The sequence below is a fragment of the Poecilia mexicana genome, unplaced genomic scaffold (assembly GCF_051168715.1).
Source record: "Poecilia mexicana isolate PSO_F unplaced genomic scaffold, ASM5116871v1 scaffold_14, whole genome shotgun sequence".
Taxonomy (NCBI): domain Eukaryota; kingdom Metazoa; phylum Chordata; class Actinopteri; order Cyprinodontiformes; family Poeciliidae; genus Poecilia; species Poecilia mexicana.
The window spans coordinates 1,371,534-1,442,219 of NW_028263383.1; the positions used below are offsets into that span (position 1 = coordinate 1,371,534).

General features: G+C 38.7%; 3 protein-coding genes across 8 annotated transcripts in view; 2 read left to right on the plus strand and 1 right to left on the minus strand.

Annotated features, from left to right (window-relative positions):
* The first annotated feature begins 657 nt into the window (after nt 1-657).
* On the plus strand, nt 658-7,214 carry LOC106923634 (RPA-related protein RADX-like). 4 transcript variants are annotated; one of them, XM_088012523.1, is made up of 15 exons: nt 658-1,769; nt 3,041-3,183; nt 3,297-3,489; nt 3,665-3,773; nt 3,889-3,989; nt 4,083-4,202; nt 4,489-4,584; nt 4,655-4,822; nt 4,908-5,033; nt 5,117-5,237; nt 5,320-5,367; nt 5,442-5,527; nt 5,678-5,917; nt 6,670-6,843; nt 6,963-7,214. In XM_088012523.1, exons 1-15 carry the CDS (start codon nt 1,181-1,183, stop codon nt 7,097-7,099), a joined length of 2,451 nt encoding a protein of 816 aa, XP_087868649.1. In that variant the 5' UTR covers nt 658-1,180; the 3' UTR covers nt 7,100-7,214. The 4 variants fall into 4 exon arrangements, with proteins under 4 accessions (XP_087868649.1, XP_087868648.1, XP_087868650.1 ...); XM_088012522.1 differs by having other exon boundaries at nt 660-1,769; nt 5,445-5,527; nt 6,670-6,852; XM_088012521.1 differs by having other exon boundaries at nt 661-1,769; nt 6,670-6,852.
* Nucleotides 7,215-7,657: 443 nt separating this feature from the next.
* npas2 (neuronal PAS domain protein 2) lies at nt 7,658-55,320 on the minus strand. 3 transcript variants are annotated; one of them, XM_014996827.2, is made up of 22 exons: nt 54,799-55,320; nt 28,453-28,641; nt 26,678-26,734; nt 25,584-25,738; nt 25,413-25,504; nt 25,138-25,227; nt 24,262-24,382; nt 23,005-23,118; nt 22,797-22,915; nt 21,198-21,280; nt 21,000-21,106; nt 20,730-20,877; nt 20,534-20,618; nt 18,559-18,685; nt 16,850-16,947; nt 16,669-16,755; nt 15,565-15,762; nt 14,878-15,093; nt 13,736-13,920; nt 13,556-13,648; nt 13,267-13,471; nt 7,658-12,468 (listed from the first exon to the last, which is right to left on the minus strand). In XM_014996827.2, the coding sequence occupies exons 2-22, from the start codon at nt 28,506-28,508 to the stop codon at nt 12,220-12,222; spliced, it is 2,685 nt and encodes an 894-aa protein (XP_014852313.2). In that variant the 5' UTR covers nt 28,509-28,641; nt 54,799-55,320; the 3' UTR covers nt 7,658-12,219. The 3 variants fall into 3 exon arrangements, with proteins under 3 accessions (XP_014852313.2, XP_014852314.2, XP_014852316.2); XM_014996828.2 differs by having other exon boundaries at nt 54,795-55,320; XM_014996830.2 differs by lacking the exon at nt 54,799-55,320 and adding an exon at nt 37,629-38,388.
* Nucleotides 55,321-60,209: 4,889 nt separating this feature from the next.
* brwd3 (bromodomain and WD repeat domain containing 3) overlaps nt 60,210-70,686 on the plus strand; it is a 19,762-nt gene continuing 9,285 nt past the window's right edge. Inside the window, exons 1-26 of the mRNA XM_014996842.2 lie at nt 60,210-60,411; nt 60,572-60,630; nt 60,728-60,757; nt 60,939-60,998; nt 61,919-62,069; nt 62,223-62,321; nt 63,193-63,353; nt 63,439-63,660; nt 63,763-63,863; nt 64,560-64,630; nt 65,578-65,678; nt 65,779-65,819; nt 65,895-65,999; nt 66,087-66,237; nt 66,346-66,480; nt 66,567-66,695; nt 67,504-67,729; nt 67,835-67,975; nt 68,089-68,266; nt 69,143-69,236; nt 69,338-69,505; nt 69,607-69,680; nt 69,757-69,946; nt 70,043-70,153; nt 70,247-70,354; nt 70,489-70,613. Coding sequence (XP_014852328.2) covers nt 60,378-60,411; nt 60,572-60,630; nt 60,728-60,757; nt 60,939-60,998; nt 61,919-62,069; nt 62,223-62,321; nt 63,193-63,353; nt 63,439-63,660; nt 63,763-63,863; nt 64,560-64,630; nt 65,578-65,678; nt 65,779-65,819; nt 65,895-65,999; nt 66,087-66,237; nt 66,346-66,480; nt 66,567-66,695; nt 67,504-67,729; nt 67,835-67,975; nt 68,089-68,266; nt 69,143-69,236; nt 69,338-69,505; nt 69,607-69,680; nt 69,757-69,946; nt 70,043-70,153; nt 70,247-70,354; nt 70,489-70,613 — 3,065 coding nt within the window. The 5' untranslated portion in view covers nt 60,210-60,377. The remainder of the gene's footprint in view (nt 60,412-60,571; nt 60,631-60,727; nt 60,758-60,938; nt 60,999-61,918; nt 62,070-62,222; nt 62,322-63,192; nt 63,354-63,438; nt 63,661-63,762; nt 63,864-64,559; nt 64,631-65,577; nt 65,679-65,778; nt 65,820-65,894; nt 66,000-66,086; nt 66,238-66,345; nt 66,481-66,566; nt 66,696-67,503; nt 67,730-67,834; nt 67,976-68,088; nt 68,267-69,142; nt 69,237-69,337; nt 69,506-69,606; nt 69,681-69,756; nt 69,947-70,042; nt 70,154-70,246; nt 70,355-70,488; nt 70,614-70,686) is intronic.

A 70,686-nucleotide genomic window follows, 5' to 3' on the forward strand; every position in this document is an offset into this window, starting at 1 on the left:
AAAAAAATTTCACCAGCTCTGAGCCGCAGGATCCGATTGGCTGTCCATCAAGACACGGGACGATCCTCTACCCAAATCCAGACAGTGGATGCCCTTCGTGAAGCCATCTTCAACACTTGGAGCAATGTTCCCACTAGCCTCCTTTTAAACACTGCATGCCTAAACGATTGTTTGAAGTCATCAACAAGAATGGTGGAGCTACTCATTACTGAATCCTTTGTTTGACACTTTGATTTCTGTTTTGGGGGATTTTCAGGGGGTTTTTGAGCTATGGTCTTAAACTTTTGATCAGCTGAAAAAAATCAAGTTTGAGTGTAAATGCAGTTTTTGTCTCTTATGCTGATTTCTTCTTTTAACATTATGAAGCTCTACTTAGAACCTTCTTAAAATCCAATAGTGCAAAATGCTAATTCTTGCAATTTTTTGACTGGTCTTAAGATTTTGATCAGGAGTGTATCACTACTGATAATAATATTAGTAATGCATTTTCTCTGTTGGCTCAAAATCATATTTCTCATTGTCACCAATGTTTTTGGTCCACCATGTAGTCCATGTTTAATATTTTGATCATTTATGTGATTCATTAATTTCATTTAGAAAACTAATGTTAAATGTGTTTTAACTTTCCTTCCTACAATGAGTACCACTTCTACCACTTCACTATTGCTTGAGCAAGTAACAATAATTTTAGGAGGAAAATTTGTATTTCATAATTTATCAGCGCAGTTATGTCCGATTATATATTACAACTACCTGCCATACCAGGGCAAATAGTCGCATTGATGACGTCACTTCTGTTGAAATGACGCCAGTTCTTGCGCAGTTTAGCGCGGATTTTTCAAAAATAGCGATCTCTTGTTTACACCGTCCAACTTATTGTAAAGTATTTTAATGCCAATATATTTAAGCAAGTTTTTTTTTTATCCGTACTTCGCTTCGTTTTTTTTTAAGGGACAAGATGACGCCATCAAAGAGCACCAAACAGTTTGTAACGTTAGCCAGCGGTTACCAGAGTTACTGAAGCGTTTTTACCACCGTCATCTAAAAGGTATTAAGTATTTTACGGTACTCCATTAGTTGGTGTGAATCATTTTAGCTGTGTGTAACATATCAAGGTAAACAAACAAACTGTCAAGGTAGCTCAGCTAACTTGACAGTTAGCTGAGCTAACTGTCAAGTGATGGAGAGTAGTTCGTGTTGTTCTTCGATGGTAGCCGATCTTCCTCAGGAGTCTTTCCTCCAGAGGACGCTGGAGCGATTACCCTCCACTCAAAGCCTGAAACTCACGGCCGAGGAGGCGGCTCCTGTCGCGGTTGTTGCCATTCAGAGGTACCTGTCCGAGCCGACCGAGGGTCAGCAGCTTGACAGCTACAGCTACGACGTGACGATCACAGACGGAGTCTGGCGAGCCAAATGCTTCCTTCACCCCAGCTTGAACCACCTGGTGCACAGAAACACCCTGAGGACTGGGACGGACGTCAGCGTCAGGCAGTGCTCCTTTGTTTACAACGAGAGGAGGCTGGGGCACGGTTATATCTGCATTGAGAAGGTCGAGAGCAGCGCAGAGACGTCATCTCTCCTGCCCCGCATTAACAACCCCAGCTCACTGCCCATGCTGGTAAAACACGGCATGGAGAGGAGCGTGTTGCTGCAGAGTGACGTTCCGCTGCAGGTGAGCCGCAAACATTACCTGTCTCTGTGGAACAACGACGACCCGGAGGGAGACATGTGGATCTCGGGGTCTGCTTCACCGGACCCAGTCCTGGACGGTGAGATCCCGCTGTTCTCTGCTTCTTGCTGTGTTTTTGTTGCACTTTTTCTGTCACTTAAATTCATAGTTGGGCAGTTATTAATTACATGTGCTCAATTACATTTACTGAGGGTTTCCCCCAGTGCGTTATAAGCCTGGCGGGCCACCAGGCTTTACTTTTCCCCCGACCAGGCTAAGGACTGCTTATTCGTTTATTTATTTTTAAAAGGTTTGCATGTTTTAAGACTTTATAATTGGTGTGCAGGTATTAATCTTCCAGTATTTCATTAACACATAATTGTCAAATGTTATTTTCAAATGTCCTGTCAACTTTAGACTTTTTTTAAACTCAAAAACACGATGGGCTGCTGGATGAATGACTGCCCTGGCACCCAACCACCAGGGTTGGCAAGTTTTCTGGGGGAAACCTTGTTTACTTGAGTAATGTTTTTTAATAAAATTCACTTTTAGGAGTACTTTTACTACGATGTACTTTTTACTTTTTCTTGAGTAATTTTATTATGAAGTATTGCCACTCTTACTTGAGTATAATGAAGAACAAACATGTTAAGCGAAAAATTAACCAGACACAGACAAACATCTGCAGTTTTTGTTAAAGTTTTAAAAGTTTGTTACTGAAAGAAACTGATTTGGAAAAATTTTATTTTGCTTGATTTTGTTACTTTTTGTTACTTATATGAATTATTGTCATTTTTGTCCTTTGGTCAATGTAATTATGTATTTACACCTTTGGTTATTTATCATTCATTAAATGATTGATAATTTGATCACTTACTGAGTACCTGAGTAGACTTTTTTGCCAAATAATGTTTGAGTAATTTTTTGGATGACTACTTTTTACTTTTACTTGAAATATGTAAAATATTTGGGTACTTTGTCCACCTCTGCTCAAATTGTAATAGCTCTTAAAAATTCAGGTAAATTATAAAGAGCTAATTAGAATTTATTTAGGTGCATATATGTATGTCATTTTAAGAAAAGGCTTGAGTTTTAATGAAATGTAAACTTTGTGTTTTCCTAATTTTCCTTAAGTGTGGCATTACATATAATAAAATGTAATGATTCTTCTTTTTCAAATCATATTTTATGTATTATTTTATTGTGCACCAGGCAAATTGGAGTGTTTTAAAGGCTCTTCAGCAGATTAGAGTGAAACATTATATAGAAGGTTAAAATAAAACATGAAATAAGGTCAATAACGCAAAATGTATATTTATAACAAAAGGAGAAGGAGTGAAACCTTGATAATATTTAATATATTTATTTCAGTGTCAAAGGTCACCCTCCTGAGTTCTCTGGAGTCATCCTTTAGAGCCTCGTGGAAACCTCTCCCTCTCCTGGTGAAGATAATCCACAAATCCAGGTTAAGGTATTATGGGAAATTTGGGCTCAAGATTGATTACCCCTTCCAGGTGAGCTGCACTCACAGGCTGACCCTTAATCTGTTTTTTTTTTTTTTTTTTCATGCATTTGCATGATATTTCACTGCAATACTGGGTAAAACATGCACTTTGTGATGTTTCAGACTTACTTCGAAGTCGCCGACCAGAGCGGCACAATGTCGCTTGTGCTCTGGAACGAGCTCTGTCCGGAGTACTACCTCAGGATGAACGTCGGCGCGGTGTTGTACCTGCAAAACTACACCTTGAAGCAGAGCTACTCAAACCGATCCCGCCCACAAATGGACCACCATCGAATGAAAAACTTCACCTCTGTAGGTACGAACTTAGGAGCGTTACATTTAGCTAAATACTACCGTGATGTTGAGTTGAGGAACATAATTTAACTGCAAAAGCTGAGCTATAGGAATTGTAGTAATTCTGTCTACTTGCCATGTGAGTATTTTATTTTGATTGCACTTTATTTCTTTTCCATAAATGTTTTTCCTTGTAGAAATCTGCCTGAACCCCCGTAACCCAGCTGCAGTCATCACTGTGGTCTCACCCAAGAGCGTCCTCCCACAGTGGGGGCTGCCAGAGGTGTCCTACCAGTTCACCGCCAGGTGATCAACGCTAGCCGCTGCTTTAATAAAAATGTATTTACGCGTCACGCGTGTATGTTTTCATCCAACAGTTTTGGCTCAAAAGCTGCTCTTTGGTTTTTCTCGAGTGCTCCAGGTCAGAGCTGGAGAAGATTTCCAACGGTTCCGCTTGTGACGTCATCGGTTTGGTGACGTTTGTTGGCCGTGTTGAAAGAGTCAGGAGTAAAGGGAATAAAGGTAAAAGGGTTTTTTTTTATTTACTGACTGGGTGAAAGCCTCTGTAATTTGACTTTTACTATCATGTAGCGATTGTTGTGCTTTAACTTTTAGCTCCAGAGAAATACTGGACGTATCGCTGGGTTCATTCGGTGGACGGAACGTCTGACCGGCCTTTTATCCTGGAACTTTTCTCCTCGTCGCAACCTGAAATCTTCAATCAAATCTGTCCAAGCAAGTCATGTTTTTTTTTGTTTGTTTCTTTTACATATTCAGTAAAACTGTCACCATGTTGTGACACTATAATATGACACAAATTATCTAAAAAAATCAAAAACAAGACACCACACCTCCTCACTGTGGACAAGAGCTTAAAAGTTCATGTAGGAACTGGCGCTGCAAAGTAGTTTGGAGTATAAATGTGGAAATGTATTTGTCTTCCCAATAATTATAAACCAATACACTAAACAACAAGGCCCTGCATTTGGCTGCTGTCTCATCTCTGCCTTGTCTTCCACAGTGACCTACCTTGTTTGCACTCAGATGAGGGTGTGTCAGGTGGAAGGGTCTTTGCCCTACCTCACAAGCAGCTGTGAAACCGAGATCTTCATCACAGGTTGGTGTTTTCACGTGACAGTGTGGCCGGAGAAGGATGACGGGATTAAAGCTGTGTGGGTCTGCAACAGGTTACCACAAGGGCCAGCCATACGTGAGTGACCCCAGAGTGAAGAGCTTCATCCAGTGGACCAAGACTCTGAAGGACAATGTTGTCCTCCAAAAAACCGCCGTCGGCGGCCATTATTGTTACCCTCCTCCCCCACGGAGATTTTCACAGTCGGCGACGGATACGTCAGGTGATTTGAGTGATTCATTTATTGATTTTAAAGGCGTTGGAGGTTATGGTGCAGATTTGTGCTTTATACCGTTCTTTTATTTAAGGCCAAGTTCCTTTGGTTGCTGCGTCTGACCTGAAGAGGGAGCTAGAGAGCCTTCAGTACAGGGAGCATAAAAAATTGGCAATTCAGGGCGAGATCACGGCAATCCGCTACAGAAATGACCCAAAGAAGGGAAGAGATTGTTATTTTTAAGTGTATTTTCAGTAATGGTAACAAAAGAAATAGTTAAAGACGTCTGCTGCTGTTCATTTCAGGTTTCAAATGAGCCCCAGGATTATTCATCAGACACACATAAAGATCCTGCAGACTGTCTGATGTCTCCCTCTTCTGACAGGAGCAAAGCTAACACAAGGAAAAGGACAAATCAACTCAGGTTGGATTTGATTCCTAATTTTTTTATGCTTGTGAGCTGAATAATTAATCGGTAATTGTAAATTTGACGTCGTGTTTTATAGTAAAGCCGTGCCCACTTCCTTAAATTGTGCCAGCAGCCCCATTAAAAGGTAATTAAGCTGCAACCAGGAGCATTTCTCTGTTAGTTAAAAGTTACAACCATTCTTAGCTTCTTTGTTCCCAGAAGGCTGAAATACAAAAACACGAAAGAAAGAGAAGAGCAGGAAGAAGAGGAGTCGGCCTCGGCATATGAGCAGCAGGAATGTCAAGGTGAGCGACTCACTGCTTCATTTTCGCTGCTGTGTGTGTGTGTGTGTGTGTGTGTGTGTGTGTGTGTGTGTGTGTGTGTGTGTGTGTGTGTGTGTGTGTGTGTGTGTGTGTGCGTGTGCGGGCCTCGCTGTAATGTGTGTGTCCCACTAGACTCCGTTGCTTCGTCCTGGGAGAGCAGCAGCTGGTCAAAGCAGCGAGAAGAAATCTCGGAGCATTTGCGTCACGGCGGCCTGCATCAGGACAGCGTCTCTCGCAGGTTCACCTTCGACGAGAAGAGCGCCCTGCTGCGGTGGAGCAACCTTCAGCCGACGCGCTGGACGCCGCAGGCGGCTGCCGCCGCCGCGCCGCCGCACACTCCCAGCCCGGGGCATTACCAGCTGACCATACTGGGTGAGAGCAGAGTCACTCCGTCCTGCTCCGGTCATTTCACCTACTATGAATCACTCTGAAAATGTTTCTGTTTTTCTTTTGGTAGACAAAAATGTTTTTCTTTTTTCTTTTTTTATAACCAGAACAAAGGCTGCGAACTGATCTTTATGTTTGTGTTGTGATGCTTGTCATCAGTGAGTCACACTGAGGGAGGGAAACTATTGTCAGCAGTCAGAGGTCTGTGTGACCTTAAGAAAATGACAGAGTTCATTGGGGCTGCAACTACCAATTATTGTAGTTCTTCTATTGATTATTCTGACGATTAATCATAAATAATAAACGGCACATGCTGCAGATTTGTCACTTAACCACCTTTTTTATACAGTGTTAGAAATACATTAAAAGATTCAAACAAACTAAAAATTAAATTCCTTTAAGTAAGAAAATGAACATTTTTATTGTGTAAAGTGCAATAAAACATATAGACAAATATTTTTTAATTTAAATTCAAAATGTATATATTCTGCTACAATTTTGGCTTGATTGCTGCTCTGAATATGTTTTGTTTTGGCCTTTTTTGAGTCTGTATAGTCCAGTTAACGACTAATCAATGACTAAATTAGTTGACAATTATCTGAATAACCAATTAATCATGATTAGTCATTTCAGCCCTAGAATTATTGTAGCTATTGTTAAGGTAGATCTTTTACTTTCCGGTGTGTTCGTTCTCACCCACTAATTCTGGTTCTAATTGTCTTACGTTTTTCTGTCAGGCATTAACAAGCAGATCGCAGTCGATGCCGCGTTCCTCCCCGTCGTGCGCGCCGACGACCCCCGCGCCGTCGGTCTCTCTCAGGACCCCCACGACAACTCGATGCTGTCCTGCCTCTCCTCGGGTTTCCTCTGCCCCCTCCACAGCACAGCCGGAGACGGAGAATTAACTCCCCGTGAGTCAGGTAGCGACAGCAGAATTAAATCCCTCCTCTCATTTTCTCCGGCGTCGCCAGTCGAACGTTTGGCTTTGATTTTTTTTAAAAAATTTTTATGTTTGGTTGCCTTCTTGCAGAGGAGATCTTGGCAACCGCCCGGGGGCTGGAGAACACACACGTGGTGTGTGTTTTGGAGCTGTGTCAGCTGGGAGGAGATAAAGTTGAAATCCTCATCGACAAGGTGTACAGAGTGATGGATGTCACACTCGACTAGAAAAAAAAGGGCAGCTTCTTATAATCATCGTCAATCATGTACATTTATTTTTGACAGAAAAGACCGTAATGTAAGTTGTATATTTTACAATTAAAATACTGGAATGCATGGAAAATGCTGTCTTTTATTTCAAGTATTAGTAGATTTTAATGACTTGCTTTCATAATTCCTTTAGTAGAGCAGGATGTGTTGCTTTTGGGATCTTTGAGCCTACTTCCTGTTGTCAGAAAGGTTCTGTTTAAAGGATTTGAGGAGTTAGGAGTCTTCAGCAAGGTTTGTAGAAACACACCTAAATAAGATTGATGAAATTTTGTAAGGGCTTTTAGTTTTAGAAAACACCCCTTGCAAAACGCTATGCAGGCGTTGCCATAGAGACAGGCAAAACAAAAACCACAACAGTCTTGTTTTTGTCTCTAAGATTTTTTTTTATATCTTTTACAACTTCTGGGCTGATGTATATTACTGAATACACTTTATAAAAATATATGTAAAGTACATTTGAATCCTTATTTTTACAGTAAATATTTCGAGAAAATGACAAAAAACGGAGACATCTCATAATCTGTTATAAAATTACTTTAATTTTAAAATCATAACATACATATATGTAATCTATATGACATATAAAATAAACAACTATGTAGCCTAAAGTTTTTTTTTCCACATTCTATAATACAATATGTATATATATATTTATATATATATATATATTTATAATATATTTGTTTCTGCACTGAAACTGCAGAATTGACTAGATACCAGGGTTTTTTGTTCATATCCTGGCAACTCTTACACAGAGAGGATCAGATCTGACTGCCCACGCTCACATCTGAGGAGCCAGTCAATATGTTACAAATCAGGAAAAAAAAAAAAAGTACAAGTTAAATGTGATCAAACTGACGTACATTTAAAAAAGAAATCCCCGTGATGAACACCATTCAAAACGTAATGAAGGGAAGCCAAAAAAAAGAGAAGAGGTGCGGCAATCGTCGTCACGGAGAGCGACTTGACTACGAAAACGGACAGACCAGATTATTTACACCCTTCATCAAGCTCTCGAGATTAACTCGCGTCCGAACCCGAGTGATTCTGACTCGGCGTGGCTGAGGATGCCGAACGGACTTGCTCTCGATCAACACAGCAAGGCAAACAAAATGATAAGGGGAACTTTGTCTACTTTCTCTGAATGATGTGTTTGAATGAAAAACAACCAGGTCTCCTGCCAGAAAGGCTGATATTCTGCCAGATCGTCCTTTTACGTCGTCACAGATTTACAGGTGCATGTTAAAATTGTTACTTTACTTTATTCAGCTATTAAATTTAGGAAGTTAAACTCATACATTTCAAGCAAATATTTCTGCAATGTTTGTTATCTTGGGTCCTTAGTTAATAAAAAACACAAAATTCGCCTTCTCAGAAAACTTCAATAATAATAATAATAGGATCAATAATACATTTTTATTTTATTTTGAGTGGCTTAAGAAATTACCACACTTCTTCCTTCCACTAAACTTTCTCTTGATATCTATACTTCCCTCTTTAACGATGACGTTTAGTGGCTCACACATGTCAGGGACAAGCTGCTGGACATCTGGCAAATCAGCAGAGCATTTCTGTGCAATAAAATACATTTTTCTGATAAATCAAATTTTGGTTTTCAATTAACCTTAACCCCAAATCTTCACAATTACCAGAAATAAGTGCCTGAAATGTGTTATATGAGCAATGAATCTACGCAGCTTTTTGAATTAGGTCACTGAAATGATTAATTTTATTTAGCGATATCAGTGTCACACACCTGCATGACGTGACATTTCCATGAAAACAGAAACACAGACATCCATGGCACCCGTAAAGCTGGACCTTTATGAGCAGACGCACGTCGGATCGGTCATGAACGAAACCGCTTCAAACAACAACCTAACGTCACAATTGCACTTCTTTTTCTTCTTTTCGTACCTTTGTTGGTTGAATTCGCTACAATCCGCGTGATAAAAATTCAGATCTTTTTTCTGTTTGTTTAATCTCTTCCTCAAGGTGACTATCGGACCCTTCAGTTCAGTCTCTTTGGGAGCCTCCGGCCCTGCGCACCACATTCCCATGCAGATAAAAGTCCTGTGTAATCCTACTCTTCAGAGGACGCGTCTCAAACTAAAAAAAAAAAAAAAAAAAAATACTGCTAAAGGAATGTTAGGACATTTCCGTTTAAAAAAATACTTCCATATAAATTACATGGTAACAACTGCTTATTATACACCTCTATGTACATCTGTTTGGAAACATTTCCAACAGTATAAATTAACATTCTTTTTCTCTCTGTCTCTCTCTGTTTTTTATTAAATCGACATTGCACATAAAAAAGTGTAAAAACGGCACTGAACGTACATGCTGAGTTCGCTACGTCTTGTCGTGCAACGTGGGCAGCTCCGGCGCTGGACGGGCCAAGCACCCCGCCCCCCCCACCGTGCTGCTTTCTATAAAGTGTAGCAACAACATGTGCAATTAAAATCCAGAAGAGGAGTTTGGGGGTGGGGGGATTACGTTATAGGATTTAAAATCTTTGTTAGATTGTGAAGTCACACTGTGGTACAGGCAGTTTAAATACAGTATATTCTGCTGATTGTCTTTGTACGGTGATGTAATTGTGATGTTTTAATGGGTGTTTTTTTGTTTCTCTTCCCCTTCCTGGACAGACTGCAGCAACACACTCCAATCCTCTGTTAACGGTCGTCTCTGTATTATCCACAAAACGGAGACAATCAAAACAATGGCTCCTGCACACGCTCGCCTGCTCCAAGCTGATTGAGACAAAGGAGAGCAGCTGCAACGGCCGATAAGTAGCTCCACAGAATCTGAAACGTGTTCTTTCACCATGCTAGCGTGAAGTAGTGTCTTTCAGATGGAAGTGGCTCTATAATTTCTCAATGCAGAATGGTAAATTTTTTTTTAGAGTGAATGAAGCCATTGCAGGCAACAATCTGAAACTCAGCTCACCTGGTTGGCGTTGGAAATTTGGAGTCTTCTGAAATATTCAAACAAGCCATCACAAAACAGGCTGACGGTTGGACTCGCACCCCTGTTGTAAGATGTGTAAAAAGCCCTAAGATAAATTCATCTTTTGCTGCAGAAGCATCGCCTCGCACTAAACTTCAGTTTGCTAAATCAACCCCAGAATCAACATGTTTTTATTTTTACACCACATGTCCTGATATTTCAAAGGATTCAAAATGCCATGCAGGCTGGGCTAACCCAGATTCCCAACAAGGGCGGGCCCACAGCATCACTGATCCTCCACTATACTAAACAGTGGGCAAAACTCTTTCTCCAATCTATGTCTCTTGTTTTAAACCTAACCCAAGTGGTTACGGTGGATGAAAAGGGGAAGAGCGGAGAAACAAAAACAGTTTGTATATATACTCCAGATGTCGAGATGTGGCCGAAAGGTAGTTGAAGTTAAAGTGGCTAACCAAGACCAACTAAAATGAAAAGTTGTCCACGGACGACCAAAGTTTAACGAGTGGTCGGATCTGACCCGAACCACATGTGCTTCAGTTTAAGTCCCAGCAGCTTTTTTGCAAACTCCACACATGTAGAGTTTGTGTGGCAGCTTTTTGCATGGCATCTAAAGGTTGCCACGGAGACTTGGTGATCCCAAGATGCCACAGATTTTTTTTTACCTTTCTTTTACAACATGAATCAAATTAAAGGCGGGGTTTACTTAATGCTGTGTTGCTGAAACAAACGAGGTTATATGAAGGCTTTTTACGCATCTTTACCGGGGCAGTGTGCAGGTTTCCATTCGTAAAGCAGCTGATTGGACTGTTGGGAACATGAATTTACGCTTTTCTCGCGTGCATGAGGCTTTTCTGCAATGGGCCGAGCAGAAGATCCGGCATGTACCTCTGAGCATACCGGAGCGATTTCTGTCAGAACGTCTGTGCGTAAGACCAGCTTGTATTTCCAATTGGTAGTTTTTGTTGTGTAATGATTTCAAAAAGGACTCTTTCTGAAACAGACTGCTCAGAAAGTAAGGACTTACTGCAAACATAAAGGTCACAAAAATTACTACATATATATATATATATATATATATATATATATATATATATATATATATATATATATATATATATATATATATAGGTAATCTATTAATTAGAAAATCTGGATGTCTTATGTTTTAATAACAAATTATGCTCTTACGAAAATATACTTTTATATTCCAAACGGACCTGAGCTGGATTTTTAAAGCCATAATCAGACGCAACCAATCGAACCACAACATGAACGTTATCACGTTAGAAGGCACAATTCGTCCTCCCCGCCTCCCAGCTCATCGCCGACACCCGGTGCTGCGCGGCGACCGCTTCAGCCTGCAGAGGTCTGCGGTGGGACGGCTACGGCACCCCTCGCTCCTTCAGTCCCGGATTGAGGCTTTAAAAATCTATAGACCTCCAGCTTCCAGCTGTAGTGTGTGTTACGTCACACCTGCCTTTTGTTAAAGTGGTCGTCACACTTGTTGTTTTGTCGTGTAAAGTTCTGCTGTAGTGACTCGACGTGCCTAAATTGTGGTTCCAACTGTGGCGGGGGGGAATAACAGGGCTCACCTCCGACTCTCCATTTTCACTGGAAACAAAGTGTCACGAGTAGCTTAGCATTAGCGTCATGCCACAGGAGGGGAGCTGAGCCGGAGATCAGGAACAGAGCAGAACGTTTGATCTTAGGTAAAAAATAAATAAATATTCTACTTCCGGGGAGATAGGGGTACCAAAGTGCAAACACTTATATGAGAACTTTGCTAGAAGAAAACCTCCACTTGTCGGTCTAAAATAGTTTTTTTTTGTTTGTTTGTTTGTTTTAGTTTTTTTTTTCCAAACATCTTTGATGATCCACTCGTTGCAGCCGTCCTCCTGAGCGCGACGCGGCCTCGAGATTGTCCTCGGATCCGGCGGGCGCCGTCGGGTCAGCGCAGCCTCTACTTGTGGTGTCACTATGACGACGTGCAGGCTGGATCCCTCCCCGCCCCGTCCCCCGTGAATTAGGAGGCTCGACGGCGTGCTGCCACCCGCAGGGCGGCGTCAGAGAGGCAGATCCTCAGAGTTCAGACGAAGTCCTCGGTGCTACCGTGTTAGCATGTTCCTGAAGTCTGAAACACTGCCTGGCTGGTTTTGGGAATGTTGGTACTGCCTTTGCTGTTGCTGTTGCTGCTGCTGCTGCTGCTGTGGTTGTTGCTGCTGCTGCTCCTGCGCAAGTGGCAGCTGCTGTGTTTGTGGCTGCTGCTGAATGTATCCCATGGTGCTTTGCTGTGGGACGTTAGTGGCGTGTAGGAAAGCTGGAGTAGATCCACCGTGTACAAGTCCTTGGGTCATCTGTGGAAACAAAAAGGTTTGAAAAAGGTCTCTGTTCAGTTTGGTTAGTGAAATTTAACCTTTTATGGAAATGTAGCGCTAACTAGACACAGAATCTTACAGAAGTATTACCAAAGGTCAACATTTTGTAAAGTTACAACCACAAACCTGAGCGAACTATGAATTGGGAATTTAATGTTTCAGAAATAGTGCAAAGGGAAATGAAACATTGATTTAAATTTACATCTAAAACTAATTTATTCAGATAAAATCATGGATTTATATCTGTATTACTTTCATGTCTTATTTTTAAAGGGATATAAATCCACTTCTCCAACTTCCAGTGTCATTTAAAAGCAGCCAATCAGAATTTATTCTGCTCCGTTGCCAGGGAGACAACAGAACAATATCACCTCTGTGATTGGCTGTCTGAAATGTCATAGCAAGGGTTTTATTTTCACATTTTTTTATGAAGTGTCTTGAGACAACATTTGTTGTGAATATTTGCCACTATGTTGTGATTCAGCAGTCAAAATTCCTGGAGTTGTGTGCCGCCATTTGATCAGCTTATATCTATATAATCTTTGAGAAAACGCGAGAGGCTGCTGGGCAGCTGAGAGGTTAATGTGGCCTTCAGGACCACTGGGATAAACCGACAAAAAAAGATTTTTAAAAATGGATCTAAAAACAAAACGACTATTGCTTTAATGAAATGAGTAATACACAATATCTGCATATTCAAACATAACCTATAACCTGTCAGATGTCTTTTCAGTTTCAGAGAAGAAGGCTTTGATCGCTTATGCTGCTGCTGTGTACCTGAAAGAACTGCTGGGGCTGCTGGAGCTGCACGGAGTGCTGCGAGGCCTGAGGCTGGCTGTGGTAGGTTGACTGGGCCTGATGCGTGATGAAGGAGTTGTGTGGGATCATTATGGGGGAGGTGAAAACGGGGGAGGGCACCAGCACGGCGTTGCAGTTGACCTGTTGCATGGTGAAAGAGGTGATCGGCTGCTCCAAGCTGTATCTGTAAGGAGACCAGTGAGGAGGTCAGACGGAGTATCACGATAAACCCAATAAATGAGCCAAGTGTCGCAGCGTGGCCGCTTACAGAGTTTGGGAGATGCCCATGTTGCACTGAGAGGGCTGGGAAGTGACGCTGCTGGTCGGAACCATGGTCTGCATCGACTGGTTGAGAAGCATTCTGCAGGAGAGACGGTTTGTGACGTAAAAACCACGTCTGCTGCATAAAACGGCAGACAAATTATTATTTTTTTCTCAGGCTTCTCACCGTAATTGTCCGTCGTGACTGAACTGGCTGTCCGTCTGTCTTTGGTTTGTGTCCTGCTGAGGCCTCGTGTTGGTCTGGGAGAACATCATGGGGTTGCTGTAGAAGGGCGTCGTCAGGCTCGTGTTTGTCTGCATCGGCAAACTCACCGACTGGCTCTGTCTGCTCCGAGGAGCCCGCTGCTGAACCTGCAGCGCGGAGATGGAGATGCACGATAAGCTCCCGAGAGACGCTGACATTTCATAGCAAACAACTTCTGAACAAATAAAAATAGGTTTGATTTGTTTTTCATTACCACCCAAATGAATCGTCTGGAACAACATAATCAACATTAATCATTTTGACATTTCAGGTTCCCAAATTACAAACAAAACTTATAATTCACTGGTCTGAGGCCATTTGCAGCATGTCTTCTGCTCTCCACTCTATTTCCTGTCAAATCACTGTTCAATAATGGCCGCTAAGGGCAAAACAATATTCATAAAGAGTAATCATTTAACATTTAATTTACCTTAAAAAAAAACCCTCTAAAAGCACTGCTTTGTAAATTTATGAAAAATTATCTTAATAAAAATGAAAAACGCAACAAAAACCTGTTGATGTTCATTTTCTGAATGAATCAAGCAAAATGCTTTTCTGTGTTTATGATTAAGTTAACATCTGTTTATCCCTCTCTTCATATTCTCCACTCCATCATTATATGTTGTGCTAAATGCTATTAGCTAGTGCATGACATTTTCAGCCAAATGCTTGTGATGTTGCGGTTAGCTTAGCGGTGAGTGAATGCCAGAGCTAAGTTGTGTTTATTTTATTCTGAAATCGTCCAAAATCCTTCAATATGGACTTTATATGGAAAGACAGCGGTGAAATTATGAAGCTACAGCTAACGTGAACAGGTTAATTTGAGCCATTAACATAAGTTGCTAGCAATGCTAATTATGCTAAACGCTAATGTAACATGAAACAAGATATATTAAAAATGCCACCTCTCTAAACAATTTAAAATATTTCTGTTTATCATCTGTTTAGCGCTGCCTCTCTCTCTTTCTATAAATGTTTTATAAATTAAGTCAAGCTGACATCCTTAGCTTCCACATGCTGGACTTTAGCATTGAAAATTATCTTATTTCAAATCTGTATTGAACCTGTGCAGATGGTGAAGTGTTTTCTCTCAAAGAGAGCGGAGATGAACTGTGAGCCCCGCAGGCTGATGGTTTCGGCTGGCCAGAGAGTTGCCTGATGACACTGGACTGGGACTGGTTCTGGTTCTGTTGTGCTGGCCTTCCTGGGCCCTGCCCCTGCTGCTGCTGCTGCTGTTGGGCCTGGTTGAAGTCATTGTGGACAGGCTGCTGTAACAACATCTAACACACACAAAACAAATATGAATGTACTTACTGAAAAGAGTTGGTTTATATCCTGCATGTTATTGTAGAAAAATATGTATACCTCTAAAAAAAACAATTAAAATAGGGTCATAAAGTTGCATATGCAGAAATATAGGGGTCTAAGTCATTAAATATATAAATATTTAACAATTATGTATTAAACTCTGGCACTTCTGGCTTTTGATACAACAAAGAAAATCAATCTGGGCTCTGCTATAGCTAGCATTTGCCTCTAGAGGGAGACAAGCTACCTTTACTTCTGAGGATTTGGTCAGAAGCTGATTTTCTTTCTTATATGAAGCTTCAAATGTTTTTCTTGATTCAAGGCTCTAATTAGACAAATGTCCATCATTCCTTTCCTCAAAGTCTGTGCTTTTTGTATTGTAGAGAACATGTTTTTCCGGAAAAGCCGATGTCATTACTTGGCGTCTTTCGAGTGGCTGCTACCTGTAGATTAGCAAGATGGAGCTTCTCCTTAATGTCGTGCAGCTCCTGCTGCTGCGTCTTGATGTCGGCCTGCAGAATGCGCGTCCTCTCCTCCAGTTGTTCCTTCAGCTGGTTCATTACGCCGAGCTGAGGCTGCTGCAGCTGATATACAGAGGACTGCTGCTGCTGCTGCTGCTGCTGCTGTTGCTGCTGCTGCTGCTGTAGAGAAGAAACATGGAAACAGATGGGAGAAAATTAGTGTTACACTTGATTTATACCTATTTATTTTCTGTAACCTCTTTATACTGTTTACATTTAACACACACACACACACACACACACACACACTCTTAACTTGAAATCGCTGATTAACTTGAGACACATATTCAGCTCAAGCACCATCAGAAATCAGCAGATGAAGACAACACAGACCAGGGAAAACATGCGAGCTGAGCACAGAAAGGCCTTCCTGCTTCAGTTTCAGTTCATTTATTTGAGAAAGAAAAATTCCCCAAGTGTCGCTGTAGTTAATTATAACGAGGAAAAGCAATCCAAGAATTGTACGGCTCTTCAAAAAACACACAGCCCAGGGTTTCCTCCAGTGTATTATAAGCCTGGTGGGCCACCAGGCTTTACTTGTGGCCCCACCAGGCTAAGCATTGCTTACTTATTTAAGTCTTATTAAAATGTTAGCATTTTTTAAGACTTAATAGTTGGTGTTCAGGTATTAATCTTCCAATCTTTCAACAACACATAATTATCAAGTGATATTTTCGGATTTCCTGTAAACTTTAAACATTTTTTAACTCAAAAACACGACGGGCCGCTGGACGAATGACTGCCCTGGCACCCAACCACCAGGCTTAGCAAGTTTTCTGGGGGAAACCTTGCAACCAGTCTGTAGTCCAATTGCAAAATGAAGATGTAATGCTCTTTATTTTTCTTAATCTTCTCCTGATGTCCTTTTTCTAATCGCAGTCTTATAACCAGGCCAAGCGTCAGTGTACATGAGAGCGGAGCGGATGAAACAGACCCAAATTGCAGCGGCAGTCATAACAGCGAGATACTGTACACAAGCAGAGCAGAAGGAGAGCAACAGGCAGGAGAGGAAGTCTAAACACTGACCATGGTGGAGTGCTTGCTGCAGGTTGGAGAAAGGGAGAGGCTCATTTGGGGAACAAGGTCAAAGGAATTTTGTCTTTGAGCCAAATTCTACATTGGGGAAAAACAAAAATAGACACGACTGATTCTATCTCTTCAGGCAGCGAGAATTTTTTTAACATGAACTTGTTTGGAATAAGCTGACCTTTGACCCACTGGGCTGGAGTCTGGCAGGTGTCTTCTCTGGTCCAATGGAGGCTGACGGCCATGATGGTGTGCAGGCCTCTGTGTAGGAGTTTGCTGCTGCAAAGGAGACGGCTCACTTTTAGACACACAGACTGAGCATTGACTCTGTTAGGACAGCGTTTCCCTGGCAACCGATGAGTAAAACTGAGGCGAATGCAGTAAAAATGTAAAGCAGGATAGGTTTAAGACAACATATGATCAGTCTGCATAAATTATATGTTGCTCAACAGTGAAGAGAGAGAAGTCCTAGTAAAAAGAGAAAGGGAGCAATGATTGATAATTTGATCATTGTTATAAATGTCTGCCCAGCACATTTACAAAATGTTTTGTTTGCTTAATTTAATGACAGTGAATTAAAACTTACAATAAAATAAACACACAAATCCTTCACTTTCTTGCATTTTTTTGATATTTTGACCAAATGTACAGTTCAGTCCAAAGTCATTTTGGAAGTCTAAAATGACATCCATTTTGGACTTCCAATAATGACTAATCAAAACTTAATCAAAATTACACAAAGTAAGAATAAAAGTTAAAAGAAATTTGTATTTGACTATTTATTTGCTACAAGAAAGATTCTTGGCAAATCTTACACTGATGAAAAGATGATAAATTTCCTTTCAAGTGGTGCCACGTTTGCGAGAAAAATGAATTTGTGGATTTGAGTATGTGGGTTTTGCCGAGATATCCTGCCAAATCGAACAACTTTATAGGCGGAAACAAAAAACATTTGGTATGTACTGACATATTCCATCAAGACGAACACTGGAAATCAAATTATTCTGGTCATGATTACCTTTAGAAGGGGTTTCGAACACAGACAATGCGTTGGTAACGCTTTACTGTCTAGATTTCGTTATCTGAACGCAGGGTTTAAAAAACGCAAACCAAAGTAAAACAAAATATTCTCTCCTCTTTCAAAGGGCGAAGATTGTTTTCTTGAAGTTAAGATAAAAGAAGGGATATAATTCATCTGTGGTTGTACAACAGCTTCTGATCCAGAGGCCTTTTCTGACATAAATCCACACACTGTTTTTTTATTACAGCCCACACAAACCGAGGCTGAGCAAGAAAAATATCTGCAACTCATAGTTCTGACAGAGGCTGTTTTCTAAATAAGTCCACCACTGTGTGAATGTGTTTTTCAGGGAAGCTTTATAAACTTTTTATAAACAGATACTGCTACAAAAAAGCCCCAGCTGCTGCACTGTCTTCATGAATATGCAGGTGGAAGTATTTAGTGCGTTACATAGCTGGTGGGACAGCAGACAGAAACCCTGGGGTTTGGAAACATTTCATCAGAGATGCATCATCACCCACACGTATAAGGAGGTGTTGCGATGACGCCATGTCTGCTTCGTTTCAGGAGTTTTACCGCTGATTACAAAGTTTCTTAAGATTCCATGACAAAACATCCACTGGGGAATTTTCACAAAGACTAAAAAAAAACCAAACAAAAAAAAAACTAAACGACCTGTGATTTCTATGCTGAGAAAATAAAGAAAATGTCTATAAAGCTTTGCTCAAAGTGACAAGCAGCAGTTTTTAGTCTATGTTTGAGCAGCACAAACACAAGAACAGTGTTTTTTTTGTTTTGTTTTGTTTTTTTTTTACATGGAAACCTGCCTCAAAGTGACTTGGCAGTTTAGAGAGAAGAGGATGACTCACACAAAGAGTCCGACAGGGCGGTGTGGGAGGATTTCCGAGAGCTATGGGAGGACACTGAACGTGCGCCGCTGTTTCTGTCCCTCGTCGCGTCCAGGGTGGAGCAGATGTCCAAGTACAACTCCTGGGCCTGGGGGGAGAAAAAAAAACAGTATTCAAGCCCTTTGAACCTATTTTACATTATGTCATGGTATATGTACGAACTTTATTGGATTTTACGTTATAAAATTAAGCACAGCATAATTTTAAAGCGACATAGAATCATGACTTTGTGTGGCGTATTGTGCATTTGCATTCAGCTTTCCTGAGTTAATATAACACGTAATATGAACATCTTTAGCTACAAATAGAGCTGTAAGTCTTTTGAGTTTTATCTACCAGCTTTAGACCTCTAGAGACTGAACGGTTTGACCTTTCACCTTTGCAAAATAGTTAATGAACAGCGATTTAAAAAAATTCAGTGTTTGAGTCAGAGCTAGATTTTGTCTCATATTTGGATCTAACATGATCTAAATATGTTTGCATGTATTTTTAATAATTTTATATCACTTCGCATTTGTGACAAATAAGCAATTTCCTCTCAGGGATCAACAAAGTATATTTTACTCTATTCTTGGCTCAGTGCTGCAGGGAAGTGAACCAGTTTCATTCATTTTCCCATCAAATCTGACCTAATCCCCTGTCTTTGCTGACAAAAAGAAAAACAAAATCCCAACAGCATGATGCTGCCTTCACCATGCTTCACAGTGGGGATTTTTGTTGAGGACTTTTCGCATTGAAATTCAAAAGAGGATGACACCACTCCCTCTTAGCAGTCAACACAACATTCGTGTGAAACAAAGCCATGCAAAGTGGCCACTGGGAGATGGAAAGAAGCTGCTCCGACGCACTGGCAAACAAAATTACCATTTTCAACAACACACACCACTAACTGCATAGTCCGACCTGGTGAATGTTACTTTTACAACCTGTTTGTGAAATGTATGTCATATTTTGCAACAAACCTTTAGCTTTGTTTAGGTTAAACCTAATGCGGTTTCAAATTCTACCAGGCTGCTCTTCCTGTTTGGCGAGCCAAAACGAGGACGCGCACGACTGGGCAAATGACAGGAAATGCCCATCCTCGACAGGGAGTGTGCCAGCCTGCGGTGAGACGCCTTTTGTGTGGACTGACACGGCAGCCAAAAATAAGGCCCAACAGGTGACCCAACAACACATTCTCCCACCTGAGCAGACGGCACCGGTAGCTCCTCCACAACTACCACAGATTTCTCAGCCACTTCTCTGATTAGCGCTCTCCTCGTATTGACTGCTGGCAGCTCGGTGGGCGGCCATTTTGATATGATGGAATGAAATCTGCTTTAATTCTCGATCAAATTTAAACACAACGTTCACCGTCCAGTTTACAATTACAATAAAATACACTGAAATTTGCCGCTACAACATGTCAAAATGTGAAAATTTTTGATAGTTAAGAGTAAATTTTAGGGCTTCTTAAGAATTATTCTTGTAATCAATTAATCTGTGGATTATTCTGACAATTAACCAATTAACTGGGTAAACAAAATTGCACAGTCTACAGATTTTTCATTAGAAGATGCATATAAATAAATAATTCAACTCCCTTTTTAATTAAGAGTGTAAAATGCAGTAACATAATATTCCTTTGGTAAATCTGAACAGGGTGAATCCAAAAGTAAGCAACCTGAGGAATTTGTGCTAAAACATATTCATAAACAAAGGTTTTTTCATCTTAAATAATGTTTTGTGCAATTCATGTATTTTTGTACATATTACTACACTCAATATGTTGGGGGGGTTTTTTCCAGTAAATGGCCTTTTTTGAGTCTGAATACTCCAGTCAATGATTAATCAATTATTAACTTAGTTGATGATTATTTCAATAATCGATTAATCGCGATTAATCCAATGAATTGTTTCAAACCTAGAGACATTTCTGCTTATGCAGGACTCTTACCTTCACAGAGGATGGCGCTATCTCAGGTGGCGAAAGCTCCTCCAGACCAAAAGCTCTCCTCCGTTCAGCTCGCACTTCCGCGTAACTAAACGAGACACATTCGTGTGACAAGTTTCATTCCCACTCCTATCTATGGATTCTCTACCAACAGATACATCTCACATGATGCTAGACAAAAGAAAGCCCTCAGGATTACCTGACAACGGTGTGAGTGCAGACAATGAACTCGGGTTTGGAGTTCCACTGGTGGTAAGTAATGTAGTAATGAGTCTGCAGCCAAATCCACTGCTGTCCCTTGGTCAGGAAGCGATAATAGCAGGATTTACCCTTTCCAAACTGCATTACTGAGAAGATAAAGGGAAAATAAAAGCTGCTGTCAATGCTGCACTCACAAGTTCCTGGTTTTATTTTATTAGTCAACCAGTGATGACGATTTGTAATAAAGAGGCAACGCTGGGTTTCTTACATTGCTTGTGACACTGGGCTATGAGCTCCAAGTCATCCACATGGTAGTAATCATAACCCGAAGTCCCAAGAACCTCAAATGGTAAGTAGCCTATGATTGGTGATGCTCTGAAACACAAAGGTGATGATAAACATGTGAGATTACCTTAATCTGGGGGTAAAATAATCTTGAATAAATATGACGATTTCAGTTTCTCACCTGTGATCTAAAAACAGGAACTTCCATTCAAGGCTGTGTCTGGACGTGAATTCGTCACAAGGATCGTCCACGTTACACAAATCCTGAACAAGAGTACAGTAGCAGAGTCAGACATTTTTTCTTACAGTACTTTTTTGTTTGTTTTTGGATCCTTCTGTCCAGTGGTTTCCAGATACTGAATGAAGGTTATCACCAAAAAGGACAGTGTGAGCTACTCTAGCTTCACGTATTTGGCAGCTCTGCCTCACAGTTTTGTTCTCACTAAATCACTGCATGACCATATTTGTGCGTCACTATCAAACACGTTGAATGCTCTGACTAATCCCAAACAGATGTGGCCTTGAACTTCCATATTTATCCTGCACAAAGCACCGAGCCAAGTTTTAAAATTGGAAATTTAAAGCAAGGACTGGCAAAAAGTTTGCCGCAAGTCAAAAACATTTGAAGGTGAAAGCATGAAGCCGGATGGTCAAGTAGTGACGAACTGTATTCTAATTAAAAAATAAAATAAAATAAAAAATAACGCTTCGGCACAGCAGAAAGCGTTATTGATCTGAAAGGAAAGGAAATAAATGAAACAGATCTGTTTTCCATTTAAACTTTTCTGAATTTCTTGTTTCACAACGTGACAAATATTGGGTTAAAATACTGTATTATTTGTAACATAAATTTAATTTTTGCCAAAAGGAATATAGAACAAACTCATATTTGTTCTACTGTGGTTTATTGCAGCGGAATCGCTAAATTAGCTTTAGCTTTGTTTTCATATGACTTGTTGATCATTTGCCTAGCACCATGTTTGTTGTGGATCCAGTTCATCGTGTATGAACGCAACTTATTCTCCTGCTTCATAAACTAAGTACTGAGCTTTAAATGTTGAAACATCCAGTGATTTAATGACATGCTTATCTGAGGGAGAGCTACGGAGCTATCATATAGGAAGCTGCAACAGCCAAAACAATCTTTTTTTCCACTACGACTAACAGCGTAAAGGCTAAACTAAATTAAAAATTTGATTTTTATTCATCCACAAACAAATCGATATTATATATACATATATTCATTTGTTGACTTCTGTGAGTTTATGAGTATTTTCTGCAACAAGGAAATCACGTTAGCTCTAGCATGTTCTAATTCTTCACAATTTAACGCCATTCAACACAGTTTAACAGATCTAACTGTTTTAAACATGAATATATTAAAGTATGGAGGCTTGAATGAATAATGAATCATATGCATGCTTCTTAATGTTGACTGGACTCAATTTGTACAGTTGAAACAAAAATGATGGGTGAATTTTAAGGCTATAAAGTCATACTTTGGAAAACTTCTGATTTGGCGTTTAGCTTCGGCTTACGACGTCAGCGCTTAGCCGCTGAAGCATCCTTGGGTGATGTTATTAGATGAGACCAATGTGTCATATTCAGCCCTAACAGAGCAACAAATGTGCAGACATAACAGCGTCACTAAGGACCAAAATGTGCCATGTCCTTGGCCCTGCCTCATTATTAACACACATGCTGCTTGTTATTTCTCTGGGAGGTTTAACAACAGATAGATGAAAAACAATCAGTATTTTAGGCCTCAAACTGCTCTTACCTTCAGAAACTGTGGAGTGACTAATCGTACAGTTGCTATGAGGCAGACCTGCTCCTCCAGCGACGACTGCAGACTTCTCGGTAACGTCAGTTCATGCCCGTTACAAGAAGATGTAGGCACTGTGTGGCAAGGAGTATGTCATTTTGTTTTCAAAACGTGTTAAAATAAGGTGGATTATTTGCGTATTTTTTAAATGAAATTTTCTTACCATGGTTATGAAACTTAAAATCTCCAACAAACTTGACATATTCATACACAGGAGGCTCCTTGGGGTCCATGTTACCCCTGGCTAGATGACAGCAAAATTCAATATGTGTCTCACCTGCAAAGATTGAGACATTTTCCACATTAGAATTTACATGAATTTACATAAAATCATCCCTTACTCTTTTTAAACTCTGCAGACCACACTTTTTAATTTTTATTAAAATAAAACCTTTCACTTCATAATTTTCCACTACTTTGTGTTGGGCATTCACGTAACATCCTATTAAAACACATTCAAAGTTTGTCCTTGTTGCATCTCAAAATGGGACAATAAGTGTGAGTACTTTTTTAAGAATTTGTCATGCTTTTTTCACTCTTGTGCTGTAATATTGATAAATAGCTTTTTTTTTAAGTTTACACTCATAATTTTTGTTACTGTGCATTATATCGTTCAAATGCTTTGTTAATATTTACTATTCTATAAAGAGAGGTCCATGGTTTAAAGCAGAGAAAGCTCACTTTAAGGTGTAGGTGATTTACAACACTACTAGTTTAGGTTCTCTGATAATTCTGCAGCTGCCCTGATTCAACTCAACTATAAGTGGATAAAAATCAGGCTTTCCTGCAGTTACAAAGCCAGACTCTTGTTTATACAGATGGCTCTTCAGCAGAGTTGGCGATCGCTCCAGACAAGGCTTGGAGGCGGCCATTAAGGCCTCTAATGTCAGCCGGAGACACCGACGATTCCCCCTCTCTCTTCGTCAGAAAAAGCCCATCAGAAACACAGGATTAAGGTCAGCGTCTTTGGCCTCCCATGCCACACCGCTTTGGATTACTGTGTTAACATAACAGTGATTTAAAGTCTTAACTATGATACTAAGCTAGCTCCTATTATTAGCTAAAAGTCTAATCATAGATACACGCTAATTAGAATTGCAATAAAACACAGACTCCAGAGCCGTCGCTTCTTCAATGTACAAAGAGCTGAATAAAAAATTGCTGCTGATGTGAGAAAACCTTTTGGATCTCAACAACCAGGTGTCAAGTTTGTGGTTTAAACAATGTCCCAAATAGGTGAGAATAAAATAAAGAGCAACAGGATCAGGAATGAGTGGAGCGCTTCTCTCTCTCGTGTTACATTTTTTGCTTCTCGTAAATAAAAGACCATCTACGGGTTTAACCTTTGTACTTCCGCCATGCTCCAGCATGGTGACCCAGACACGGATCGTGCAGCGAGGCCTCTCAGCAGGATACTCACTGTCAAGGAAATCAGCAGCAACGGGGTCAGTCATCAGCATGTGGGATGATAGCAGCTTATACACCTCGCCGTGTTCGCGCTCCGGGAGGAAATTCAAGATATTTTGGTCCACCATATCTGACTGGTGGAAAAAGAGACAGACGTTTGTCAGTCATTACATGCTGGCAGGACCTTCTCTCACGTGTGTGGTCCTGTTCCTCTGTCTGTGGGCCTGTCACAATAACAAACCTAGTTAGACGATAAATTGTCCCAGCAGTTATTGCGATAAACGATAATGTTGTTTTGAGACCATTTTCGACTAATGTCGTGGCGATGGCAAAACAATCCAAGAACTGATTCTAAACTTTAAATTGTAGTGAATATTTAACACATTTATCTTGGATATTATAAATATCCAAGATAAATAAACAAAACAACAAAAATGTCCTTCAAAAACAGGGGCAGTTGAAACCAAAACGCCAGACAGAAGACTCAACAATTCATGCTAATGCAAATTATTGAGCTTTTTTATTTTTCTTTAACTTATCATGCAATTAATTGATTTATTGATTACTGTGACAGGCCTATTTGTATGTTTCTACATAAATCTGTTGAGGAAATGTGATTAGCATAATGCTAATCTTCATTCAACAAAGGAAAACAAACAAAACCTGTATTTGTTTAATTATATCCTAATAGTAAGAAGAAAAATTTATTAAAAGACCATAAATTTTTACTTTTATTCAAAAATATGAACTCAAAACAAGATCAAATATGAATAACAGTTACTGGTGACAAATAACAGATTTTCTTTTTCCAATTAAGTAGCCATTGATACTGTGGCAAAATTAGCTGAAAAGATGATTAATGGTTAATTTATCGACTCCTCCGACTTACCGGTAAGTGGCCAATAAGTGATGACACACTGTCAGACACATATATGATGTTTCCATCTGTCGTTAATGCAACAAGGAAGCCATCCAGGGCCTGAAAGAGGTGAATGTGTTACATTTATCAGATGATCACTAATTAAAGTCTCAGATTCCTACATCATTTTGCCAATCGTGTCATTCATTTATCACTATAAAGAGAATTTGCAAGAGTAATATTTCACATCAGTCAGAATTCAGACTAAATCATCTGCTTCAAGGACGCATCCTGCTCAGCTTTACCTCCAACATGAGCTGCGTGAACTCTTCATTGCTGAGGAACGAGGGCTTCCAGTCCTGCTTCACGTCACAAATCTCGTTCTGCGCAGTGATGTCTGAAAGGACGACGCAAGGTCAGCGATCGAGATTAAGTGGCTGAAATGATGATCTACAGATGTTCGAATGTGCGCAGACCTTTCTGTTTCTGTAAAAAGTCAATCGTCCTCTGCAGTATGGTGGATTTGTCCATCTTGCGTGGATGGCCTTGACCCTGGAGCATGGTGCATAGCTCCTTGATGAGCACATTGAACTGGTCTCTTCTTTTCTTTTCAGATTTGTTACGAGATGCTCTGCAGAGCAAAGCACACATTTAAAAAAATAAAATAAAAAATGGCAGCACAAGTGCAACGTAGTAGAAGTGGAAAACCACCAAATTTCTATTTAGTAGAAAGAAACAGCTTGGTAATGCTCTAGTTCATTACATTTATGTAAATAGAACAAATATTTCACAGAACGTATGATGTGACATTTACTCAAATTTTATTTATAATTTAATAAAATACGATATGTAATTAGGGCTGAAAAGTAATTTATTTTATCTGATTAATGACAGGGTTGCTGGGAATTAATCATGGTTAATTAATTGTTAAAAAAAATGAACAGAGTTAATGAGTTCTCAGTGTTTTTGTTAGTGATGTCAATAGAATAAAACACAATGTAACATGTAGAACATGGGATCATTCCTCAGGTCTTTGATGCTCTTGTATTTAAAAAGAAAAAATTATGTCGTTAAAAGAATATAACATAAATACATGTACTTAAACAGATTTAACCTAAAATTCACCATTCTGTGTGCATGTTTATCTTGCATTACAAGTCAAACAATCAGTTTTGTGAGTTAATTTTAACAACTTCTAGTAGCTTCAGCTTTATTGTTTTCTTTTGTAGGTAATGTTTAACTTCTCTGCCCTACGTGCTTGTACAGCTGTGTTGATAATTTGCTTCAAAGCGTTTTGATTATCCCGGTCGGCAAGCCATTTGGCTTTTTCAGGTGTCCGAAAGAATGTTTAACTTTTTCTTATCAGAAAAGTCCTTGCTTAAGTAACTGAAGTAAAATGGCCCCTAATTCAACTTGTCTACCACCTCCGAACACAAAGTCACTGAAAACCAAAATTCATGTCGCATGAGAGCTGTTAATTCGAAGACAATGTAGTTTGTACCTGCCTATAAAAATGGCGATCATGACTCATTCATGCTAACAGATGAAACAGTAAGACAGGATAAAGTACCTTTTTGCCCTGTCCTTCTCATCTTCATCCATTAAGTCCTCCACACAGCTGTTGGTACTGAAAGCACAAGGACGGGCCAATTAAATATATTGTTTGAGAATAAGAAGTAATCATTTGACTGTTTAACATGCTGCAACAAGAAATAAAGTAATTGCCAAAACCCAGCAGTGACTCAGCTCTTTTGACTTTCCAGGAAATGTGTGACAGTGTGCCAGCTGGCCGTGAAGCAGAAGCATAACATTTACCTAGATATTATTTACAGTCTTACAAAGTGACGTGAGTAAATATGCATATGTCACTTTCTACGTGTCAAAGAGTGTCACGATAATTCATTTCTGTCTTAAGAAAAAAGCTCTTTCAGACAAAGTCAAACTAGCGTCGGGCAGAAATGGTGAAATGACCACAGTGTCTGCCATAACTCTGTTAGCATAACCTGGTAACCCAGTTCAAGCTCCTGGGAATCTTCACCTTTAATCAGGTCACTGTGGTAGATTTAAAAAAAAAAAAGACTGCTCGGTGTTTATGGAGACATGCAGCAAACCTCTGCAAAATTTAAAATCCATAATTTACACATGGTCGTTACACACAGCTGCAGCACAAAATCTGTTTAACTGCAGCACAAAATGTGGGTTGCAGTTGACCCACCAGTAAAAAGCCACATCAGGAAGTAGTTAAAAAGCCATAAGCAAAATGTACTGTAAGGGGTAATGCTGGATTGTGGACCAAGTGTAATGTAGTACAAAGCAGCTGGTGGACGCAGAACGGAGACATTATCTCGTCCTCCAGTCTTGATGTAAAAGGATAAACATGCGGATCGGCCATATCTGATGCAGGTTGTTTACATTTAACTCAGAACGTATTTACAGCGCTTGGCTTTCTACAGTACAGCCTTATTTCAAACTGTATCAAATCAAACTTTTCCTACAAATACCCCGTATTGACTATGTGGACTTTGTTTTGTTGCAAATTGATGAAGCCCAACATTGAGTTTTTATAAACAAAGTATTATCTGTGAATACCTTTTTTAAAATACATTTCCAAAACATTCTCAAAAAAAAGAAATTACACATTGTCATAAAGGGGCATTTGTGGTTTGAATTTTGAACAAAGAGATTCATTTAACACAATTTGCGTGTTACACAAAAACATGTGTAACACGTGAAGTGCTGTGAATACTTTCCATGTAAAAGCATGGTGAGGATGATGGATAATAGCTTTGCTTATATTTAAAGAATCAAATGTACTTAGGCAGCAGGCTTCTGCACAGATTAGAGTGTCGAGTTTTTTCAGGGAAAAATCCTGCATGTCGTATGAATTCATGCGACCCCACAATGCACAAAATCCAAAAGAGCACAAGCCGGTGGACTTGTCTCATCTGAAAGTAATTAAGATTGATTTTTTTCGAGCTACAAACAGTCCAATGTTAAGTACGATGAAAGATCAGTGATGCTGTGGGCCTGTTTTTCTACCAAAGGCCCAGTGGATACCAGGAGATTATTAAATAGCAAACTGTTGGCCTCTGCCTGAAAACTGAAAATGTGATAGTGATCATACATATCACCAAAATCGTACGGAAATTAATTTCCCACCAGTTTCAAAACGGTAACACTTGCTTCCTTAAAAATGTCTCATACAGATAAAACTCATTGGGGAGATGTTTGTATTTTGACTCCTTTTAAGGTGGCTAAATTATTCCAACAATACACTACAATGAGTTGGCATGCAGCTGTACAAATCTACGACAACAGACCAATGTTAGTGTGTTTAATACTCACTCCCATTCCCTAAGCGTGGACGGACACGGGCCGCCGAAGTCTGAAAGGTTGTCCATACTCACTCCCTCTGCCAACCAGGCCCTTTCTGAAGTCTTGGAAGTCCCATCCGTCCTGACCTTGTTGGAACGCGCTATTGTAAAAAACTACTTGCCCAAAACCTTCTTGATTCCCCTGAAGGAATGCAGAATCCTGTAAAATGACAGAAAAATAATATAATTGTAAACATTAGCATGTTGTAGACTGATTAGCATAGTTATACGTAAAGAAAACATACAATAAGAACCTGATTTTTATTGTGGTCACTTGCGATTTTAGATTATTTATAGGCCTCTCTGCCTTAAATAAATAGATCTGACCAGCTAAGCTGAGTGTCTGCACCCTTTATAACCTAAAGAGCTATTTTGGCTTTGTAGAGCCACAAGCGTCACATGACTGTTACATTACAAGACGACTTGTAATTTTAGATACGTAGCCACTCTAGGAAATTTGGAGTCACTTTTAAAGAACCCCCATTTTATTTCTATTTTCAGGATTCAAAGTAAAGATAAAAATATAATTTTCCAAGGGAAGGATGGCTCTTCTTGTGGGATGAAAAACGACATTAAAAAGCATGTTGAGAAAAACACAATTAAAAACATATTAGTGTTACTTTTAGTCTTTGTACGATTGGCAAATATTGCAGGAAAACATAGCTAAGACAATGCATTTATTATATCTTTATTAAAAAATAATAGTTGGTTCTCCATCATTTTTAGCCAAAGTTATTAACAGCCATTGTAGAACGTCCAAAGATCAGGGAACTCGTATCATTTCTATTCCTCAATAAACACCATGGCACCATGTCGAAACATTGTCCATTTATAGTTTTGTCTTTTTCTATTTTTTGTGAAGATAAAAGAACGTAAAGCTTCTTTACTCTTTGTAGTTCATTTTTTAGATTATGTCAGCAGCTGTGCAGTCAGAAAGCAAGACTGACCCAGTTCCAGTGGCATCTGAACGGGTCTTTGCCGTAACGCTGATAAACAGATGATGTGGAAGCCATTTATTCCCAAAACCGTCAGACTCCAGTTTTGATTAGGAAGTCTGCCTCCTGCCTGTAATTGAACCCTGCTATCACCTAAAACCAGGCAGAATGAGTAACATTCACCTGGACAGTTTTCTAGCTATCTGTCTTATTTAGCCTTATTCAAACCAAAAACAGGAAGTAAGCTAGCAGCGCAACAATCTTGCTATGAGGATAAAAAGCATCAATATTTTTAAATGAAGGATTACACCTAGAAAGCGTAAAGTAGTGAGAGTTTCCACATCCTGCCTGCAAATGCAAACTTCACACTTGGAGTCAGTAGTTTCATTCAGTTCAGTTTATTTATACGGTGCCAGTTTGCAACAAAGGTTTCAAGGCTCCTTCCAAAACACTCAAAAAGTTCATAAAAGGAAACACAATGTCAATTCAAAGTTAATTACATATATTTCAATTTGACTTGAGAGTTATCAAGCTGTCACAATCAGTTCATTATTCAGATTAGTGAAAAATTTTCAATTTTCAAACAGACTGCATCACATAGTTAAATTTGCAGCAATGCCCCATTCTGAGAATCCATGGAGCACCATGGGAAAAGAAAACTCTCCTTATACTTCATCTTTTCTTGAAAGTGTGAGTAAATATGACACGCCTCGCCAGGAAGTTGGCCATCTGTGAATTTTTATATTACTTTTAAACCTTTTCAAATTCAAGTACATCAAAAACTCACTTATCTGCACCCAAACTACTTGAAAAATTTATGGCAGTGGTGTTTAAATTAACTTTTAAAACTATTCTTATAAAACACTAGACTCCGGTTTTATATAAGATTTGTCTATTATTGCTAGTTCAATTTAATGCCTTCCTGTGGAATCATTAAAAATGCAATGTAAAGTAAATGAAGCATATCCACCTGGGGAAATGTACTTTTGAACTAAATGAGGATTTTTGAACAGGAGGAGCTCTCCTGACCTAGAAATCTGCCAGAGGCAGGCACATCTTTTAATAACTCAGCAGAAATCAGTGTGCACCAACCTTCTGCACACATTTTGTTTATGGCAGGCTTGAACAGAAACCAGCATACACCTCTAATATAAACATAAGAACCGATTTAGTGACTGTGGTCATGGGTAAAACAACAACAGCATTTTGTTCCTCTTACTGGCTCACAGACAACACTGAGCTACCAGTTTTAACATACTTGCCTTTAATTTGATTAACAAAGTCAAACATAGGGAAGTTTGGAAATAAAGTGAACCGCGTAGCGATTACTTTTGGGTCATGAATATATGTGGTGAGTCATTTCAATGCAGGCAGTCATCAGCGTTTGCTTTATTCTATGTAGACAAGGAGTTGCCTTGGGTCAGACTGTAGCATAATAATTTAGCTCAGTCATTACAATACACGAAGGCCCACTATCACAAAACAGCTACCAGAAATAACAGATGAAAAAAAAAAATAACTAAAAGACTTTGTTCCAATTAGCAACGGCTGATTAAGTTTTACGTCTTTTCCCCAATAATAAAACGCAATAAATTCTGACGTGGAGATAAAAACATATATATCTAAAAACAGGAGTAATGTTTTCAAACATAAGCACTTTCTGTGTTATCTTACACCTTTTCAACACTCCCACAGCAAACATGGAGATAAGATTATATGTCACCGGTCTTGGAAGACAACTTGAGACAAAAAATTCGGAGCCATAGCGATGTATTTGTACAACAAAAGTCAAAGAGTCAATTGACTGTAACCCCAATAGTCTCCTTTATATGGATCCGCCTCACTCAGAATGAGATTTAAACAGACCAGCAACTTTAAAACTGAAAAATAAAAAAAATAAAAAAAAACAGCACTAGAATATATTAAACAGTCATTTCAATATCAATGTATGTAAAATCACAAAGAAAGCCATTACATTTGAGGAACTATGCATTCCTCCTCTGCATGGCAGTAATGCATCTGCTCTGCTGGATGCATATTTAGATTTAAGGTGTTGAGAGACAGAAAGCTCAGAGAGAGAAAGAAGAATGTTGTGATGATGGAAGAAGCAAATGCAAATTTTCTTGAAATGATTGATCCTTGATTAAAACACAAAGGCATATTTGAAGTCACACTTTATTAACCTTCTTCAGGAGTCATTTTTGTTACATCTGAGAAAACTGAAGCTGTAGCAATTCTTCACGTGGATCAAAGTAAGTCACTTAAAACTGATGCACCAAGGCTATTAGTTTTACTTTTATCCACTTTGTCCATTTTGAGCTGGTGCTATATTGCACTTTCTTGTCAATTCAAACTGCAATGGAGGAAAAAAATCCATCCAAATAAAATTTAAACACTACATGAGCCATTTATTTTGAATTTGAAGGACATAATGTTAGACAGCTAATACAAATAGTGTGAAAGTCGCAGGTGAAATGCTTACACTGTACCGCAAAGTCATTTAAAATTATTATCATTATTTTTGACTGAAATACAACTTTGTATTGAAGTTTTCAAAATACTTGTAATTATTAAGTTCAAAATAATGAAAAATGTATAGATAATGTCTTAATTCATTTTATACTGGAGCATTTATATTATACTCGAGTTTTAAATGTTTTGTGGTAATACATTTGTGTTATTGTCAATTTGCCAGATTTATTATAGACAACATATTTGTCAGAAAGTTAATGCAGAGCTTTTCTTCAACCATTTTATAGTGTAAAACAGAAAAAAAAGAATTTCTTTGCTCTAGAAATTCATTTTTAAAATAGAGAACGTCTCATTTTCTATATATACAGTGTAAATCTGTTAATAGGAACAACTTGACCTAGTTTGTGAATGTATTGTTTCATGTTGGCAGCATGAATTGATGCAACTTTGCTCTGTAAAGCTGTGCATAAAGTGAAACCACATTATTTTACTGTGTAAAGGTTGAACTCCAACCTACAAGTTAAACATCAAAAAACCATTACAGTCTCCGTAAACTCATTCCTTTGGCTTTTTACAGCCTCTAACTACGAACTTGAACACCAGCTGCTAAAGTTCAAGTTCATGATCAATGCTGAATGTTAACACACAACAAGAGAATAGGAATGGGGGAACTACTTGTAGTTTACACATGGGACTCCCAAAATTCAACTCAGAGCAATAAATGCTGGGTTCTTAGAAAAACGAGAACTCCTTCTAGGAAAGAAGCCCAAGTTGTCATGACGGAGCGCAGCAGTTCTCCCTAAAGATAAATATGGAATGTGATACGCAACAGTCCATCGTTACACTTCGAAACTGATCTGAAACCACGAGGTCGGATTTCTGTGTTTGTAGTCAAACACTGTATTTCTCAACACACGAAAATCTCAACTTTATTTCTGCAACAATATAGGCAGAAAACTGTAAATAGCATAAAATGTCACAATCCAAATTCAAACTATATGGAATTGTGGTGTGACAGGTTTCCTTGTGTTCTTGAGATTGACATGCATGTTGCAGAAATGTATCATTTCACTCCAGCATTGTTCAGTTACGCTTTGTCTTCTCTTAAAATCTGCTTTGTTGTAACATTTGCTTCACTGCTCTGCTCTACACCTGCCTGCTGTCAGTCATTATTCATCTGCTTGCTCTGTGTTTACTGCGAGTCGTTCCAGCTCGACTTGAGTAACTGTGGAGGGTTTTAACTCGGCCTGCCTTTGTTTGTTTCCATCGTCCGCTGTCCAGAAAACTGGAGACTGCTCATAAATATTTGACCCTTGATTTGTTACCAAACTCTGTCTGATTTTGACCCCTGCTCTCCGAATAAACCTGATTGTTTGGCTTTTACAATCTTGTGTTTTTAGGTCATTCGTCTTCGTCTCAAGGTAACAGAAGCCAATACGGTTGGGGTGTAAACACCTTATTAGCATGATATTTCACCCAGTTGCTGTTGGTGCGACTTTTTCTGGTAAGGCTACTTCTTTGGGCTCCAGATTTTAAGCTGCTGTTTGAAACTCGTATTTTGAAGTAGAAAAGGAAGTAATACTTGAGTTACCTTATTGTATCAACAGAGTCGAACCATTGGCCAACAAAACTTCATTACAAACACCTAAATAAGGCTCATTTAGGTGAGGATAAATACGGATATTTATTTTAATAGTATTTTTCTGGTTTGTTGTTTGGAAGTTGTGCTTAGGCACAATGTCTTCCAGTAACATAGATACCCAGTAATAGTTTTACGTTTCCTGTAATCTTAACATTTTAGCAGGTTTTAGCTTAGCAGGTTTTCTGTGTTATTTTACAGTTTGTTTGTTTTTTGTCTGGTGGACACCATTAATACAAATTTAGGATACTTTCACTGATCAAATTTGAGCTGGATAATTCTACACTCAGAGGTGTATTAAAACTCTGTGTCAAGTCTGTGATATATATACTTTTGAAAACACACAAAAAAGAGGTGATTTAATATTGTTAGTGATTTTGGGGGAGTTCTGGAAAATATTAGATATAGATAGGCACTATTCAAACCTGGATTCAAATATTGTTGCATTGATTCTATAATACATTGTTCCCCCCACCCCGAAAATTAAAAGGTCTCACTTAATTTCCAAAAAATCAAATGTGCAGCTCTGTATAAAATATGGTAAACAGATATAAGAGTATTTCCAATAGCATTTTTAAAGCGTGTCCCTGCATGTGCTGGTCATTTATTTAGGCATTTAGTCACTTCTTGCTCATTTCTTCTTTGTCACCAAATAAATAAAGCCATATGTCACTTAGGACATTTTGTACCATCCAAGTGACAATCCGTAAATCCCAAGAAGTTTTTTTTTTTTTTTTACCAGCACTGTCAACTAGATCTGAAGTAATTTTCAATAATGTTTGATAATATAATAATTTTATGTAAAGAAATGTGGCTACATGACTCCAAAAAGTCCTATTTTAAAACAGTCAACTGACCCACACTGGAATCAGAACTGAAAAAAGTTTTTGAGAACTATTATACAATTAAATTATACCAGATTTAAGTGGTTTTAGCACATTAAAGCAGAGAGACACTTAAGTACTGAAAGAAATAAACTGATATGCAATAGTTTATGAGAATAAAATAGAAGGAGGAAGGGATGTGTGGTTATAAAATAGAGGAATAAATAAGCAAAACGCCATCAGTTTGTCGTCCAACATCTTTTAAAATCAAGCTGCTTAACTACTGCAGTGTTTCGCGTTATAACATCATAGATCATAGTTGTAATACTAACAGGCAGTAATGGAAACCATTTGTAAACCTAACAATACTCTGTAGTTGGCATAATTAAGCCACAGATGAGAGAAGACATTTCCTGTAGCTGCCAAAGTCAAAACAACTGTCTAACATCAATGTTTGGGCTGAATCCAGCAAGTCAAGTCTCCGCCAGCCAATCAGGATCGCAGCTTCAAGGATTTTCTGCCCCCAGGTAATTAAACTCAGATTTGATCAACACTTCTCTTACATTTGCATACTGGAAACCAATGCATTTCAGCTGTTCTACAACAACTTCACACTGAGCTCGACGTTACAAGTAACAAGGTTTGAATATATGACAGTGTGGGGGAAGAAATGTCAAGTTTTTTAACCTCACAGTGGCTGGAAAAGCTTCAGCGCAGATGTTTACACTGTAATTCAGCTCTGTGCAGTTTATCTTTAGTCTGTAAAGACAGGGGGGGAAAAAACACTTTGTTCTTTTGTATCAGATTAGATGAGAAAAAGGGAGGCTTTTATTCTTATAATTTATCCCACAACTAACAAATTAAAATAAATACTTTGCTACATCTCTCAATAATGCCCATTTAAAGACATTAGAGAACATATTTTAGTGCTAGCTGAAGCTTTGCCTATGAATAAAGCCATTTGTTTGCGTTTTACTAGTATTAGAAAATGTATGCTGTTTATTATTTTATATTCCTGGGTTAATAGATGAGAGTATATTCAATATTCATCAGCAGAGTGCAACTTACAGAGTGCATTTAATTTGGTGGCAACAAATTTATCACTGTCAAGTCACTGTTTCCTATTCATCATCACAGAATAGCAATAAGAACCATAATTCACCAATTCTGCTGTTTGTACATACTAAAATATAACCTATGGTGGGTTAGCATTCATGGTAATGAAAATGAGTACATTTGTTGTTAATGTTTTGCAGTGTTTATTGTTTTTAGGTTGCACGACCCAGATGACCTAGCTAGAATGGCAATAAACGATACATACTTCCCTTAAAATAATCCAGCAGCAGTGTGGCAGATTGTAAATGGCGGCCCAATCAAGAGCTAATAAGTTAATCAGTAACAAAGCCATGTAAGGCACCGGTGTCAAATAATTTAAAGCATATTCCAAGAAAGTTTTAAAGTATGGAAACTCAACAAATATCTAAAACTGTCATAGTTTTGCCAACAACATGCAGTTAAAGAAAAAGGAAAAATAAAAACTAGTCCAGAAGATAAAACTAAACCAATATGAAAATGAAGTATCAAGTGTGTTAACAAACACTAACTGGGCCAGGGCAGGCTGTGTTAAAAATACTTGATAAGTAGAAATTGTTATAAAATCTCTTAATGTAGTTTATGTATATTTTCCCATGTTACAACCACAAACATTAATGTAATTTAATGGATTTTTATCTGAGAAGGGTGTATCTATGAAGTAGAAGAAAGATTACAAGTTGTTTTCAAACCTTGTTACAAATAAAAATTCAACAGACTGAGTGAATTTGATTTCAACCCCCTTTACTCTGATGCCATCAATTAAAATCCAATGCAATTAGTTGTTTTCAGACGTTGCCATCAGTTTAATCTCGGTATGAGTTCTACTGTTCTCTTAAAATCTCAGAGGTTCACCGTCTGATTAGCTGGGAAAGAAGAGTATTTCTAATCGAAGCCTGTAGCAACTCTGGAGGAGCTGCAGAAGTCCACAGCTCAGCTGGAAGCATCTATCCACAGGATAATTTTTAGTCATGCACTCCATCAATCTAGCCTTTAAGGAACACTGCCAATAACTGGAAGAAAACTATAAAAATCCAATTTATGGTTTAAACCTGAGACACAGGGAAAAAATGTTCCATGGGACAGAAAATTATGCTTTCTTTGTTGTGGGACAATAACACAGTGAATCATTCACAACATGGTGGTGACAGCATAATTCTGTGGGGATGCTTTCCATCAAAAAGGGAAGCTGGTCAGAGTTGATGAAGAGATGGATTAAGCAAGATGCTGGGCAATCCCAAAAGAAAACCTGTTAGATGTTGCGAAAGACATAAAAGTAGGGCAGAAGTTCGCTTCCAAGCAGGATAATGACCCTAAAAATACAGTCAGAGCTACAATGGATTGGTTTAGATCAAAGTGTATTCATATGTTAGAACGACCCAGTCAAAGTCCAGCTCTAAATCCAGACGATAATCTGCGACAAGACTTTTAAACTGCTGTTAACAGATGGTTTTCAACAAATCTAAATACATTTTTTGATGAATGGGAATGAAATTTCAGCTTCTAATTTTGAAAATTATGTATTCCTTTTCTTTCATCCCACAGCTATGTGCTACTTTGTGTCTGTAACGAGACAAAATGTGTAAAAGTCCCAGGAGTAAAAAGTGGAGGAGTGTAACTGTGGCGACTGAAATCGGTTTGAGCTGATCAACACTAAAAACACAAACATAAAAAAACAATAAATGATTAAGAAATATATTGCAAAATCTCTTACTGACTCATCAAACAGTGGAAAAATATCTCACTGTGAACTAATACATAAATAAAACGTGAAATCCTGCAAATCCATCGAACCAAAGCCCCTTGAGAAATTATTAATAAACGCATCAGTTTTCTCGCAATTTCTTGAGCTCCATTAGTGTCTGCTATGGATGTCAAGCGGGTTACAACGTGAAAAAAAATGGTTATATCAACCTTGAAACCAGGGCACTTGGAGAGCTCACAACACGTAAGGAGCGTTCAGGAGCGCCCTGAAAATGTCGGGAAAAAACGAACCTCCTTAAAACACTTTAAAAAACCCTGAACGAGTGCAGTTTCGCTTCCCGGGAAATTATTAACAAGAACTAATCATGCGGTCGCCCACCTCTAATCTGGGAAGAGGCCACTCGTGATAATGTAAACAGTGTAAAGGAGCGGCGCAAGTATGACAGAGTTGGGTGAAACTGAAGGTTTAAAGCGTACATACCTGAAGAAAGAGTGTCCGGTAGAAATAAAGAGCCTCTCTTCACTTCAACCGGCGTCGTCATTTTTGTTCTTTAAACTACAACATAGCAGCCGAGCTCAACTAGCAGCGGCTCATTCACCTAAAACCTTCAATTGCATAACAAGTTATTAACGCGTCGGTATTAAGCACCGGCGTCCCTTCCTGCGTTGCTGTCACACTTATCCAAAAACAGAAAAAGAAGGGGAAAAAAACTCGGCTTATTTTAATTCTACCCCTCTTTTTAGTGCTAGCAGCGGGATTTAACCAGGTACAGTACTCCTCATCCTCGGCTTGGCTGTGGCTTGTAAACAGGACCGGGCGGCTGAGAGAGAGCGCAGAAAGTAGGTCAGCTGGTAGCTCAATACTCGGCTAACGACGACAGCGGTACATAAGCAGAGGCTGTGCAGCGCGACTGGAAGGAGGGAAGAAGGAAAGAAACCTGCGGTGACAGGCATCAGCAGGGCAGATTGTAATCTTCAACACGTGCTTAATGCATAGGTAACACCAGTCTTAATGTCATTAAAGCGACTGTTCGGATGCTCCGTGTGTGTGTAACCTGAATGGTACAGTCTTAATGGGAGCCGTGGGTATCAGGGCATGTTTCATTTAGAGGGAAAAACCTGCATCAATTAAAATTTTACTTTATGTGTTTAAAAAAAATACAATAACCAAAGCGACTCCTTAAATAGACTTTTGAGGTAGGAAAACAATCTGGAGGCTAAATGTTGCCTCCCTCTTGCAAGACATTATTCCCTGTTTTTTTATGAGGTGATCTGTGTGTGTGTGTGTGTGTGTGTGTGTGTGTGTGTGTGTGTGTTTTGGGTGAGGGCAGACTAAATCAAAACCCGAGAAAGAAAGTAAAACAAGAAGCTAAAATTTTTTTTATCGTTTTCCATGTGCACTTCCTCTGTGTGTGTCTGCTTTAACAACTTCCTGGTTGCCTTTTCCCTCTGATGAAGTCCCAAATGTGGGTCAGCAGCCTGCATGACTTATTGGATTCAAATATTTTGCCTCTGCGAAATGATTACACAAGTGAGCATTCAAAGGTCCAGAGTCTTTCAGAAAGACTAAAAGGCTCATCTTACAGAGAATCTGTTTACTTTGAGAAGGAGATAAAAACTTAGGTAGACTCTCATGTCTGTGATTGTTACAGTCGTTCCAACAGTGGAAGAATATTCTCGTTAATATAAAGTAAATGAGTCTTTTTGGCTAAAGTATTGCTGAAAATTGTATTTAAGAGAAAACATCTTCTGTAGAATTGCATTGTTGTGCCTCCTTGCAAAAGTATCCAAACCCCTTAATATCAATATCTGAAAAGTGTGGCTTGCAGGCCTTTTGGATATTGTCTTAAAACTAGTAGTTAGTTATGCTTTTTCATTAATAATCTAGTAAAGCTTGATGAAACTCCATAATTAGAAATCAAATGTCACATAAACTGTATTTACCAGTAAAATTAATTGTGATGGATGTTGATTGGACTAGAGTTTTATTTTTGCTACTTTTGTCTAAACTCCAGATAAACTGAAGTGTAGTTTGCGGTTGCACCATCACAAAAGTTCAGAGGGGTATCGATACTTTATCAAGGCACTGTGGTAGAAATATACTTTTATTCAAATTTTTAGATTTCATCTTATAAAACATTCTCAGGTTGACTGTCCAGGCCTTCTTAGTGCAGATGCAGAGCTAAAAGTATCCATGTCATGCTATTTGTGGGGACCTCTAACTCTGCAGTGTAATTGTGGCTTATCTCGAACTGTCTGTACAGGAATAATAATAACTCCATTAACCAGCCCTTAGTGGTGTAGTTTATAATGCTTCAGATGTTCTTAATATTCCCCATCTGCATAGTTTGCATGATATAAATAAATAACTTCTAATAATCAATTTTCTTTATGTAATCAGAGGAGAAATAACATTTGTACTGCATCAGAATACCATCAAACAATATTTTATCCTACTCAAAATACTGTTTTGCAATGAAGAAAATAGCAACATTTTATAGCAACATGCTTTAGTGCAAAGAAGATTAAAGCATAGAAACATACATGGACAATTGAAGCTGTAGAACAGCATAATTTGATGCCGTAGATCAATATTAGTTATTTGTATTAGTTTGACCATTAAATTGTTCAGTAAAGTGGAACATCTTGGTAAAACAAAACTAAAAATCAAATGCATCCCATTACAATCAATAAGAAGAACAGGACATAAAGCCCAGCATCTCTTGGTTTGGTTTTAAAGCTGCTCCCAGCATTAATAGTCTGGCTTTACTGCAACTATTGCTTAACTACACAGAAAATGTGTTTCTATTTTTTTTTTTTCCTTCATAGACATGGACAATAGCAGCCATGCAAATGTAGTGGCTGCTTCGGGCTCTGCCAGGCCTCATTATTTAATGTTTCATGATTAAAGTCTCTCTCCAGATGTTGGAGGATTTCATCACGCACAGCTGAGGCTTTGCTAAATATGCATGCCTTCACTTTCAATAGCCGTCTTAATGTAATAAGTCACATTTTCCCTTCAGCTGATTCAGACTGCAGATGTCTTATTAGTCTGATGTCGGGTTGGAACCGTGCTGCGGTAAAAGTGCGTTGCTTTTTTTTCTAATTATACCACCTCCATCTGACAAATGATTCTATCTTTTGTGGTCTATTGCCTCTTGAATTATTGCCAGTGCTGATTGTGTTTAAAATAATTCACTGGAAGTACATCATTCCTGATTTAATTAAAAAAAATTTTTTTTTTTCAGTTGAATTTTCTCAAATCTATTTATTGCTTTATTGTTCTGGAACAAACTTTATTCTTGCTAAATGATAAACACATAAAGAAAAGATCCACATGGTTTGACCATCAGTCTCAATAAAATGTAAACAAACAGAGGTATAATGAAACCAGTTGTTCTAGTTTCTCACATATCTGAGAGACCTGAAAATCTGGCACGATAAACAATGAGGACGCTCAGACCATGGGAAACGCCAAATCAGACTCGTATATTTTGTTTGTAGGTAAACAGTAGATTTCAACATAAAACATAATTGTAAGATATCTAATTCTACTTTGTACCCTCCCAAAAGAAGACGGTGTTTGTGGCACAAAGGAAAGGGGAGAATCAAAAAGCATCTGTTAAAAGGCTGCGATGACTCAGCTTAGACATGAAAAAAATCTATTTCTACCAGAGTAAAAGATAAATTTAAATGGTTTTATAAATGCACCACAGTCCTCAGATGTTCTGTTCCAAAGAAGAAGACTAAGTGAGCGCAGAAATATTCCAGACTTTGCCACCAAACCTTTTAGTTTAAAGTGTGGATAGGTCTTTTCGCGTATTTACTGAAAAGAAAGGAGTGGCCGGAGTAGCTTTAGAGCTACTGAGCAATGTGTTTACATACATTTAAATCAAGATGGTTTTCATATCAGCACAAAGTCAGTCATTGAGGAGCCTTATCCACCACTATCAACCTTCTAAAAAAAGGTCCTGAAGTGATTACCACTGGATTTTTTTTCCCTTTTGGTTTCATACTGTAACAAGCATTTTCCCCACAACCACTGTTGAATTTTTCTCTGTGTAAGTAGATCTCTAGAGATCATGTACAACTTCTAAAAATGTTTATTTCTAATTGCTTAAAAAAACAAAAAACAAATCTGAAATGTTAAGTGCATTTAAAAAGTAAATTAACAGTGTAATTTAACATATTTTGGAATATTTCAAAATGCAATTTACTTAGGTACAAACAAGATAAACAGTAGCATTTTCTGTGAAACGCAGTCTACTGTTAAATCAATGACGTATGTGTATCATTTTTGATTTCATCTTTATATAATTGTCTGATCTTGTTGGGCTGAAAGTTTGGTGCTCTGTTTGTAGCATTTGATGCCCTAAAATAGCAAAAAGAGCTAGATACATTGGTCCGTATTGATGCCACGTTGCATCACGAATAACGATTGAGTCACTGCTTTGACATTTGTAAAGCATATCTTCTGTATTTCTGGTATTTTTGAAAAAATATGTTCAATTATTCCATCTTTTTGGATGTTTTCATGCTGGAACTTTGTTTACAGAAATTGTTTTGTCTTAGAAGTTGAGAACGTGCTATTTCCAAGTTAGAAAACCGTGTTTTTCTGCTTATTTTACAATTGAGAACTTTGAAAATCTGTTTTCTGGCCACAAAGGAAGCACACCATTAAACCCAAGATGCCCTTTATAAACTAAAGTTGGTTATTTAAAATTTAAAAAAATTGACTGAATAGAATACGTCATCCAGGCAGGCTAATTGATATTTAAAATATACTTAACAAACATCATCAGTACTGGTTTAATTCACTGGATTGTAAAGAAATGTTTGATACGGTATCAGATTGGGAAACAGTAATCGACAAATAACTCTGTCAATTACTTGGTTATCTGTATTAGTATGTTAAATCCAGTAAAGGCAGAAAATAACATTAAACAATCAGACAAAAGTGGAAGAGAATCTCACTTCACAGTATTTCACAATGTGTTTCACAACTCTGATCTTTTCCAAACCCAAATATATAAAGATTATATAAAGAGTTGTGCATCAGAATAACTTTACCATCTGTGTCCGAGCCTAAATGCTCAGATACCTCCTAATATGACAAACTACAGTGGTGGTCACCATCTGAAAGGCAAAGTTACTGTTTTTTAAGAAAAAAACAAAAAAAATCTAATTCTTTTTACACTTTGCAACAACTTTCGTCCGTAATGTCTTACCCAACGACATTACGGACGTAAACAGCGCCAGGGTGTTGATATAGATTTATTCCTAATTAAGGTTGGCTGCTGTGCCAGCAACCAACAAGTGTGAAACATCTAAGATTCATAAAGATCTCCCACATTTCACTGCATTATTCACCGTCCGCCTACATAGAGATTAGTTCTGCTCTTTTATGTAGGTCATGCTATTGGATAATGAGATGACATTTCCTGCTCATAAGTAGGCATCGCCGGATAGTAAATGCTCATTGTTGCCTCGTGCGTGCGTCTTTTACAGTCCTTCGTCCAGATTGTTTGCGTTCACCGCAGTGAAAAGGGGGGATTATTTGTTTAATTACTGGGATATTAAGCCGTATTGCCTCCAGTGACATCTGCGGCACTGGTATTGATGATGTCACGGCGGCCCCTGAGCTGAACCACTGACTGTCATTAATTAGACTGGCACGGCTGTTCACTCTGTGTTCCCATGGTAACAATGCGCTGTGTCTACTTTCTCCCAACCGAAGCAGCCATGTCCATCAAGCTGCTGGTTTTCATTTTCTTCAGGTCGAGGACATTTTTCATCCATAGCTCAGAAACCCATTTACCTCTCTGCTGAATGTTAATGAGGTAGCAGGAAAAAAAAAAAAAAAAAGCTTTCTGCCTCTGTGATCTGACACTTTTAACTCAGCGAGACGCTCTGAGCTCTTATGAGGTTTTCCCCCCCAAATAATATTAAGAAGAAACAAACAACGGCGCGCACTGTGCTGAAACTGCCGTGGTTATAAACAGGCTCACTGTTTCATGTTCTCTCTTTTACAGTCTGTAAAGTTCAATCTTGATGTTTTACTTTCGTCACTGTGGAAAAACTGGGAACACTTCATGCTTCAAACCACTGAGCTATATCTTCTCCCACAAGGACAAGAACATTACATCAGAAGCCAGTACTCTCCCTGCATTGACCAATAGGAAATCCACTTAAGAACAGCAAAAAGTGAACCTTTGCCTTTATGCAGCCATTCTTTAGTCCAGTTCAAGCTAGCCGATATTGAACAACAGTCTGCTCTGTCTTTATAAATGGAGCACCGTTAAACAAAAGCTGAGACTTTGTATGCTATATTACTTTCCAACACAAGAAGCACTGATCAGTAACACAGCTAATTATTATTGCATCGCCGCGGCAGTGCAATCCCTCAAGAATTGTCAGTCTTAACTAAGCAGCAGCTTCAGAGTAATCCTCCACTGATAACAGCTCAACTGACACACTGTCTGCGCTCCATTCAAAACACAAATCTGCTGTTGTTGACAACAAAAGAACAAAACCGATTTCCATTATGCACTTTTTGTGAATAAACAATTTATTATTAGAGGTATCTGTCAAGTAAAAACACCTCCAACAAATACAAGCTTTTAAATGTGCAAATATTTGTTGGTAGCCTTGGAAATGATGTAAAGGCCTCAAATTAAATTGACCTTCTACTGCTGAAGCAAAATTAGACACTGAAAATGTTGAAGTCTAACTTTTAATTTTGAGCGCATTCATTCAGTTTACGGGAAAATAACTTGTTTATCAAAATAACTTTTGGCACAGAAGCGCTTTAAGGATGTTCTTTATTAGAGACCAGCGAGTCTGAGAGTGGAACAGCATCATTATTCACAAACATGAGTGATTTACCACACATGAGCTTTTAAAAATAATGTCAGAAGTTGCAGCAGAAATCAACAGGGTGAAAAATAACATATGAAATACTCCTGAGATGTTAAATATATTAACGTTGTGTGCTATATCTTCAGTTTTCTTCAGTTTTTAACTTCTATTTTAAAAAAATTATACTCTCCTAAAGTCCAGTGATTTATTCTTTCTCAGTGCGGACTTTCATAGGAAAGACGCTTGATGAGTTTTGTGAAAGCGGTTTAAAAGTGAGCATTTAGTAATAAAAAAAAAAAGAAAAACACTCCAGGTGGAATAAAAGAACATGTAAGCATTAATATCTACTGTTAAGTGATAAAAATATAACTCAAAAAGCTCTGATGACAAAAAAAAAAACATGTGAGACTACAAATAAAAAAACTTACAATTCAAATGGATGCCCTTGTGGTTTAGAAGATTATTTCTTTAATGTCTCTACAGGACATTTATCCAAAGCATTAAACAACGGCTCATCACCCAGACACCCAATCATCTTTAAGTATTCAAATTAAAGGTTGGACTCTTCTAGACTGTTCGGCGTTTGATCCAGCCACTGCAATAAGACAAGGCTTTACTTTACGTTTTCTTTTATATCTCTTTATACCAGCTGTGCCAATAACTCTGTTCTCTTTGGTTGTGCAGATCTCTTTGGCAGATTCCATGTTTACTCTCCGGTGATGCTCTACCCCCAAAAAAAGCTGTTTAATTACACATTTACCGCACGGCACACAGAGCCACTCTGGGTGGCCACATCCTTTCAAGTAGACCCATAAAACAAACATCCTTTCACCAGGTGGAGGGCACTCTTAAATTTCCTCAAAATTATATTCTTTCAACAATTCTAAATGAATTACCTAAATTATTCCAGCCTGTTTTTGTCTGCCGCTACTGCTTGGTGGGGAGGGAAAAAGTAATTACCTGTCTCCTGATTCTTAAAGGGCCAGACTCACTAAGACGATTAAAGCGAATTTTATGACTGTATTGCAGGCAAGATATCGCTGGTTGTTAACGTTATGATTGACCATTCCGGTAAATGTTGTTATGGATCATTTAAGCGTTTGGTTTTTGAGGATTTTAGTGTTTAGTGTCGCTTTGAACATGTGTACAGTGGGTTTGTGTCGTCACTCACCAGGACGCCTTCATAAAAAAAAAAAAAAAAAACCCACTTCAAATCGTAGGAGTTTTCATTTTCCCTGTTAAATAAAAGCACTGTTTGAGCAGATATGTAGGTCACAATTCTAGGGCATGAGTGGAAAGGGCAATGCAGCGCTTTCTCTTCTCACTGCAGCCTTCAGAAAAACATCACAGATTATATCTTTGATTAAATTCCTGCCTGTGGAAGAGTACCACGTTTTATTTCCAATAAAAGGAAACAGTGTGAGCGAACAGGCAGAATAACGTCAAAGTTGTGGAATCATCTGTGAGTGTTTGTGAAACCATAGCAAGTCACTCAGTTGTTCTCAGATTCTCCGGTGAACTCCCAACAGCCCTCTAGCAAGGAGACGATGGAAAAAATTACCTTATGTCTCCATTCCTATCTATTGCTGTTTCATTTTCCTTGTTATGAAACACAGCCGTCCATTTTTCCAAAGCTTTTCCAACCAAACACACAAACTCTCTCTCCCGTTACGATTCAGGTTTCTCCGAACAGAAGGAGAAGCAGCATTAAAAAATAAATAAATAAATAAATTATTCTATCTTAGAGAAGTGAAAAAAAATCAGAAGATTTGAGTTTTTTTTTTGGCCATATGGCTATTCTTTTCATTATTTGGTTATCTACAAATAATGTTTTTTTTTGTTTGTTTTGTTTTTAGATCCTAAGATTAAATGAAAATTTAATTTTAGGATTTGCTGGCAAAGCTCACAGCTACACATTAATGTACTTTCTATATTTTGCAGAAATAATCCCTACAGATGCGCCAATCATCCAGAGATAAGAATCAACCAATTTTCAATCGTTCAACAGCATTGACATTGAAAAACGCTGAAAAATCTTCTCTTCTTATTCATGACTGCATCAAAACTAGGAACTCCTGCCACTTTTTGGACTGTAAACACATCAGCCAACCACTTTTTTGGTCACACCTCATGACAATAATCGAAGGTAAGACATGGATGGGCCAGTAAATGGAGAGCTTATCTTTTTGATTCAGCTCAACACATAAGATTAGATCAATCCCACAATCCCGTTCGATCCTGGAATCACTCAGGATTCCAGCCGTGAGAAATAATCGCTCCATCTTTTCGTGGCTGAAAACCACAGCACCAGAGGAGCCGACGAGGACCCATGTTTCCATAACAACAATATATTTTAAGAGATTTGTACACATGTTTATGAGGAATAACAATAGCGAGTAGCATAGGGAGTGCTGCAGCTTTCACACAATTGTGAAAACTGCAATTGTGCAGCTTCTAAAAAAAAAACAATATGTGCATATTCGATTAGAGGCAAAAATAAAAGGTGTCGAAAACTTCAGCTGCTTTTTTTTAATAGTATTATCAACTTGTACACCACTTTAAATGAATTAGTAACTATATATACCGTGTCCTGGCATTTGACACTGAAATATATGGATCTCAAATCAGTCTTCAGAAGTGAAACCTGAGTCTCTAAGGTTAAGTATAACAGCCAAATGTAATACAACTCTCTCCTCTGACGTTTAATGAGCGTAAAAAGAATCACAGTCATGAGAAGGATTACTGCCCATCACTGAGCTTTTGTCTGTTGACATGACAGATTGCAGATGACTTAACTGTGTGGGAGTGATCCTTTCATATGGTCTGACATGGTCATTTTGTCTACTTGACTCCTCAAAAACAAACAGCATTGTAATGCACACACGCAGCCAACACCCTGAACCGAAGATCTGATTCAGATCTAGGTCACACACACACACACACACACACGCACGCACACACACACTCACGCACGGGGCCAGGCCCACATATATTGTTGAGGTATTTTAGCGCACTGAAGCCACTCCCGATTCAAATGAGTGACTTCCTGTCGTAGCAGCCTACGGTCAATAAGAAAAATACAAATCGGAGCAAAGGGGTGGTTTACGATAATTCTGCCTGCAATTAAAAGCATTATTTTTTTCTAATCTTCTAATTATCTTAACTGTTAAAAAGCGGTTGCTGGCTATTACCTCAATGCCATTTGATGCCAAGCTTCAAACTTGCAAGAAAAAAAAAAAGAAAAGAAAAAACTAAAAAAAAAAAAAAAAGAAACCAATATAACGTGACTACTCTAAGCCCCAGGAATTTTAAACAATTACATTTAAAAAGATAATTATCCAAATCACCCTTCAGTGGGTGTCTGAGCAAGGAGCTGCTGACGACAATTACTGTGTGCTCTGGCGCAAGAGATCAGGAGCAGCAGCAGAGGATGATGACGTCTGCGGAGGCAGTTATATAACCAGGGCTAAACATTTTGTCTGTCATAGCTGCAAGGTTAGAGAGACTGATATGAATGCCAGCCATAGTCTCAGGAGTCATGTGCAACATAGTTCCAGTGGCCAAAGGAAACAGAGCGTTCCACAAAGGAGGAGCAGCGCAGCGCGGCGTGGAGCGAGAGGAAATGTCCTTATTTGAAGCTAACAATCACCATCTCCCTCTCCTTCTCCGTGGAATTTAATGATGCAAGAAAAGCACATTGTTTCTCAGCAGAATTCAGATTTTCAGTCAAGATATTTTTGGAAGTCAGACAATTTTGATCTAAGTAAATACAGATTGCTGGGTTTAATAATGATTTCAGTTATTAAAGGGAGAAGGGGGCTTCAAACTGTCCTGCATCAATTTTTTTTTTTTTAAATCCACAAACAAAAAGAAAATGATCATTTCTAAGGCTTTAGGACTTCACAGTGTGACCATAATCCACACACAGAAAACGGTGCTGGTCACAAAAGAATCGGCTTTTGAAGCAGAAAGGCCACACCTGGATGGTACAAAAAACAGAAACAAAATCCTGAATTTTTTTTGGAGATAAAGTGAACTTAAACAGCTGGCTTTGATTGAAACACTAAAGCAGACATGCAAAATAAAAAAATAAAAAAGGAATAAAAAGCTCACCAGTACATAGAAACATTCGTAGTTGTAAACAATAGTGCTTTCATTGTGTTCTACTAGAGAAAATGGTCTTAAATTAAAAGTATTTGTCTGTTTTTGCAAAAGTGTCTACAAAAAAACACCCCTCAAACCTGGGTTATTACTATATAAGTGATTTAAATAAGCTTTTTAATGTTTAGAACTAGATTTATTTGCCTTTTTTCCATTTTAAAGTGATTACCAGAGCTGTATCTTTAAGGATCTTGCCAAACCAAGCAAAGTCTACAGAGAAAAAAATAAACCTTCCAGCAACCAACGCTCACAGGCTTTTAGCATTAGTCTAAATGTAGCACACAAAGAAAAGGGAGATTGTTCTCTTAAACATTGTTGTATAAGAATCAAAATGATTCAGGCTGCAAAACAAACAGAATGTGTATTTTGGAGCAAGTAAATCCAGATTTTTTTTTTTAGTTCTCTTCCACAAAGAGAAATGGGAGAAATGGGGGTGGGGGAGATATACGCCTAGACATGCTACCAATAAAAATATTAAAATGTCAAGAGACCTGAACACCAGCAGCATTTTATCAGTTAAAATAATTAAATCTTTTGTCTTTGAGGATTCAAGTTCTCCGTTGATTTATGAGCATTACTGCAGCACAAGCAATAGGTCTGAACCTCACTAAGTCACAGGATTTTCTTTTTTGTTTTTTTAAGTTGATACAGACTAAACAAAACAAATAACGTACGCACACTTCTGTATTTCTTGCCCTCCTAATTAGGCAGGAAGTAATGATATCTAATAAAGATGTGAGAATCAGCATAAAGTTTTGGGTTTTTTTTTTTTTACTTTGTAAGTTTCTACAAGTTCTGATAGAATGCAGCATCAAATAATCCCTAAGTAAGAGCAACTGGGAAGAGGAATATTACTCAAAGAAACCATTACAACTTTAGGCCAGTATCATCTGGAAGTATAATGATAAACTCATGGTGCTAATGTCAACAGGTCCAAATCCCCTGTTTTCTGCTTCTAGTCTGAGTGTTTATGTAAAATGCGAAAAAAAAAAAAAAAAAAAGAAAGAAAGAAAAGGGGCGAACAGATGGTCTCTGTATGTGTGGTTCCGACTGTGAAGCACCGAAGAGGAGCCGTTATGTCAGAATTTGAGGCAACACTTGAACAAGGTTGCCACGACACTCGGCGGCAACATGCTACGCCATCTGGTTTATGGTAGCGTCTTCTGTTTTTCAGCATGTCGGTGACACGAAACCTACCTAAGGGCCTTTTCATCAAGAAGCAAAGAGATTTAGCGCCGCGTCGGAGAACCTAGCTCTCACAGTCAGAGCAGCGAATGTGGTTTAAAGCTATTAGCAACACTTTTCAGCAAAACAGGTCGTATTCACTTGACAGGATTTATCACATATGTTATGAATAGTTTTTGTGTTTGTTTTGCTGTTCTGTTGTCAATGGTTATTGATTTCTGATCAAATCTACCAAAAACAGGCTTCCGCACACATGACTCTGGTGTCATCACGTAAGGGAGAAGGCGATATTTTTTCAAGTCAGCTAAGGTAGCTATGAGTTCAGACGGCAGGTAGTCACATTACTACTAAATTACATAACTACATATGGTGAAAAAAGTAAAAAGAAGAATGTACGATATTTACGAGTAGCTAGTACGGATAGTAGCCAATCAGATGTAAACATTTAAGCAAGAATATAAATCCAGGAGGTGAAATCCTCCAGGCTGTGTTGTTATTGCTAATGAATATCTATTAAAATGCCACGAGAAATACATATGTGGATGTCAGAAATGTTTTTTTTTTATTTTTAATTCTGATCACAAAACACTGTGAACCGCTGGTATTCATGAGGGTTAGGCGTCATTTTAGACCCCCTTACAACAGCCTAATAGTTTTTATACCAAATATACTTCAATATGCATTAATACCCACAATGTGAACAAACTTAGCACAACAACAGAGGCTAACATCTACAGTCTTTCTTAGGTCTGCTCTTTGGGGTACAGCCAATCAGCACCATAAAAAATGAATGGTGCTCCTGGATTGAGTGCTTTGTAAATGCCAGCCAATAACATGTCAAGAAGATTTGGACCTACGTCTGTTGACTGATGCCAAACAAAGCACATCACAACACTTCAAAGTAGACGTTAGTGTGGTTTTTGAGTATGTAAAAGAAAACTTTTATTGGTGATTATCCCTACATTTGTGCTTATTTTTTAAGCACAGCTTATATGAGCGTTGTTTCCAAGCGCGCTGCAGAAAAATCTGTTTTTAATGTGCGTCTACATCAAAGCAACAGTTGCGATCCCTTACTCTGAGAAATGAAAACACAAAGGCCAAAGTAAAGACTGATATGATTAGGAAGAAAGCAGAAGGAAGTCAGCCTATGACTGACTTCAATAAAATTAAGCTCCAGAGGAAGTCGTTCAACCAGCCAATTCAGGACTAGTCTAAATACAGATTAGGAAAAACAAATTTGTCTGTAGACATTTTAAATATTTGGATTGAGAATAAAAATGGCTTATTTCAATATAACTGAGCAAACTAGATAAGTAGCAAACTTGATAAGTTGTTATTATCCAGAAATACAATGAAAACAGTATTTTTGTAGTTGAATGTATTCAACGCCCTACAAAGTTAAACAAGTACTTTGGGATTCATCTTTGCCCTGAAATAAAGACACTTTGAGGTCAATGGATCAAGCTTTTAAAACCTAAATACAACTCCTCTCAAACTTAAAATAAAGACTTTAGTTTAGTTGTGTCCTGCCTGTTTGTTTGGAGAAAGGTTTGTTCTAAAAAAAGCCTCATCTTCACCAACCAGGCGAAAAGTGTTTGAAACCAAGCAATAAGTTAGAAAATATGGCTGTTCACAGTAAGGTAGATAAAGACAAAAGTAAAGTATCCATTTCAAGGAGAAAATCTGTGAATCTTCTGCTTGTGTATTATAAGCCTGGTGGGCCACCAGGTTTTACTTGGGCACCCCACCAGGCTGAGAACTGCTTATTTATTTATTTATTTTAGTTTTTTTAAATGTCTGAATTTTTTCAGACTTTATAGTCCGTGTACAAACATTAATCTTCCAAAAACACATAATTACCAAGTGATATTTTCACATTTCCTGTTAACTTCAAACATTTTTTAACTCAAAAACATGGCAGGCTGCTGAATGAATGACAGCCCTAGCACCCAACCAGGCTCAGCAAATTTTCTTGGGGAAACACTGATATTAATAAAACCATAAAATTTTATTTGAAGACAGCTTCAAAATACGAAAAAAAAATTCCAAAATGCAGGATTTATAGCAAAGTTTCCTTTACTAAAACAGATTGTACTCAATCTGAATGCATTTTTACATCTTTTTGCTCCGATTTGCAGAGCTAAATGTTTAAGTCCACAATATTATCCATGTGAGAGCGCTGATGTTAAAGCAGTTGTGCATAATTCACAACCTGTGCAGTTTGTCAACCTGTTGTCAGATTTCACTCGGTTTTATGCGGCTTTGAGATCAATCAGCGAAGGCTGAACATTCAACATTCATTCTATGTGAAGCGGCGCTCTGTTTTCTTAAAGAGACAGCGCGTGGAGAGGATCCCATTTGCTGCTGAGTAGGCCTGCACCATTTGTGCATGCCTGGTCACACTAAGCAGCTCTAGCAATATTCAGACTAGCATTCAGTTTAAGCTTGCAGGACATGGCCCAGTAACCTACTTTCCTCACAACATGCTCAGTAACATCAGAGACGAAGCCGTGTGTCATCAGTTAACTAACCTTCACCACCGCCAAGTTTTAGGGGAGAATGAGCAAAAATCTAGAGTCAGCACTGCAGAAGCAAAAATAAGACGACATCGTCTGTCAGCTCCATGAATCTGAAAAAGACATTTTCCATAAACCCTTTTCACTGTTTAGTCTAGTGGCGGAGGCAACCACACGGTAACGCTGAACATCAGGAAAGAGGGGGGTTTAAAGAGTTACACTTTCTCAAAGCAAAATGTGTGACAAAATAGCTGATCTAGTCACGTATTATGTATTCGTTTAAAGAAAAAAAAGAGGACAAAATGGGCAGGCTGTCTTGATGTGGACAATTTCTTAGTACAACCAGAACAGAGCAAATTCGTATGAATCAGATCCGGTCTCACTGAGTCACTGAGTACATCAGGTGATATAACCCACAGGGACCCTTGTGTTTGTGGGTATATAGTCCAATCCTCACAAGAAATACAGAGGCTAACATACTGAATGTTTACAGCTTACACACGTCTGCACTTGGGCTGGTTACCAGCACTAAAGCATACAAAGGTTTTAAAAGCATACAGCTTTAAACTGGGTTTTAGGTGTTCTCTGCTTACATAGAAGAGTGATGCCCCTCACATGCCTGCTGCTGCACACTGCAAGTCAACTGGCTGAAAGAAGAATTTTTCCAAAACTGTTTAGAAAGATCTTTGTAAACAAAGTACAAAAAAAAAGTACTAACAGTCATGGTGTAAAAACTAAAGCAAACCATGGCTCATTTTTCGTATGCTAATTAAAATGTTAGATTCATTATTCTAACTCTAATAATTAAACCCTGATAAGCAAGTTTGTGTAAAAGCTGCTTCAAAAGTCAGTAGTTTTTATCTTTATTCGATATTCTTGCTGTAGTGCAGAGCTACATGATACATCGAATCATAATCATCAGTACAATATCACTGAAATACAGCAATTCTTAGATAAATGAAAGCAATTAGGTGACATTTATGTGTAAAAACTGAAACTGTTTTTTTTTTAATACCAGGTACTTTCTTTGGTAAGGAGCACACTTAATATGCAGGCAGCACTGTATATTAGGGCTATTAGGGTTGTCTCCCTATAAGCAACTCAACACACCCAAATACGATTTCACCTAATCTATGTAAATTCAGATCGACCTATTTAGTAACAAGACTAAAAAAAAATTTTAAAAAAAAAGGTGAGAAGCGAGAGATAGTATGAGTCATGAGGCTGGGCTGGCCCAAATGTTAAGCAGCATGATGTAAACAGGAGCATATGGTGCCGTGAACACCCCAGTTCAGTCAGTCATGGAGCAGAGCGTTCTGCCCTACTCAGCTGTCAGCAGACATCCTCATCACTATTCATGTCTGCTGAGGCAATCTGGGTATATTAAGGTAGAAAACCAGTAAAAGAAGATGGCTCCAACATGGAGACCCATCATAACATTCAAATTGGACTGAATTTAACCACAGTTTCTGAAAAATGATTCACTGTACCAGCTTTTAATTTCATCAGGTCAACAAAATGACCTGTTATTATAAAATATGCATCAATCAGTCATAGGGAGCTCAGAAGCTGAAAATCATTTCTTTTTAATGATCAGTAAGTCGAAGAGTAAAATTATGCTTTTGTAATTTTTGTTTTAATACATCAACGTCCAGCATTTTCTGTCAGTTGACAGATCAAGCAGCAGCATGCATTCTGACATGCTTTTATTTTCTATTTAAAATAAATCAAATAAAGGTTTTGGATATATCCTTCAAAGCAGATAATCTGGTAATTCCTATGTTATCAAAATTAGTTTATCTATGAAACAACCTGCTGCAAATGTGTTTCTCCTTTATCTGATTTAGTCCTTCAGAAAAATAAACCATGAATGGTTAAAATCAGACATGACATATCAGACTTTTAAAAAATTGAAAAAAAAATCTTGATTGGTGCATTTCTACCTCTTACAAGTTAATTAATAGACCAGTTCATTCATTTGTATTTGATTTGCTCCACTCTAACAGACATGCAGTTAAAGTTGCTTTACAGCCAAAATACAATAAAAATAAAGCTGCATAAATGTTCCCATGCTAAAAATAAAATAGTAATTAACAAAATGAAGGTTGGTCAAAAGGAATAAATAAGTAAATATGTATTTACGCAAAAGGCAAAAAGCAATCATCAATAAAAAATTAAATGCAAACTCAAAAAGTACAATAGAAGAAATTCACACTGCAATCAAAAGGCAAAAAAGGTTAGAGATAGTAATGAAAAAACTGATTTATTTCCTGAATTAATGCAAAGTACAAAAGGGAAAATTTCATCATATTTTAACGAAACAAGAGGAGAGATGATACAGTTAATTTATATACGTTAAAACTTATATGTTATTTATTTATTCATTCATTCATTTAGATTGAGGCACCGGAGGCAGTAATAAGCCTAAGTGTGGCCAAGAGCAACAGCAGGTTTCCAGGTGGCTGTGACAACCGACAGCCCACTAAGCTTCATTATACAGCAGTCACAACACTCTGTAACGGGGTCAGTCTTTAAATCAAATCAGACTCAATTAATGCTAATAAGTGAAGAAAAAAAACTCCGTTTCATAAATTAAATTAACAACACCAACGGAATAAGTCAGAGTTAACTAATAACTGCGTTTGTGTTTTATAAATGCAAGGGGGGAAATAGCAATAACCAAAATGTTACGTAGCTAGCAGACGTAACTGTGATTTAATCACCTTGACTACGACGGCGGGCAGCTCAGTTCAATAAATATTTGGAAATCATTTATCCACAACGCCAGAGTCATTTTCCACCACCAAGAAAAGAATATTCCAGATTCCTTCAATGAGTTTGTACTTTTCCAGCTGTAAGCTAAACTCCAGCCAGACTTCTAACAACAGGTACCATCAAGTGACATTATGAAGATGGAAGACACCTACCTACCTTCTCCTGCCCGACAAAATGCTGAATCCAGAAGACGGCAAAAGTGTGCCTCTACGGACGAAAGCAAGAAACCGACTTCCTACAATCCAAATACCCTGCCGCAGAGGTAAAACAGCAGAGCCCGCCGGCTTAACGTGCGATATTCCTCTTAAATCTGAGGCAGAACCCGCTGAGATCCAGTCCGAACACCTGACATGTTACAGCTTCGTGAGGCTGACCAGCGCCGGGGTCCAGTCCACAGCCAGCTTGACAGAGAGGCACACAGGGAGGCTGAATGAGCAGCTGCCAGTGTGCGTCCACACTCAGAGTCCCGCCCACTGGACTACATACTAAATAAAGTTACTGAGTCAGTGAATGAGGGGGGTGTACACGAGGATAACATTTAACACGGATAACTGCCCCTTTAGGTGAGCAGAAAATAAATAATAAATTATGCCTGATGTGACTAAATTCAACAAGTCATAGCAAAAAAAAAAAAAAAGAAGACTGTCGCTTTCTCAATACTGCAAATCAACCATTTACTAACTATAATTATCATTTTTCCCCCATACGTGTCAGTAGCATTGCTGTCCATTATGCTGATCTGAACTTGAGCAAGTCAGATTTTGTGATTACACGGTTTAACTCAACAACAGACGCTGCAGCGCCACCCTCAGGTCAATACTGAAATTATATTGCAAAAAACATAGGGGAGAAAATACATAGCATTAATATAAAGAACTAAAAAAAATAATATAAAGAGATCACCATGTTTTATGTAAAATCTAGTAATTTTAGAAACAACTTTCTTGTCCGCTGCTTTTTAAAATTGTGTTTTATATTTAGTGAATTATTATATAAAGTCATTTCAAGACCCTTTGCATTTAAAAAAAAATAGGTTAACTTAGAGGGGGTTTAAAAAAATTGTTTTTTTCTTTTTTGCTAGCAATGTTCTGTTTTCACAATTAAGCCAACCTTGGAAATTAAGGTACATTTTCATTGGTCAACAGTCACTATATGCCTGAAGATGACATTTAAACAAATGGTAAACAGCCCATTGCAACACGTGGACAAGTCAAAGTAAAGGTTTGTATTACAAGTCATTTATTTATTTCGTGTATAGTTCCAAAAATAGTTAAATACAGCACTTCAGAAATTGTCAGACTGACCATAATTTCATGCATTCTGTTGTGTTAGGGGGAGATTATATTCTTGCAGCATTTTTTACTGAAGGATTAGAACAAAGCTAAACCTTAACAACTTAGACTGTAAGAAAGTGAAGTGTCTCTCATTTTATTTTGATAGATATTTCTCCAGTCCCTTTTCGGAGAACAGCACGGAGGTGAACATGGCACGGCTCTGATTGTTGATATGCCACACTAACTCGTGTAAGGTTAAATATAGTGACTAAATAGCACTTTGTATATACTATAATTTAGCAAACAGAGATTTTAGTGGTGAACCACATGTGTTCTGAAATGTTTTGATGTGGGTTAAGGCAGCCAATAAGCCGCTGGACATCTGGCTGTTCTTCTATAACGAGCGTTTTTTTTTTTAATTTTATACTGCAAAGACAAAAAGGTTCAAAAGTCTCTGAGCAAATATAAAGTTTAACGTATTTTCATCTAAATCTTGAAACAGTCAATTTGACAGCTTTCGGATTTAGATGAACCTAGGGGGAGTTTATACTTTTTGAAGCGGATGTTTATCCTGAGCTGTTGTGCCTATTACAACAATAAAAACAACAAGATCCCTTTTTTTGGAAAAGACAATCCGGCTGTTGAATTTATGAGAGAACAAATGGGAATACAACCCATGATATAATTTATGACAGAACATACTAAAAATGTGTTTGTAAAAAGGTCAAAATTCTTCTCCCAAATCATAAATCTCAAACCAGTGGTGTTCAGGCCCAGCATGGTTCTAAATATCCTTTCTCTTGAGAGAAAATCCTTTCATCTCAGCCATAAATTTAAACTGTCCGGCATCACTTTTCACCTATTGACCCATATGGTGCAAATAGTTTGCCTTTCCAAATAAGAAAGTAACCATTTTTTGTTTCCTCATTTGGTTCAGGGTGTGCACAGTGTGTCACTTTGTGATAATATGTGTGCTGCAGTGGAGAAGTAAAAAAAAAAAACAAAAAAAAAACGTGGTGCTAAAATAAGAGATCAGCATGCTTGGAAGAATATTTTGGTATTTAATTTGTCAATTCATACGAATAAGTGCTAGTCGTTGGTGGACAGCATTGTCTGTTCACCAACTGACTTTCAGTCGCCATGGTAACCAGCTGTTGCACTGTTTAATAGACAGATGGAGCAAAGCTTTGCTAGTACAATGGGGAAAATACGTGATACACCGTCTGCTTTTCAAGTTTTCCCGCTTACAAAGAATGGAGGGATCAATTTCTTTTGTGGGTACACTTGAATTGTCAGAGACAATCTAAAAAAAAAAAAAAAAAAATCTAATTTATTAAATTGTTAATTTGCATTAAATTTTATTAAATAAGTATTGGACGACCTGCCAACCAGCAAGAATCCTGTCTCTCTCACAGACCTCCACTAATTACATTTATTAAATGAATACATGCCACACTCTCAGTCAGTCAGGCTCCAGCCTTTCCACCATGGGCAAAAGCAAAGAGCTATCTCAGGATAGAAGGGACACAATTGGAGACCTGCAATATTGCAATAACAATGAATTCGAAATATAATGTGTAACACTAACTGACTCTCATTCAACTGGCAGGGTCTACCTTCCCCCTGAAGGGGTCATGTCTTGTTTAGGGAGAAGGACGAGAAGTTGTGTGCTTTGTTGCCTGGACAGAACAATGTTACTACAGATGTTCTTGAGATGGCCGAAACAAAAACACATCTGTCTCTTGTTGGCTGATGTGCATCATGTAAACTGTACATTTATTTTCTGATGTTGTGCTCAGCTCAGCTGCTCATCTCTGTGTGCTAGCAAACCTTGATTTGTGTATGCTGCCCTCAACAGTTTATCATAACTCTGTGTTTTTAAATATCCTCCCAAGAAAATCATCATAAGCATCAGAAATATTTATACAAATTCCATTCTGTGTCACATAAGGGTAGTATTCTGCTATGATCACCGTGATAGCATCTGGGTTTGATGTTGAACAAGATCTCGTTGACCTAGCAGGTACAAACTAAGAATGCTGGTTATGTTCTAGAGTAAACCAGCGTGATACCAGTACAGAGCTGGATCTTTAAAAACCCTGCAGTTCTAATAAAACTTCAGTCTGCAATGGAAGAAAAAGGAGATTGACTGCATACCACTGCCAATACTGTTTTAAATTTCCCCGGACATATAAAAATCCCAAACCAGATGCACAATTTCTGGGAAATTGTCAAGGTTTAAAGAAAAAAAACAAAAAAAAACAAAAACAAAAAAAAAAAAACACATTAATAGCAGGAGAAGGAGAGCATTTAGTTATTGGTGGATTTTTGTCTCAATATCTCAAGGTTTCACAGCCAAACAGACCAGACCAGGTGTAGCTTCTAAGGAAAGAAAAGAAATGCATAAACTGAAAACATAAAGTTATGACTTCCGTTAACAGTAGATGATGCAAACTGAATAGTAGAAGAAGAAAGTGGTAGAGTAAGGAAAAGTTGTTAGAAAACATTAGCAAACAAATAGCATCATTAATCTCCAGGTGATCTTCATGATGCAGAAATGCTTTTCTACAAGCAGAGATAAGAAAACTATTCACAGTTGGAGGGAAGATGGATGGAGCTAAATGCAGGGAAATTGTGGAACAATAACCTCCTAAAGGCTGCAAAAGACTTCAGACTGGAATGGACACTCTCCTTCCAACAGGACAACAATCTTAAACAGCCAGAGCTACAATGGTACAATTATCTTCTAGAATGGCCTAATCAAACATCTAAATCCAAGAGGGAATCTGTGGCAAAGCTTGAAAATGAATGTTCCAGGATATTATCCAACCCGACTGAGCTTTAATTATTTTACTAAGAAGAAGTGGCACATTTTCACTGTCACTTCAGCCTCTGGAAAGTTTTTTTTTTCTCCCCCCCAATTGATCAATAAATCTGAGAAATAATATGGATAGTAAAAATGAGCAAAAACTCATCTTGGTGCAAAAATATAAGGCAGTTGGTTTGTATAGAAATGATTACTCTTCTGGGAACTGCTGGGATGTTATGTTCCTCAGAAAACAAGCAGATGGGCACATCAGTGCTCAAAGTACAATAAAGATGAAAACATGATGCTTATAATAAAGAAATGTAACTGAGTCATACCAGAAGGTCTTGCAGTACGTGAATAATGAGAGACAGAAGGGGCAAAACATAAAAAACAGCACTTTCATTTTGCAATTCATTACTCAGTAGTAATTGTTGCATCTGACTTACCTATCAATGTTATACAGTCTCTTAGAGAAATTTCAGGCTTTATTGTGGAGTACAAGGACACACACACACACAAAGCTCTTTTACTTTATGTCAGGGTGTTCATGCAACCTTTTCCTTGGGGCAAAATCCATGAACAGACCACAGTCCATGCTATTCAAGAGAATTTCCTTTTTATGTGCATTGAAGAGGATAAGTGAATACGTATGTACTCTCCTAGAACATATCACAATCAGTCTGCTTTGTGGCTGCTATGACTCATTGTTATTCACTTTCTTTATTGTTAAATGTGAAAAATGCTTAAAAAAGATAGTTATACTTTCTCTCATCCTGTGATGTTGCTGGTTCGTTAGCTGGAATCCAAATTTTCAAAAACATTTCCACTATTCTTCTATTTAACTCAATAAATGTATTTATTTTTTTATCATTTTGGCTTGAGATTTTCTTAAGATCATAGATCTCAAGCAGAAGTAACACTATCCTCATACTTCAGTTGCCTTTAATTCTACTTTTGGACAATTTGGAAACAATCTGTACGGTAAAAAATAAATGAATGAAAGGCTGTAAATATACAACCAGAGCCAAAATAAAATGGATTACATCCAAGTATTTTTACACAATAGAGTAATCCGGTCCAGTTCAACATGCAATTTAGAATCTGTGACCAAATTTGAACATTATTTTCACAGAGCTAGCTATATAACTCGAATCTATCTATTTATATAAATTAAAATTTCTACTCACTCAAATGTTCAGCCTGAATTCATCTATCTATATGATGTCAAATCACCGCAACTGCTATTTTAGGAAACAGGTCAGGTATAAATGGAATCGCTCATTTATACCAGACTCATTTATGTCAAACTATAATTCACTTCGATGCAGTTGAACTCAGATTCAAATCCAAATACATTCATTTCAAATCAGTATGTTTCTAAATATGTTCGTTTCAATGCTGAAACTTCCAGTATGTGAGTCCGTGTTTTGCAATCTATTTCCAATATTCATTCACCTCAGACCTCGAAGGAAGCGTCCAGTGTTAAACTGGCTCACTGGAGGGCGCTAACACAAAGCTGCAGGTAACAGGCAACAACTTGGGAAAGGAGGAGGCCATTCAATAGCCTGTTTTAGCCACTGTTAGCTAGCCCGGCGGCTAACGAGCAAGCTAAAATATCAATTGTGGCTTAATGACGCCTGTCCTGAATAGTGATGGCAAAAGAAAAGTGTTCACAAATCGAAGCAGGTGAGTGTTGGACGCCCCGTTAATTCACCACTAATAGTTTTGAATTCCCAGAGTTTGAAATTGTGTACATCAGCTGGTGAGCTTGGCAACCAAGCGAAGCCAGACGCTAGGTAGCGTTAGCACGGCTAGCAAGAGGCTAACAGCAAATTATTTTTTTCAGAACTGTATTACCTCATTGCCAGATTTCTACAGTCTGGGCCTTGTAAAAAGGCAGCACAGGTAAATTGTTACATTAATTTTATTTTAAAGTGGTATTATTGGTTTAAACGAACCGCAACGCTAGCCTGTCGGGCTAACTGTGTGTGTTTGTTGTTAGATTCTGATCGAGGAGCTGGAGGAGTATGAGGTAAGTTCAGCTGGACCTTTCTGTTCTTCTCCTGTGGGGTCTCCCTAATGTTGCCTATCTAAACCTCTCTGTGAGAAAGTCCGTGTATTTTTGGATCGCTGTTTAAAAAATGAGCGCGTCCTTTTGCCGTGTAGAAACTGTTAGCTCTGTGATATCTCTAACGGGTTGTTTTTAACTTTAGTTGGTTCCGCAACGATGGAGTTGGGACGGGAAGATATTCAAACGGAGCTTCCAAGACTGGGTGAGTTGCAAATTTATAGATATTTTTTAATTAAAAGTGTATTGTTTTCTATTTTTTTAATCGACTGTTTTCTTTTTAGCTTGTATCAATTCTTTAAATTAAATTCGCAACTCAGCATATGCGAAAAGGGGATTCGTTTATTATAAGGAGGATATATTAAAAATTTATTTTAATATAGGCCTGTTGATAAATAACTAAATGCTGGTTTCGCTATTGTGTAGGCTTGTGGGCTGGCAATGTCGAAGCAGCAGATTGTGATTGGCTTAATTTGATACAGAGACTTGTCGATCATCTTTTAAAGCCAATCAAATCGCTGTTGCGTCTGCGTCCTATCCGGAAGAATCTAAACGAAACATTTGATTTGCTGTGAGTTCCCAAGGCCCGCCTTCTGTATTTCCACCCTTTTGCCCTTTCGGTGGATTTTTGTTTTTATTCGGATCGTTTTTATGTATGTTCTTATAAACTTCTTTTGTGTTGAAAAGTAATTTTCTTTCTAAAAGCTTCTTTCACTTTTCGTACTCTCCATTTTTAACACATCGCTGACACCGCTATTGCAGCGCCTTTTCCCACAATAACAAATTTCACACGTGCGTAAGCGCTTAGATATGGTGCATTCACTGATCAGGAAAAAAATATGGGCTTGTTAGCTTTCAACCAGCCGACCAGGGTCAGTCAACCATAAAACTGCCCAATTCCGGCCACCTCTAGTTTTAGCTGTTAACAAGTAAAACTATTGTTTTCTGGTCATGTTTACAAATGGTTAATAAGAAGAAAGGAAATAAAAATAAGCACTAGTAGGTGTAAAATTTAAAAAATTAGAAAAACAAGAGCATACTTACTCAGTCATTCACAAAGTTGATGCATTAGTTGACTTGTCACGGAGTGCAGCTGAGACAGGTGTTGCCCTGTTTCTCATCCAGGTGGCTTTGAACCAGCACATTCCTGCAGACTATCTGCTTCAGGTGTGTCGACGGATAGGTCCTCTGATAGAGAAGGAGATCCCACCTAGTGTTCCTGGAGTCCAAACACTCCTGGGGCTGGGAAAGCAGTCGTTGCTTCGCACCACCAAAAGTAAGCCTGTGTTATTATTCTTCTATCGTCTGTGTGTTGTTGTTTTTTTGTGTGTGCTTTGCCTCTGCTGTTATTAGTGAAAGTTTCTATCATATGTGTATGATGAAGAGATTTCATTTCCAAATGTTTGCATTAATTGTTGGTTACATTCAGGTTGTACCCACAAAGTATGCTGCGGCTCAGCTGTGGCTGCACTGCACAGAGGGCGCCCACCTGAACCACCAGTTGTTATTGGGAATGCTCCTAATGTTGGTATGTTATTACAATAAAAGGGTGGAGAGTGAGCCGAAGCAATAAGCAGTTTTTCTGTATTATGTCATTTATCAAAATCATTCATATAATTATTTATTACTTATATTTACTTCTAACTCTTTAGCTTCATTTTGAAACTGAGGACCTGTATGTCTATGAGTATCTCTATCATGAAAACATTTGACAAACTTCTAGATTTGCAAACAACTTCTAAAATCCCAAGTAGAGATGCTTCAAAGACCCTCTGCTTTATGTTAAATGAAGAAATTTGTAGCCGCATACCTTCTGTCTGTTTTGACCTGTTTTAATGCCGCAAGTATTAAAATTAATACGTTTGACGACTGCCCTTTGTTGAACCAATTCAAAGACAAATTACAGTCTGCAGAACAAACACACATGATGAACACACCTGTATGCCAAAGCATTCCTAAGTCAGATATGAGGTCATCCGTCTGACACCGTCTGAACTGGGTCATGCAACACAAAACTCACTTTGTGTTGTTATAGTGGCATAACAGACCCTGTGGCTGTAAAATCCGAATCTTTTTTTTTTTTTTTAATTGTTGTGGTGAGAAAATGAAAATGCTAGTAAAGGTCAATGAACTAAACCTGATATTTGAAAATGCAGTGATACAGGAAGTGGCTGCAACATGCATGTCATCGTTGATAATGTTTGTACGTTTACGACCTGCTTCTGCGTTTTGAGGTGTGTTTTTGCTAAATAAGTAATGTGAGGGTGTAATACCGGTACGTTGTTTGTTATTGCCTTTGTTTTGGTTCTGATATGTGAATCGTTGGTGTTGAAAATACCTGTGTGTTTTTATATTTCTGGTGCCTTCTCATGACGAATCTCCTGTGTTTTTCCACAAAGTGCCCGTCATGGGGGCTCGCCAGGCCACGGGTACGGCTCGTTTCGGCCAAGTCCTCCCGTCTTCCTCCTACCAACACATGAAGATCCACAAGCGGATCCTCGGCCACCTTTCTTCAGTTTACTGCGTGGCCTTTGACCGCACCGGTCGGCGGATTTTTACGGTGAGCGCCATCTTCACTCGCGTCGATATTTACGCCGTGTTTCAACTACGTCAAGTTGGAAACGGTGTTTTTCGTCCTGGTTTAGGGTTCGGATGACTGCCTGGTAAAAATCTGGGCCACAGACGACGGTCGGCTCCTGTCCACTCTCCGCGGCCACTTGGCGGAGATCTGTGACATGGCTGTGAACTATGAAAATAGTCTCATTGCATCTGCAAGCTGTGACAAAGTCATCAGAGTGTGGTGCCTGCGTACCTGCGCGCCCGTCGCCGTTCTTCAGGCTCATGCCGCTTCCATCACATCCATACAGGTGATGCCACTGTTGCGTTAGTCTTTAGCGGGGAAACGGTTTCAGAACAAGTTGCAAGAAGTACACACTTTTTGAGTCTAAAACTATCTTGTATACTCTTAGTTTTGTCCTGCTGCCAAAGGGACGAAGCGATACCTCGCATCAACGGGTGCAGATGGTATGGTGTGTTTCTGGAAGTGGCACTCTCACAGTATGAAGTTTGAGTGAGTATTTGCGGCTCTATTCCAGTGGCCTGCACCCTTTAGGTTCCAAAGAGCCGTTTTTGAATTCAGTCCAGCTAAATAAGGCTCACTTATGTGTCACAAATGTGACATGACCTTTTGACTGAGATCTTTTAATTTTTAATGAACAACTACTAAAATACAACTCTTATTTTTAAAGAACCAACATTTTTCTTTTTCTTTTTTTAAGGTTTTAAAATAAAGAAAAACGTAAACATTTTATGATAATGAGAATGAATACATTTTCTTCTGTAGGGTGTTGATATTATGTGGGGGGGGAAAAAATCAAATTTTGAAACTGACACACAAATGGCTTAAATATATGTTACTGATACTTTCAGTGTTGTAGAAAGTAAATCCATTTAATCCATGAAAAATGATTAATTTGTTGTTATTACAGCTGTGTTTAAAAATATTATCAGAGCCAATAATGGCTCAGATAATTAATGGTGCAATAAATAAAATTAATAATAACAAAAATAATGATAAAATAATAGAAATAAAATAATAAAAAAATATAACTAAAAATAAATGATAAAATAAAATAATGGCTCAAGGAAATTTCAAAAAACCACTTGCAGCAGGTTGCAGACCCCTGATCTATTCCAACATGTTAAACTCCAAGGTTTTATTTATTTAAGCTAAATGATCAATATTGTATTTGTCGTTTTTCCTCAGTGATCAGCCTGTTAAGTTTGTTGAGCGATCACGACCAGGAGTCCAGGTCTCCACTTCCTCTTTCAGTAGCGGTGAGTTTAATAAATGTTTCTTTACGTTTCGTTGTTGAGGTGGGCTTTGTCTAAATGTTTAAAAAAAAACTGATTGAATCCAGACCAGCTGGTATGAAGATGCCTAAATATTTTTCTTTAGGCCCCCAGAGACTCCAATACTTTTGGGTCCAGGGGGTACTGCACGAGGGGAGCATGATGGGAGTGGCTGCTTATCTGTGACATGTGGCCTGCATGAACCTGCAATGTTTGGTTCACATAGATAATGTGAAAGCAGAGAAGATGACCTTATGGCAAACTACAGACCAATTAGCCTTATTTACTGTGACAATGTTGGTCCTATGGCTACTAAGTCCTGAAATAAACCATCTCTGTTCTCTAAAACAAGCAACAGTAAAAAATAAAGGGGAAAAAATGTGCCATGTTCGGCTGTTTTACATAGATTGGTACATTAGCTGGGGAGGAGCACACAGCTCCAAATTGCACATAAAGATTGGGTTCTGTGAGAATAATTAAAGTTTCAAGTTTTTTTTTTTTTTTTTTTTAGGCAGAAATTTAAACATAAATAAAATGTTCACACTTTCAAGGGGCCGTGGCTTCATATTTAGCAATACGGAGACAGGTGGATGAAAAAGCACAGCGTATGGAGTCTGTAAAGTACTTTTATAAAAATCACAGCTGAAATAAACAGCTGATCAAACTTGTCACAAAATTGTTTTACGTCACATTATTTCACAATCATGTGTATAAACTGCCAGTTTCATGTAATTAGAGACTGGGCAATCTTGCATTCTGCAATTCATATACTCTTTATAATTTAGGATGAATAATTTAATTTACGGAAATTAACCTTTAAAAAAAGAAGAGGCATGTGTTTTAGATTGATCTATATGTCTTTTATTTAGGTGTGTGTGTGTGTGTGTGTGTGTTTTGTGTGTCTTTAATTTTACTGTGTTTTCTGTTATTAGGCGGCATGTTTATGGCTACTGGTGGCACAGATCACATGATCAGGGTCTACTACCTCGGTGCAGAAACTCCGGTGAAGGCGTCTGAGCTGGATGCTCACACCGTAAGAAACAACCGCAGTTCTTCTCATCCTTTTTTGGTTGTTTTGTCTCGTCAGTCTAATGTGACTCATTTTAATTCTTGCCCACTGCTTGTGTTTGTAGGATAAAGTTGTGGTTGTCCAGTTCAGCAATAACGGTGACAGGTAAGAAGTTAAATTTCAGAGACAGCCTTTCGTTGTGTCTCTGGGGGTCTGACGGTTTATCATATGCGTTTCCAGCCTCAGGTTTGTGAGTGGCAGTCGTGACGGCACAGCGAAGATCTGGCATTTTCAGCAGCAAGAGTGGAAAAGTATTACTTTAGACATGACTGCGAGGCTTCCTGCGTAAGAGAGCACTCTGAAGTATATTAAATGCAACAGACGCTCTGAACAACGTTTTTGTTATTTTAATGTTTCATGTCTTTCCGTTAGGACTGCTGCCGCTAATGGGGACGATAAAACCAAGCTGGTGGTGACCATGGTGGCCTGGGATCGCATCGACAGCACCGTCATCACAGCAGTTTCCAACTATATGCTCAAAGTGTGGCGCGCCACCTCTGGCCAGCTTCTGCATGTTTTATCCGTAAGCAGCCAAAATATTTTTAATCCTGCGGATCATTTGGGAAGACGTCACAACGTAGCCAGCAGTTTTCAGCAAGTTTTCATTATGCGTGTCTACTGCCTTCTTTAGGGACATGATGATGAAGTGTACGTACTGGAAGCCCACCCCTTCGACCCCCGCATTATGCTGTCTGCAGGCCATGACGGCAACATTTACATCTGGGACCTGAGCAAAGGAGTCAAGATAAGAAATTTCTTCAACATGGTAACTGACCAACTTGGAGAGCTGCTACCCCTAAGTAATCATGTGTTCGTTAGCATTTGCTTGACGTTTTGGCGTCTTCTTCCCAGATTGAGGGCCAGGGCCACGGAGCCATTTTTGACTGCAAGTTCTCAGCTGACGGACAACATTTTTCCTGCACAGACTCACACGGGCATTTACTCATTTTTGGCTTCGGCTGCAGCAGGCCGTACGAAAAGGTATCAGCCCGTCGGCTTGTGATCTGTGACTTCCTCTTTCACGGAAACACGGGGAAACGGAAAAGTTTGGATGGCGGATTTTTTTTTCTGCTGATGCTCGTTTGAATGAAAATGTAGATCTCACAATATGCACACGTGTCATACTTTTGTACACAGAATATTATTTTGACTAGTGTTGAACAGTTAGTGTACTTTTTAATAAAAAAAAAAACTGAGAGGGATATGGCCGAACAAATCCAAAAGTTGCAAAAGGTTGATGGTTGGCGGGGTAAAGTAAGCCCGTCGCGGTAAGCAATAAATCGCATGGTAAATTAAAATTTCATTCTTATGACTGCAAGCCAAGTTTGTTTATAGAGACATGATAATCTGTTTTATATGTGGTTTTGGTTGTGTGTGCTTTTTATTTCCTCTTTATTTGTTTTTGGTTGTTTTATGTTGGATATTTAAAACGTCTTCCAGTTCCAGTGTTCTGTACAAAATTAGAGTTTATCAGTCTTTGATAGGGTGGACTTATGTAATTATACCACTTTACTTGAAAATGGTCTCAAAACGACAATAACAGTAGATGTCAAACAGCTGCAGCTTTTAAAAAAAAAATTATTTTGATGTAAATAATGGATTTGGTATTTTTATTTAAAGTCCATGCTTAATATAAATCCAAAGTGGAAAATGTTTTTATTTTTTTTAATTTTTTTACTGTTACCATTTTTTTAATTAGTTTTTCTATTGAAATCATATCATTGCCAAGACATTCATCATAATTATGGCCCGTTTTCCCGATCTCGTGTTTTCTCTTGATCCCTTGAAGATTCCAGACCAGATGTTCTTCCACACGGACTACCGGCCTCTCATTCGGGATTCCAATAACTACGTCCTGGACGAGCAGACACAGCAGGCCCCCCACCTCATGCCGCCCCCCTTCCTCGTAGACGTGGATGGAAATCCTCATCCTCCTAAATACCAGCGGCTCGTCCCAGGAAGGGAGAACTGCAAAGAGGAGCAGCTGATACCTCAGCTCGGATACATGGCTAATGGTGGGAAAAAAAAAGAAAAATCACTGAAAACTTTCCTGACGCACCAACATGGGTCAATTTAGGAGATCTGACCGACAGAGTTTAACCAGCGTTCTGCTCCGTTAGGTGACGGAGAGTTGGTCGAGCAGGTGCTCGGGCAGCAGACGGCAGAAAACGGCGAAAGCCTTTTGGACAACCTCATCAGACAGCTGCAGAACGAGCAGGACGAACGGCAGAACGCAGAACAACAGGCCGACGGAGAAATGGGTTGGTTCTTCCTCTTTTTACGCCCTTGCTAGCAGTTTGTCAGATACTTTCACCCTTAACCTGTAAAAAAAAAAAAAGTGACTCGAACTCTAAACGAATGAATGCTTTGGCAGCCGTTGAGGCGGAGGTGGTGGCCTCTTCTCCTGGGGCGGAGCCTCGCCGAAGCGGCCAGGTGGACGGAGTGTGGCAGATGCAGCACAACTCCCTCCGCAGTCAGGTTGCCACAGAGAGGGACCTGCTGGCGTGGAGCCGCAGAGTGGTGGTCAACGAGGTGCCTCATGGGACATTCAGGTGAGCCGGGTGTATTTCAGGGGAGTCGCGTGGGACGGACGATCGCTAGGCAGCATGTAATTGTGAAACCGGAGAAAAATATGAATCTAATTCAAAAGATTACAAGCAAATTTGGCCTATTCCACAAATCTAACCTTTAAAAATAAATTAAGCTATTTTTCTGGTAATATGTAATGTGTGAATCAAAACATGGAGGTGGCAGCATCATGCTGTGGGAAGCTAACTACACTGGCGTACTTGAGACATCTTCCAGCTCTAAAACGGTGCTGAATAGGCAAACTGGGATGATGGTCAAATTTTTGTTGAAAATAAATTAGTAGATTATTATATATAAAACATTAAAAAAAAGATCTAGCACAACTGCATTTCTTAGACATTCCCACAGTTTTAACATTTTTTGGGTTGTTTTTCTTATTTGAGAAGTAAGATTTGCTTCTGAAAATACGTAGGTCAATGTTTTTACTCCAAAATTAAGATAATTGCAAAGATGAATGGTTGATAAAATGGGAATCTATTTTTTGTGTTGTTGTTTTTTTGGGGTATATATTTTTAAGAAGTTATCTGTAAAAGAATAAATAAAAATAAAATGTTGCCCCAAAAAATGAGAACGTGTCCATCTACATCCATTCACTTGCAGGCCAGGTGGGCTCCACTTACGGGGCCGCTCAAAGTCCTTCAGAGGTCCTCAAATGGCCCCCGGGCCGCACTTTGGACACCATGGATGCTTTAACTTCTACCTCATAGTCCTGCATTATTCTATGTTGCTGTATCATTTAAAATCCAAATTGAAGTTGTACTTGTAATTTAGCAGAAGTTTTAAATAAATGTTTTAATTCTGCCAACAATGTGCATATATATTTTTTTTATTTCCCTTAGAGTCCTGGAGGAATGCAGACAAGCCAAAAGTGACATGGAGTGTTCTCTGTACAACGCAGAGAGGAGAAAGAAACCGATAACCTGCATCCTCAAGGTACGCAGTACCTCCAGTCCACTTTGTTCCCGACTCGGAACGGACATCCATTCACATCGTTTCATTAAAAGAAAATGCCGTTCATATTTTAAATTCTCTAGAGCGATTCTCTCAGTTCCCGCCTGCGTTCCCTGCGCCCGGCCAAGAAAAAGCAGCAGCGCCACTCCTACCAAACCCGGTCCGCTCAGGTTCGCCGGCCCGGAACCAGAAGTCGAAATCCCAGCAACAGGCGGAACTCGGAAAGCCAGATGGACTCGGACAGTGGAGACGTACGCTGCGCCCTTCGGTTCAGCACGTCTGAATCGGACGTAAAGAATTTGTATTCGCAGCAACGTTGAAAATTAAAGCGGAATATATTTCGTGTTTTCAGGAAGCGGAGCAGGCAGAGCGTTCTGACGGTTCCTCTGAGGATGAAGCCCGGTGGCAGAGCGAAAGCAGCTCCAGGTAAACATGCTTGACCGAGCGTCGTTTTACCAGCTTTCCCATCATCCGACTAAAGTCTCCTGCCTGGGGCTTACAGCGACTCTTCCAGTGAATATTCCGATTGGACGGCTGACGCCGGGATCAACCTTCAGCCGCCAAAGAGGCCGACCAGGAGGCCCGTCCGGCCCGCGGGCTACAGCAGCTCCGAGGAGGAGGAGGGCGGCGACGAGACCAAGGAGGCGAAGAAGAGAGAGAATGAGAAGAAGAAACCCAAAGAAACCAAACAGGTGAGCGCTAACGAGACAAACTGCTATGGCATTTACTGTGAAATTCTCTTTTTAAAATAAATAAATAAAAAACATGCGTTTCTGTGTTTCACTCAGAAACCCACTTCTTCTCTGGCCGGGCTTAACGCAGAGGAGTGGCTGCCGCCGTCATGGATAATGGACACCATCCCTCGCCGCTCTCCTTTTGTCCCGCAAATGGGAGATGAAGTGAGAGCCTTTTCCCTGATGCTGAACAAAGCCACACATTGCACTGCTCGCATGATTTAACAGAGGCTCTCCTTTCTTTCCCTCCCCGTCCAGCTCATCTACTTCAAGCAGGGCCATCAGGCGTACGTGCGGGCCGTCCGCAGAGCCAAGGCCTACAGCGTCAACATCCAGAAGCAGCCGTGGAACCGGCTCAACCTCAGGGTGAGGATTGTTGGAGACGGCAGATATTTTTTTTTTTTAATTGAATTTCTGAGCCTGATACTTCAGCCTCCTTTGAGCTGTTGTCGATTTAAAAAAAAGAAAGAAAAAAAATTTTCTCTGTTTTACTTCCTCAGGACCAGGAATCTGTGAAAGTGGTTGGAATCAAGTACGAAGTGGGACCGCCCACCCTCTGCTGCCTAAAGCTGGCGTTTTTGGACCCAGTCTCAGGGAAGATGACCAACGAGTCGTTCTCCTTAAAGTGAGCAACGAAAGGCGCTACACGCAGCTCCTCGCAAAAAAATGTTCACACGCCTCAAATTTTTACCCACGAT

Coding starts and splice junctions, on each gene's coding strand:
- LOC106923634 (XM_088012521.1), top strand. CDS start 1,181: ATGGAGAGTAGTTCGTGTTGTTCTTCGATGGTAGCCGATCTTCCTCAG. Junction 1,770..3,040: donor ACCGGACCCAGTCCTGGACG/GTGAGATCCCGC, acceptor TATTTATTTCAG/TGTCAAAGGTCACCCTCCTG. Junction 3,990..4,082: donor CAGGAGTAAAGGGAATAAAG/GTAAAAGGGTTT, acceptor TTTAACTTTTAG/CTCCAGAGAAATACTGGACG.
- npas2 (XM_014996827.2), bottom strand. CDS start 28,508: ATGGACAACCTTTCAGACTTCGGCGGCCCGTGTCCGTCCACGCTTAGG. Junction 23,119..24,261: donor TGCTGCTGATTTCCTTGACA/GTGAGTATCCTG, acceptor CAATCTTTGCAG/GTGAGACACATATTGAATTT. Junction 13,921..14,877: donor ACACTTCACCATCTGCACAG/GTTCAATACAGA, acceptor TCCGCGCTGCAG/GTTCAGCAGCGGGCTCCTCG.